The sequence below is a fragment of the Pecten maximus genome, chromosome 1 (genome assembly GCF_902652985.1).
Source record: "Pecten maximus chromosome 1, xPecMax1.1, whole genome shotgun sequence".
Taxonomy (NCBI): Eukaryota; Metazoa; Mollusca; class Bivalvia; order Pectinida; family Pectinidae; genus Pecten; species Pecten maximus.
Window position 1 is genome coordinate 32712065 of NC_047015.1, and position 60948 is coordinate 32773012.

At 36.1% G+C, this 60948-nt stretch overlaps 5 protein-coding genes and 3 long non-coding RNA genes across 8 annotated transcripts; 3 read left to right on the forward strand and 5 right to left on the reverse strand.

Annotated features, from left to right (window-relative positions):
* Positions 1-3109: 3109 nt before the first annotated feature.
* On the reverse strand, positions 3110-7047 carry LOC117339458 (uncharacterized protein K02A2.6-like). The gene is made up of 2 exons (XM_033901083.1): positions 5342-7047; positions 3110-5255 (listed from the first exon to the last, which is right to left on the reverse strand). Exons 1-2 carry the CDS (start codon positions 7045-7047, stop codon positions 3110-3112), a joined length of 3852 nt encoding a protein of 1283 aa, XP_033756974.1.
* A 15424-nt stretch (positions 7048-22471) lies between these two features.
* LOC117330743 (sulfotransferase family cytosolic 1B member 1-like) lies at positions 22472-35264 on the forward strand. The gene is made up of 6 exons (XM_033889207.1): positions 22472-22764; positions 28862-29052; positions 29449-29760; positions 31907-32010; positions 33031-33211; positions 33718-35264. The coding sequence occupies exons 2-6, from the start codon at positions 28881-28883 to the stop codon at positions 33828-33830; spliced, it is 882 nt and encodes a 293-aa protein (XP_033745098.1). The 5' UTR covers positions 22472-22764; positions 28862-28880; the 3' UTR covers positions 33831-35264.
* Positions 35265-37738: 2474 nt separating this feature from the next.
* On the forward strand, positions 37739-39011 carry LOC117330749. Its single transcript, XR_004533395.1, has 2 exons — positions 37739-38306; positions 38361-39011. It is a non-coding gene; the product is annotated as an uncharacterized LOC117330749 (long non-coding RNA).
* Positions 39012-39043: 32 nt separating this feature from the next.
* LOC117339519 lies at positions 39044-40850 on the forward strand. The gene is made up of 3 exons (XM_033901213.1): positions 39044-39080; positions 39320-39360; positions 39468-40850. The coding sequence occupies exons 1-3, from the start codon at positions 39044-39046 to the stop codon at positions 40542-40544; spliced, it is 1155 nt and encodes a 384-aa protein (XP_033757104.1). The 3' UTR covers positions 40545-40850.
* A 71-nt stretch (positions 40851-40921) lies between these two features.
* Positions 40922-45347, reverse strand: LOC117330754. Its single transcript, XM_033889229.1, has 2 exons — positions 44743-45347; positions 40922-41834 (listed from the first exon to the last, which is right to left on the reverse strand). Exons 1-2 carry the CDS (start codon positions 45282-45284, stop codon positions 41420-41422), a joined length of 957 nt encoding a protein of 318 aa, XP_033745120.1. The 5' UTR covers positions 45285-45347; the 3' UTR covers positions 40922-41419.
* A 2301-nt stretch (positions 45348-47648) lies between these two features.
* LOC117330761 lies at positions 47649-52058 on the reverse strand. Its single transcript, XR_004533398.1, has 2 exons — positions 51452-52058; positions 47649-49252 (listed from the first exon to the last, which is right to left on the reverse strand). It is a non-coding gene; the product is annotated as an uncharacterized LOC117330761 (long non-coding RNA).
* Positions 52059-53873: 1815 nt separating this feature from the next.
* LOC117330766 lies at positions 53874-54935 on the reverse strand. Its single transcript, XM_033889249.1, has one exon. It carries the CDS (start codon positions 54893-54895, stop codon positions 54431-54433), a length of 465 nt encoding a protein of 154 aa, XP_033745140.1. The 5' UTR covers positions 54896-54935; the 3' UTR covers positions 53874-54430.
* Positions 54936-58571: 3636 nt separating this feature from the next.
* On the reverse strand, positions 58572-59693 carry LOC117330775. Its single transcript, XR_004533399.1, has 2 exons — positions 59255-59693; positions 58572-59056 (listed from the first exon to the last, which is right to left on the reverse strand). It is a non-coding gene; the product is annotated as an uncharacterized LOC117330775 (long non-coding RNA).
* Positions 59694-60948: the final 1255 nt, after the last annotated feature.

The following is a 60948-nucleotide window of genomic DNA, read 5'->3' on the forward strand; positions in this document are numbered from 1 at the left end:
ATGAAACAGAAGACGCTTACTCTTCCGGTATGCCTAGTCTTATTCTCCATGCAAACTGGTATTGTTTTTGTTTGTTATTGTTTGCCCCTCGTTTTATCAATTTTGAGTAAACTTTACCATTTCGTTGTATATTCTCTATTGTTTTAAACAAACAGGTCATCTTTTTAACAACCTTGTAACAACCATAGGTAATGAAACAGATCTAGGTCAACGGCATTTGTAATTGCATTGTTTAATATTTCGTTCTATTCCACGGTTGAAGCACATGCCTGTGTACTTACATGACCTTACTCTCCGTATGGCACCGGAAGTGCGTGAAGACATTGCCAGCATTTTTAAGGAGTTGCATATCGATGCATAGATATGTTTAATATTGGATCTCAGCCTTATGATAATGACTTTTGATTTATATCTATATTTTCTAAACCTAATTCTCGGTAAATCTTGCGGCTATGTCGCGATATTTGCTAACTCTTTTGGGAATATAAATCATCACAGTCGTCTAGCCCCTCTGGGAATCAGAGATTTACTTAAAGCTCACGTGGAAATAAAAAGGTTGATATATCGCTTACGTAATTACAAATCAGACATCGTGAGTTGAAATTATTCCTGATCTGATTCTTTCAGAAGAACATTAAAAACCCATAAGACAAGCCAACAAAACCGCGATACTTGTGATGCCATCTTGTGTATAAGCTAAAAGGAAACCTTTCTGTCATAGACATTTTTATGTTTCTTTTTTCTGTTCATTTTCCGTGATAGCTGTAAAACAATGAGCGACGTTTTTCAATTAAATCTCAACATTCCGTCGCAATCTGTTCAATTTACTTTCGGTACAGTTACGAGAGTTTATTCAGTTTACAAATTATCCTTCCGATTCTATCTCTAATCTCTACGATGTACTTGACGACTCCATTGTAAACAAACCCGTCCAAGCAATTAATAGCCGCCATGTCTTTTTATCTATATAGATAATTGGAATTGTCTCCCCCTCCCTTGTCGCCCTATTCTCCGAGATGGGGCGCCAGTGTACACTTTACGCTGTATCTACATCACATTGAAACGATTGTGTATGCTACACGGTATTACCTAGGGTTATTGGAAAAACAAAGTACACAGCGAGGCGATGTAGGTACATAAACATCTTATTATATACGACTTAATTCAATTTACGGAAATCGCCCTGAGTGTATAATTAAAATATCTCCGTAAAATGAAAACACTAATCCCAAGACCCTGGTATCGCATATAATGGCATTTCTCTGGCAACATATCTAATTGTGACGGAGGTACGTATCTCTCTAATGTTTTCTTCATACCAACAAGGTTCAGACCAACAGGCTTTGTTATGTGGCTTAAATGCCACCGGAAGTATAGTTTAAGTGATAATATTTCTAAATATACGTTATGATAATCCGAGGTGAACAATAGAAAATTGCGAAAGACAGCGCCTCTCTCAAGTGTTTTAAACCAAGCGAGAATGTTTGGATTTTGTTAGAGATTATTATCAGCTCTGGTCGATTCACGGTTGAAAAGTTCATTGTTGATCCTACAAGGTCATGCATTTGTTTTTCACTTTTATTTAACACATGTCGGACACACAATTATGAATTAATAAAGGTTTTATTTTGTTTGACATGGCCAGACTTTCGCAGATCTTTTTATTGACAAGACATTCCCTTTTATTTACATGCTCCTCCTCATTTGTAGACAACACCATAACCTTTTGATGGCATGTTTGACCACTATTTTGACTAGCATGACATTTGACCATGGCTGTCCCCGTTGAAATTCCAATGCCGTTTCTCTGTGTTTGGGTCCTTTTTGACATAACTAGATCCCCACGTGCCATTGTCGTGCCTCTTAATTAACCTGCCTATCCCCCATTGTATTGTTGAAATGTTCAATAATGTTTCTCTGACAAACCTACCTTTTTATGTTAAGACCCCTTTTTATTTACTTTATTCGTTCGGATAGTGGATCACTGGATCCTCTGGTGCGATATTGGCCGTTTTAAAATTGAATGATTTAGGCGATGAAGTGTAGGCGCCATGTACGAGTTGAAGGAAAACAGCAGTTCACTCACGGCACATTATCACAATAGAGCATTTACTGATAGTTTGTAGCACATTCAATCTCAAAGTTATTATTTTGTGATTCCAAAGTCGATATATCCATAATAGCTGTCGTATATATAGAGGTTTCACTATACAATTACTGCATTTTGTGGAGGTGTACACGATGTCATAACACCACACCGTATTCCTGGTACAAGTCACTTTATTATACGTCGATCATGGTCATACAAACGCTTAGTATACAAACATGTGAGTGACTTCCGTTATACTAATTGACCTACAGTATGGACAATAGCGACAATTACGGACTGGTAAAATACATACATGACATCCTCCCGTTTTTACATTTGATATTAAGTATATTACCATAACATGTAACATAGCTGAATGTACAAGATAAACATTATTATTATAATATAACTGTCAATTCAACTCAAATACAGTTGATCTTTATATGTTATGATGTCATGCATTAAATTGTACTATTAAATCATTTCAAAATTGAACTTCTTAATTGTTGTCTGTTATATTCAAGATGTTATATAATTAATTGATATATATATGAATACCAATAACATTTGTAGGTGTTGTATAACTGTCCAATTATCAGCAGTTCATAAATGACCAATTATTATTATGAATTCTTAACACATGATAAATGAATCCAAATAATGTTCATCCGGATTATTTTTTTCAGTTATTATAGTCAAGTCTGATCCTCTCTCCCTCTTTCATGAATGGAATTGAAGAATGGCAATCGAGCGGATATAATTTTTTTGAAGTAATTCTTCAGCGACACAATCTTTTAAGCAAATAAAAATTAATAAAAATTAATAAAACTGCGAATAACACATTTATGCATATTTTGCACAATTTAAAGAATATAATGTGACACATAATTCTCACAACACTTCAAATGCACATTTCACTGATTTTGTTTCATTTCTTTCCTGTGTGCATTTTCTCTTTTCATATAATTTTACTATTTTCACAGAATTTTCACCAATTTTCACTAAATTTTCACAAAACTTTTACTGGAATTTCTTTGGTAATTTTACACTGCGGCCAAATCTTGTTGCTATTGGTTCTTTTACATAATCTTTAGACTTTTCCTTCCTGGGAACTCTATCTACAGGTATGTTGACCGATCGCGACACGGTTTCATTGTTTTCAGGAAACGACGCACGTCTTGGTTTGATATCCTTTCGGTTCCTCCTGCATTTCTTTCCTTTTCTAGTTTCGACAATGTAAGATCTTGGATTTGAATGTTTCGCAACAACTTTGGCCGGTATCCATTTTTCATTCTTCTGAAACATGACAGTTTCACCGTTGTCCAAGGGAGGTAATTCTTTACCTGCATGCTGATCATAGTACATTTTGGCTTTTTCCTTTCTGATTTTCAGTCTCATCTTGATATCAGATGTTGGAATTTTATCAGGTGACAACAGTGGAGCTGTTGTTGATATATCTGTTTTTAATCTTCGACCAAAAAACATTTGAGCTGGTGAAAGTCCTAGATCTTCAATGACTGTGTTTCTATAAGCTAACAAGCCTTTATATGGATCCTCAGATTTTTTAAATATGTTTTTCACTGTCTGCACAGTTCTTTCAGCTTGTCCGTTCGCCTGCGGATATCTGGGACTTGATGTTGTATGTTCGAATCCATATGTCTTTGAGAATTTCTTGAACTCCTCATTAGCAAACTGTGGACCGTTGTCTGTAATGAGCTTGTCAGGGATGCCATATCTCGACATTTGGCTTTTGAGATATAACATAGTGTTCTTGCTACTCATATTGTCTAATTTGGACAACTCCGGCCACTTTGAATAATGGTCAATCGTGACCAAATAGTTATGTCCTTGAAATTCAAATATGTCAGCGGAAATAACAGACCATGGCCTGTTCGGATTTTCCGTCATTAATAATGGCTCCTTTGGATTTTTTCTAGAGTTAGTGGCACATGTTGAACATTTTGACACTGTGTCCTCTATTTCAGAACTCATCCCCGGCCAGTACAGTAGTTCGCGTGCCCGCGATTTGCATTTTACGATTCCAAGGTGTGAACTATGGATTGTTTTGAGCATTTCACGACGTAATGTTTTGAGAACAATGATAGTATGGCTCTTGAACAGTAGGCCATCTATACATGATAGCTCGTCTCTGAATGGCCAATAATGATGAGCTGTCTCTGGTATTTCATGTTTGTTCTCTGGCCATCCATTGATGATAATTTCTCTGAGCTGTGACAATGCTTCATCTTTTGAGGTCTCGCGTTTGAACTCTTGATATTTCTCTGGTGAAATTGGTAAGTATGACACAATCTGGTTTACTTCAATATCAATATCTGGAACAAGGTTCTCTCTGGTCTCCTTTAGGTAGCTCCGACTCAATGCATCGGCAAGATACATGGTCTTCCCTGGCTTATACACAACATTCAGAGTACATTTCTGTAATGTCAACAACAGTCTCTGTAGTCTTGGTGGAGCACGGTTGAGTGGTTTTCGGAATATCGCTTGTAACGGTTTGTGATCCGATTCGATTGTGACCTCTCGACCAAATATAAATTGGTGATATTTTGTACATCCAAATACTATTGCCAATGTTTCTTTTTCTATTTGCGCGTAACTCTGTTGTGTTTCTGTTAACGCACGCGAGGCATAGGCAATCGGCTGTCCATCTTGGATCAATGCTGCTCCAAGTCCTGTAGAACTAGCATCAACAGTTAGCGTTATCTCTTTACATGGATCATAGTATCGGAGAACTGGTGCTTCAGTCACAAGTTGTTTCAATCTCTGGAAACTATCCTCTTGTTCCTTTTCCCAAATCCACTCGGTGTCTTTTACTAGTAGTTTCCGAAGTGGTGAACTTTCCTCCGAGAGGTTAGGTAGGAATTTACCAAGATATGTAACAAATCCTAGGAATGTTTGAAGTTCTTTCTTGTTTTCAGGTTGACACATTTCTTTGACCGCCCGGACTTTCTCGTCATCTGGTTTTACACCTCGATCTGTCAGTTTATGTCCGACGTAACTTAGCTCGGTTTGACGGAATCGGCACTTATCTGGGCTCAATTTCAAATTGTATTCTCGTACTCGGTCAAGAACTTTTTTCAAAGGTTCATCATGTTGTTCAATGTTTTCACCCCATATCAACACATCATCGACGATTGCATCACAGAGGCTAGGTCATTTACCATTTCTGAAATGGCTCTCTGGTACACTTCTGGCGCTGATTTTATAACAAATGGTAATCTTCTGAAACTGTACCTCCCAAATGGGCTGTTGAAAGTGCAAAGTTTACTACTCTCCTCATCAAGTTTCAGTTGCCAAAAACCAGAAGTAGCATCGAGTTTTGTGAACACTTTGGCTTGAGGTATGTTCGCGATAACATCCTCTACAGTTTTCATCGGAAAATGTTCTCTCAATATGGCGCTGTTTAAGTTCTTTGGGTCTATACAAATCCGTATCTTTCCGTTAGGTTTTACTACAGTCACCATAGAATTAACCCATTGTGTAGGGTCTTCCTGTTTCACGATTACACCTTCCTGTTCCATACGGTCCAACTCCTTTTTTATTCTGTCCTTGAGTGCAAACGGAACTTTACGTGGCGCGTCAACAACTGGTGTAACGGTACTATCGGTCTTGATTGTGTGAGTGCCTGGCATACACCCTAAACCTTTGAATATATCTCCATAATCATGCTTAATATCATCTGGGATAGACGTTTCCCTGATTTCATTCACCTGCGACGGTTGTTTTCTCTGTACTAATCCCATCTTTGAGCAGGTTTGAGCTCCCAATATAGCTTTAATATTTCCTCGGACAACCTCAAATGTCTGATGATAAATTTTATCATTCACTGTGCATGGTAATGTTATTTTACCTTCAGATTTTATCTGATGTCCTGAGTATGACCTCAATGTAGATTGTGGTTGTTTCACTTCACAGGTTTTTGATATCTTGTTGACAAAGTTGTACGGAATTATGTTGCACTGTGCACCTATGTCTAATTGGAATGTGATATTCTGTCCACACACATCCATATTTTCTGACCAATCGTCTGAAGTTACATTGTTTATTTCAATGTGTCCGACAAAGAGTTCGTCTGATGATGCCTCACTGTTGTCCGTGTCATAATAGACTGCGGCTTCCTCGACAGCGTGTACTTTTTTCAATTTAGTTCTACACATACTAGAGAAATGATCTTTCCCTTTACACTTGTTGCACGTTTTTCCTTTTGCTGGGCATTTATGTGGGGTCGACCTCATGACATAACCACATCTTGAACATTTCGACTCTTGCTCTGAAGGTGTGCGAGTGTTTTTACGCGAGGGCTGAACATGTGTTGTATTGCCTCTTTTATTTTGTTTACTTCCAAAGTTCTTTCCTTGTATGGCGTTGACTTCAGTTGTAGAGCTAACACACGACATAGTTTTAGCTTGATTGTGTGATACTTGGTATGTTCTCACAACATCTATAGCCTTGGCTAATGTCAAATCAGATCCTATGTTGATCAATTTCTCGCGAATTTTGGGGTTTCTGATTCCTATCACAATTCTATCTCTCACCATTTCTTCTCGCATTTCATTGGTATATTGACAGTCTTTCACTTTAATCTGTATATCTGTCATAAATTGTTCAAAGGGCTCGTCATTGCCTTGCATTCTTGTTTGAAATTTATATCTGTTATATATTACGTTTGACCTGGGCTTTACATATGCCTCAAAGTTTGTGTAGTACGAGGTTAACTTTTTTGCATCATCATCTGATAGGTTCCACGTTGAATAGATACTTCGACCTTTCTCTCCAACCCATATCATCAGGTAACTACATTTTTCAAGTTCGCTTTTACCTTTTAGTGGTCCAGTCAACATGAACTCCACGTGTTGCTTGAATGTTTTCCATTCCGTTTCCAAGTCTTCGGAATTCCAGTCCATCCTTGGGACTTCGCCAGCCAAATTAAACATAGCCATGTTAAAGCCGTTTTTAAGGACAATTCTGGGCTATTTGATATGCATTTGCTGGTATCTGGGCGACGATGTTCTTGGATTCTGACACCATGTCATAACACCACACCGTATTCCTGGTACAAGTCACTTTATTATACGTCGATCATGGTCATACAAACGCTTAGCATAGTAGGACAGTATTGCTATAGTATACAAACATGTGAGTGACTTCCGTTATACTAATTGACCTACAGTATGGACAATAGCGACAATTACCGACTGGTAAAATACATACATGACACACGAGACTATACGGACCTGGTCAAGAGTTTGTTCATCGAGGCCGCAGGCCGAGATGAACAAACTCTTGACCAGGTCCGTATAGTCTCGTGTACACCGAACACAAAAGGCAATAACTGTTTTGTAATATGGCCAACTAAAATGAATGAAAAATATCCCAAGGCTCGATCCATTCCACATCATGTTCACTAATGTTTTCAAAGTCGGCATGCAGACTGACCTTTGGAACTTAAATATGGCCGGAATAGTCTTGTTGCTCCTGAAGTATTCTTCCGGATGTTCAACAAGTCTTTTTTCTTCAAAATATCTTGTAATTCCTCTTCGTTTATTGTAGCGAAACGTTGTGGGGGTAGCTCGTCAGCAATATTGTAAACAAAGTAATGCCGAACAATCGTTTGTTTCCAGCCTTCGGATTGGCTGTTGTCCAAAGTAACACGTTGCGTGATTGGAGGCAAATATTGCCGACCTGTTCGTGCTATAAATAGCACGAACAGGTCGGCAATGCCTGGGGAATTTCCCATCTGAGCTATATTTAGCACGAACAGGTCTACCCACTGATGGGTACTTGTGCGGGAAACAGGAAATTGGCAAATGATAATTATGAAAACATTCCCGCCATATTACAAAACGAGTGGTTGTCGGATATGGAATTTCTTTCACACTCGTAAGTTATTTTTTAAAAGTTGCAAAAGACACGAGCTTTAGCGAGTGTCTTTTGCAACTTTTAAAAAATAACTTACGAGTGTAAAAGAATTTCCATATCCAACAATCACGAGTCGTGTGACCTGTTTCTACCACAATAATATCGGCTTGAATCAAAGGGAAACGTGGCAAAGTTTAATTTCGCGTATGCAAATAAAGTGTACCGGTGACGTCAATAACAATTGCAGCTTGGGTCAAAGTTCGAATTCTTGACCAATCAAAAGACCGGAAAGTCATATTTATCCAACAATCGTCACATTTATACCATGGCTTGAGAGTGGAATAACACAGCGTATTGTGGTAGAAATGTACATATCTACCTATGCATTAAACATGACCAAGGAACAAATACACAATTTAACGCTTTGAGTCAACGTGATGTCCGGGTTTCAGGTCGTATAGTTGTTTGTATTGTGATATAAGTAGGACGTTATCGCATGCATTTTTTTCTATTTTTTTTTTCTCTCACCATAATCGAAAATATCATGTTGATTTACGAGTTTACCCTGTTATTTTATGGTCATCGGAATATTGTACCGATCCCACCTCTGTGTTTAGTTGTGAGGACATAGGTAATATTGTACCGATCCCACCTCTGTGTTTAGTTGTGAGGACACAGGTAATATTGTACCGATCCCACCTCTTTGTTTAGTTGTGAGGACATAGGTAATATTGTACCGATCCCACCTCTGTGTTTAGTTGTGAGGACACAGATAATTTTGTACCGATCCCACCTCTGTGTTTAGTTGTGAGGGCATAGGTAATATTTGTACCGATCCTACCTCTGTGTTTAGTTGTGAGGCCATAGGTAATATTGTACCGATCCCACCTCTGTGTTTAGTTGTGAGGGCATAGTAATATTGTACCAATCCCACCTCTGTGTTTAGTTGTGAGGACATAGTAATATTGTACCGATCCCACCTCTGTGTTTAGTTGTGAGGCCATAGGTAATATTGTACCGATCCCACCTCTGTGTTTAGTTGTGAGGACATAGTAATATTGTACCGATCCCACCTCCGTGTTTAGTTGTGAGGCCATAGGTAATATTGTACCGATCCCATATCTGTGTTTAGTTGTGAGGACATAGTAATATTGTACCGATCCCACCTCTGTGTTTAGTTGTGAGGGCATAGGTAATATTGTACCGATCCCACCTCTGTGTTTAGTTGTGAGGCCATAGGTAATATTGTACCGATCCCACCTCTGTGTTTAGTTGTGAGGCCATATGCATGTTTGTCCTAATTGTCATTTCAGAAAATATAGTATTATCAAAGGAAACCAATATCAAAATACTTTTGCTCTTACTGACACAGTGACTCTGGGACTGTTCACTTTGACGGATAGGAAGACGATATCCGGTGCGTGAGACACGGTCCAGTTCAGAAGATAGGACACAATGAGATAGCAAATATTGATATAAACCCTCTTGTACCTAATGTGAAAACATAACCTTGAAATCGGCATATATAGATATGAATGAACTTACTTAAAATAGGTGATTTTATACTGATAACTACCGCTAAGGTCAAGTGCTGCACCGAATACCATTGTTGAACGACATCAAGTGCCCTTATGTTACATAATTTGTGTTGACGATTTAGTGGATAAAACATACTACCATTATATGACCATTTCGATCACGTATGCTTTATGCACTGTATAAATACCATGATTGATCATACAAGCTGGCGTATCATTGCCATGAATGACTCAACAGTATAAATTCCCCATGCATATATACATCTTTCATCGACACCTTATTCATATTTGAGCATATTATTAAATGCATTATAAGTTTCGGCTTTGAAAAATGAACAATTGACTGTTTGCTGGATGACAACTAATATGTCTACTGGCAAGACACAAGATAGAGAGAGTAAAGAGTGTGATCGATGACTTGACAAAAAAAAAAACCCCAAAAAACCCAGATACTCTCAAAAGTTTTGAAAGCGTACAACATTACAAATCACAAAATATATGTATAGGTATAAACGCATACTAAGTACTTGTATTGAACTACAAACCCGTGCTACCTTCTTGAATTAGGTAATCTTCATTATGTTTTATGTTTGATTTTCCAAAAACAGTATTCTTAGAATTATGAAAATATGAAAGGGTCTTATACTTGTTGGTACCTGTTGTAAAGGATATGCCTGCTATACCACACTGCATGTCGTAAGAGGCGACTAATTCTGCCCCCCCCCCCCCCCCCCAAACCCTGCTGGACAGGGGTGGTTTCTCCAATGTCTTCTGTTCAAGGGAGGTTGAAGAGCCCTATAATAAGGCCTGATGTCGTAGATGGCGACTGAAAATAGTCCCCTGAAGAATCGAGGATTTTCTTCTGTGTCTTCTGTTTATATTTAGCAAACATTGAAGAGGCTCGAGGATTTTCTTCTGTGTCTTCTGTTTATAATTAGCAAACATTGAAGAGACTCGAGAATTTCTTCTGTGTCTTCTGTTTATAATTAACAAACATTGAAGAGACTCGAGGATTTTCTTCTGTGTCTTCTGTTTATAATTAACAAACATTGAAGAGACTCGAGGATTTTCTTCTGTGTCTTCTGTTTATATTAACAAACATTGAAGAGACTCGAGGATTTTCTTCTGTGTCTTCTGTTTATAATTAACAAACATTGAAGAGACTCGAGGATTTTCTTCTGTGTCTTCTGTTTATAATTAACAAACACTGAAGAGACTCGAGGATTTTCTTCTGTGTCTTCTGTTGATAATTAACAAACATTGAAGAGACTCGAGGATTTTCTTCTGTGTCTTCTGTTTATAATTAACAAACATTGAAGAGACTCGAGGATTTTCTTCTGTGTCTTCTGTTGATAATTAACAAACATTGAAGAGACTCGCGGATTTTCTTCTGTGTCTTCTGTTTATAATTAACAAACATTGAAGAGACTCGAGGATTTTCTTCTGTGTCTTCTGTTTATAATTAACAAACATTGAAGAGACTCGAGGATTTTCTTCTGTGTCTTCTGTTTATAATTAACAAACATTGAAGAGACTCGAGGATTTTCTTCTGTGTCTTCTGTTGATAATTAACAAACATTGAAGAGACTCGAGGATTTTCTTCTGTGTCTTCTGTTTATAATTAACAAACATTGAAGAGACTCGAGGATTTTCTTCTGTGTCTTCTGTTTATAATTAACAAACATTGAAGAGACTCGAGGATTTTCTTCTGTGTCTTCTGTTTATAATTAACAAACATTGAAGAGACTCGAGGATTTTCTTCTGTGTCTTCTGTTTATAATTAACAAACATTGAAGAGACTCGAGGATTTTCTTCTGTGTCTTCTGTTGATAATTAACAAACATTGAAGGGACTCGAGGATTTTCTTCTGTGTCTTCTGTTGATAATTAACAAACATTGAAGAGACTCGAGGATTTTCTTCTGTGTCTTCTGTTTATAATTAACAAACATTGAAGAGACTCGAGGATTTTCTTCTGTGTCTTCTGTTTATAATTAACAAACATTGAAGAGATTCGAGGATTTTCTTCTGTGTCTTCTGTTGATAATTAACAAACATTGAAGAGACTCGAGGATTTTCTTCTGTGTCTTCTGTTGATAATTAACAAACATTGAAAAGACTCGAGGATTTTCTTCTGTGTCTTCTGTTTATAATTAACAAACATTGAAGAGACTCGAGGATTTTCTTCTGTGTCTTCTGTTTATAATTAACAAACATTGAAGAGACCAAAATAGATCTTCTGTCCCATTGCAACACTTAGGATTTTAATCCTTCCTCATCACTCTATATTTCTGTGCTTTGTTTTCCTCTATAGGTGTCTTCTGGACACCCGTCCTCCTATAAACATGGCTGTTGGTGTGTCCTTGACACTCGTCATCATATGAACATGGTTGTTGGTTTCTCCTTGACACCCGTCCTCATATTAACATGGCTGTTGCGAAGAAGTTAAATCCATAAAATCAAAAGCAAACCTACCCACAATGCAGATATTTCCGCTTCCGATTTCAGGGAATAAACAAATCTAATAACATGCGTGACTATGCCCGATTTTTACCGCCATGCACTCAAAGTTCTTCATATTCAAAATATAGTTGGCATTCCTTCATTATTTCCCTAGCATTCCCGAAATATGAATTAGCTGTCCTATTAGATATACTTTACACAATTATGTTGTCCATATCAATTCTACAGCCTCGAATTGAAATGTACATTCGTGTCCATTTCATACATTGTAAAATGACTTGGATCCAGTCGTACAAAGGGAGGTATGAAGACTAGATAGAGGCTAATTGGAGTCTGATATATATGTAAACAAGTCATTATTACTGTGCCCGACCTACTTATAAAACCAGATATTTGGTTTGAAAAGCTGACATGATTTTTAGTCCACGGGGATCTAACCAGGACGGCGGGTCTCCGCAATGAATGGCCTCGAGGAGCAGCGCCGACTAATCCGCCATAACGAGGATATTATCTCTTCGTATGATGCGGAAACTTGGGGGTTTTGGAAATTCGAATCACGTTTCTTTAGCATTGCATATAGCATGGTATGTAACTAGTATATAAGTATATTTTTAAAAGTAATCCAATAGAAATTGGGCCATAAATGATTGATTGATGAGTTCATGTTGGATAATTATGTTATTTAACTACAAGATAAATGGGGTTCACGCCCGGCATATGTCGAATAGTAATTTAGAAACACTGTGAAGAAAATTGCTAAAAATATAACAATCATGCGATACAACGAAATTACCATCAACATCGGATTCGAAAGTTGACATTTGTTTTATACTAGAAACATGGCATCAAAATACTAATGCCTGCGTTTGACTTGATATCTGTTGTTAGAATTGTACCTGCTGCCCACATTGCGTGATTCGTTTGTGAAAGGTGACTACATTTGGGATATTCTCCTCTTTCTAACTAACCTTTTCTCCAGAATATCTCATTTGACATTGCCTCCTTTTGGCTTTTGTGTTGAGAATCGACCCACAGAGGAAGGCTTTGGGTCCCGATCTCTTGCCAAGACATGCAAGAGTCTTTTAAAAGGTAGTCGCAATGTGTCAAAGGGAATAACAAAAAATAATTTGGTCATAAAACATTATGGTTATGTTGTAGGTGGAAACCATGGAGGAAACATGTCCATGGTGACGTGTTCGGGCCATCAAAACATACCAGGATGCTGGCCTCACTGGTCGGGTCAGGACTCCAAATCTTCTGCATGTCTTCACAACCACATCCACAACCTGGTTTTGAATAAATCTCACTGCATCAAAAGCAACAAAAATAACGTCTTAATAAGAAAAAAACAAATGTATAAACTTTAAATTGGCTAAACAACAACAAACTATGAACAAAAATATAGATTTACATGGAGATTCCCGAAAATGTACAAGGAGAATAAGACCAGGTTCTCCTGATGAGTAAGCATCTGCTTCATCTATGAAACCTACCATACGAATCTAGGACAAATCCAGGTTAAGTCACAATCTTAAATGAGAGTTAGGTTGGTGACAACAGAACCACTAGGCATATCAGTTAGTATCGAGCACAAACACGTCTGAATTCAGATTGTATACGGAACAGAAACATTACAAAAGGAGATCATGATGTAAAACGTTCCCATAATCTTCATCAACCGCCATCTCTCGAAACCTTGTGTTGCTAAATTCTCTGTCAGTAGTTGACATCCACCACGGAAATTGTTGGCAATACGCCTATGTATATTTAAACAACTGGGACTGAAATCATCATGCTTATCATGAAGCTGACCCTATTGGTTAGGTTAGTGGTATGATCGAAGTAAGCGGCTGATGTTGAATAGTCTGTAGTGTCCTTATATCAAGTTCTACAGAGTTTATGAGTGACATGGTTTTCATTATTAGAATATTACACATCATCAGTATAAGGTGTCTTGCTGGGTGTTTTTGGCAGTATGATTCAGTGAGGTAGCACTATAAATTTGGCATCTCACCAGAATATATCTCAGCCTCCCGAAAACACTTGTATTTTGCATATATGGAAAGGATGTTATTTAATGATCATTGCTGTTGATAGGATGTTAATATGGAAAGGCTGTTATTTAATGATCATTGCTATTGATAGGATGTTAATATGGAAACGCTGTTATTTAATGATCATTTCTGTTGATAGGATGTTAAGCAAAGTATAACCAAAACTTATATTTGTTTGGAATTAAAGAGCACCATTTAAACACATATTCTACGATCTACATAAAATTTATTTTAATTTGGATTATCGGGCTGGAAGTGATAACATCATACTTTTGTATGTATCAACATGTAGCATCATGTCAGATTCTTTATTTTAATGGTTAGTAATTGTCTGGAATTTTAACAGATTGTTTAATGATGATTGTATTTGAAGTAAGGACGTTTAAACATATTTAGCAAAGGTAATGGAAACACAGATACCCTTTCCGTCCGAATTCCCCATCGCGAGAATCTGGAAATTCAATCAAAACGTACTCTTCAAGATCTGACATAGCTGTTACACGATACCCCTAAAGGTTCAACAGGTGTTTCTGAAATCCTCGGTATTTTAGTACGTGTTACTAGATATCATTTTCCGAGAACATCAAACATAGAATATACATATACCAGAGATATACACAGGTGAATCGAGTAAAGTCCATTCTCCGTTCGTCAAGTCTGACAATTGCACTAAGGGACGCGTCTACCATTGTCAGTAGGGAGCACGCTCCAACACCTCCAGCAGAGAGGGGTGTCTTCGGCGGTCATACCCGTCGCGGTCCGTACACATTCGGTGTATTCAGCCGTGTCTGCGGTCAATCTGATTGACGACATCAGAATGTGACAGTGGCTGTTATAGACTAGTAACTCGATGAATGCTCTAGCATTCCTTACCTTCAGTTATATGGATATATAGGTTACCTAAATATACACTGGTATGTTTACCGCTGTCGTATATATGTACCGGGGTTACTGCGTCCTCGGAGCTAGGCGTATAGTGTAAACACTGACTCTCTTTCTGCCAGACATACGAACGTTTCACGGTCAGCGTTATAAAATAAACTCCCGGTAAAACAAGTTACCTCTCAGGTCTACATGGACATGTTCCAGCTGGACGATGAAGCACACTTGTAATTGGACTGAATACGAAGAGAATATTAGTACGAAGTGGTTGACCCATAAATACAGAAACGATTCCAATATGTCTACACGATTAGCAGAATTCCTGTCATTTCAAAGAACCACTAATATACAACTATTCACCCTTTACCGTCTCTCGCCGTGGCATGTATGCATTCCTTTCATGAAAAAAACACTGGAAACGATCTTGAGATGGGCCACTCTAATTGCGAATTTATCCAGCTTGATTTAAGTAATATTTTTCTGGGTTTGAGGTAATTGTGCTTTTCTAGATATGGCGACCTTACTGTCTCGTGTTTCTCACTGTGAAGTTCATGTGTACCTCTGTTTCAGATACTCAATCCTTCTTCGACAGGTATACGTGGTGAAGATTAAACCATCTTATAAATCAATTTATAACATGGCTGCATCTGTAATTGATCCGTATCATCACAGTTGATTTATTAATAGTTTACTACGTCTTCGGAAATCCCTCCTCATGAATTTATCTCTGATCGTTATATCTAGACTAAGGAATACATCCGGGCAAAAATGAGTTTTAATAGCTTATAGCTACATAGTACATTTGCTCCTTTAGAATAGGGGGTGAACGGTGAATATCATACAAAGCTATTTTTGTATTCACATTATTTCCCATTTCTTTCATTTTCAAAAAAAACATACGAAGCAATTCTTACCATTTTCAATTATATTGAACCCACCAAACGAAACAGGTTTTAATTGATTGCATGTAATCAAATAATGCATTATGCATCAAATCGCTGTTACAAACGTGTGTGTGTGTGTGTCTCTCTCTCTGTCTTCTCTCTTACACTATTTGCTTCCGAAGAGCTTAATTTTTTCTGACCAACCGTGGTTCCCATTTTGAGAACGTGGTATTATCCCGATTTTGCCTTGATTTATGGATGAATCAGTAAACTTCTACCCTGCTGGAACATCGATATTAGAAATATTGCTTTGTTTTCATACGAAGACGGCGTTGATAATGAAAATGTCACCAGGAATACTGCCAAGTGCCATACCACTGATATGATACAAACTGGTCACAGAAGCATAACAATCAATCTCCTATCAGATATTGTAGCAATACCATTTTAACTGGCGATTGCTCATATCGACCATCACAGTATAAACATCGAAGTCTGAGATATACATGATGGTTGAAATGTACAACATGACAGAGGACACGTGACTATCACATTGTAGGTCAATTAATGTCTCACTTATGCAGAATTGTCGGTACTTTCTGTGCTATGTTTGTAGGAATTCAAAATGATTTACTTTGATACATTATAGTCGGAAAATCTGTTGTTGGTCAAGCACTTGTCTCTCTCCTGCGTAGTAAACAAGTTTTAATATATATTTAACAATGATTTGTAAAATATCATAAAGAAAATAAAATACATAAGATTATCTTTATATATTATTCACAGATACTCTTTCTATATATATATATATATATATATATATAAACTATCCTTTCCATTCTTGACTAATGACCGGATACTAATTATTTGAAATAAATGTAATATGTTATTGAGAGAACTTTAATATAGGCCTAGCCTGATGTTCAATCCATTTGATTTCCAATAAAATATGTTGAAATGAATGTACTTTGATACTTTTTTGTTTCATAAAACCATAATCTATTAAGACTTTGCCTTATTTGCGCTTTTAACCTTTTCTCCTTAGGGGAATTTAACAATGACGATTCTGATATTACTAATAACCTGTGGTATTTCACAGTAATTTAAGTATGTTCGTGTGGTATGTCTCATATTGGTTGATAATCTTGATACATCTTCCAAAACTGCTACCGAGATTATTTGCATACAAAGCCATGCCAAGTTTTGTAGCTACATGTATGTTTTCCTCTAATGGAACCAGCCGGACAGGTTTATGAGTAAATATTAAGTTTTCTTTTGTTACAGAAAAAAAAGAGTCAACAAAGCCTGATGGCGTGGGAAGAAATCATTATGGGGGTTATTTAAGTGTTTAGTTACTGATGGCAATGCGCCAAAGTGAAGATTTTAAGTTTTCTGCACTGACCATGACAAAGCGAAATATTTATGATTAGTGCATATGTATATGTACGTGTTTCTCTCTGCATGACGTTCTAGTTTTATTTGTATCGGTAAGGAATGCTTACCTGGTATCCTGTTTAAGGCATTTCAGTATGATGACACTTGAACATCATCTATAAACATGACATTCGTGATGTTTTACAGTCATGAATAAAACTCCAGTCAGATAAGCTTATAGCAAAGCATGCTGATTACAATATTGGTAATGGTGTTATAATAAGCTGGTATGAACACGTGGCACACGCCTTCTCTGATCAATCGTACCCATTCTTTATAAAACCCGAGCCCGGTGACATAGATAGGAAAGGAGTTTACATTTCAAAATAATTTCGAACCATAAGGTATGACTATTGATACTTTCGTAAAATTTCCTCAAACACATTAGAACCCACCAAAATATAAAAGAAAAACAAAAACACTTTTGATAAGAATGTATGCAATATATATATATATCACAATTATGAAATTTATCGAACAATATCATTATGAATTCGGGAATTGAAAAAAAACAACTTAAATCATGATTTAAATTCAGATCCGGCATGGAGGGGATATATATTTTAAATATTTCCAGTGAATAAGTATGGGTTTAAATGAACGCACTCTTTTGCATTGTGGTTATGTTTCTGGCGTATGTCATATGTCAGTTGTAATCTGGACCCCCTGTCAATTTCATACCACTATACTTATAACGTCAAATTATCACAGGCCAATAAGTAGACAGCACCAGGACAGGGAACGATCAAATACATTATTCTGTCACAATTATAATAATGTTGATAGGACATATGTATCAACTTACAGCAGTTAAGGCTTTGTTTGGCAATTTTCTAGTCTCGGCGACCATTTCTTACTTAATTCTAAATACAAACATTTCATATAAATATTTATAATATCTCAATAACATGCATATTTGAAAGAAATATTCTTGTGTTTATTATGTTAAAGATCATTCACAAGAAAACTATGTAAAATATCATAATTATTAAAATTTCTCCAACGACATACTGAATGGAATTCTATAACGGTTGGCGTTCGTCCAATGTTGTCCCTATGTAGCACGGTTGTGTGAACAGGATGTCCATTTCGTCTCTTTATTTACATGGCCTCGGCTTCAACACAAGGTACAAATTTTCTCACACTGAGATTCGACAATTCTTCAAGTATTTTTTTCGATCAGATTGATATGTTAATAATATGCTCTTTTGCAATTCCATTTTTTAATTGTCAGGATATTTAAAACTAAGGTGACTAGTCACGATATTATAATTCGCACTAGCACGAACACAGACAAAACAATATGTCGACACATGCACGGATCTAAGGTGTTCTCACGGATGTTATTTGTTTCCCGTGTAATTGAGTAATCAGTAGTATTGCTGCTACCTTAACACCTCTAGAACCTCTATGGAATGTTCCCAATGTCAACAGAGTAACAAGGTACGTTAAAAAACCGCGTTTGAACTATATTACAAGTTATTTACGAATGCGAGGCGATGGCGACTTCCAAATGGTTGACATCAACATCTCATATGGAGAAGTAGTATGTTACAGCTATCAAACACTCTTGTGTAATTTAGAGTATTTCTGAAACAATAACTGACAACCGTATAGATTCACATATAGATGTCCATAAGAATACCTAGACTGTACTAGTCAACAAGAGGTTTACGCTGCAAACCTTGAATGAAAACTTTTCTGATATCAATCTGCACTCACGTCTCATTATGTTCAAAACTTAGTTGCACATTCCATTCTTCAATTCCATGGAAACGCAGGGTTAAGTTTATTTGGGAATTACAATAATTCCAAACATTTGCTGATCTTTTGGATAGGTTGCATTCCATGATAATCTTTAATTTTCTTTTCTGTATAAGATCTCTATCTACAAATAAAGAGCCATTCAACATGTTTGATAATGCATGCTATACTGAGCATTCAATTAATTGCACTTACGGCGACTTGCGAGAAGTCTTAACTTCGTATGCACATACCCCATGTGCTATTGAAAGAACGGCATCAGTAGACTATTTGATTATTTCTGCCATTGCCCTTTATATGGCATCGGCAGCGTTTTCCTTAATATATAAAAAATGACATATAGAAATGTCACATTCGTTGGAATGACAAATGGAGGCAAACGGTAGCAACAGGTGTTTGGTGTAATACACTGTATGTCGACAGGGAGAGCGTACGTACATGGGTTTGTGGAAACCTATTTAGGTTGTATGCTGATGGGGAAAGCTTCGGGTGATGTAGGATTGCACTAGAACTCCCCTGCCAGCACGGGATCTGACCCTCACACGTACGATAACAATGTAGCATCAGGCTGATAAGCCGTGACAGTTTTTATTGTTTTAGAAGCTACAATGTTTGTTTGACCTGAACGAAAGTAGGTACCATCAATTAGACTTGCCTTACATTTAATCAATGGATATATTCTAAACTGTGTTTGTCCAAATCACACTCAGACCTCTAACCGTGTACCTTATAACATATAACTTTCAAATTCTTAGGATCTAGAATCTGACAAATCCTCCAGACCACAATCCCAAACCTCAATTTGATTAATATTGAGACAGGAGGCCAGCCGAGTAGTTAATAGGTAGTACATTGTTCTTCTTGGCCGCTGAACGAAGCTTTGGTAATTTTATTCGTATATCGTTTAGTATTTCTATTACTCAAAAACATGGTTAAGTAATAACAATAATTGAGATAGATTTTGAAATAACATAGTAAAAGGTGTTATTTCTCATACGGAGCAATACTAAACTGTATCCATTGCTCCACACACCTTAGTCTGGAGTTCAGCAAACAAACAAATGATACCAATGCCTAATGTGTTCAGCCGTGACAATGTTATATTTTACACGATTAGGATTTCCTTTATATTTAACATAATACGACACATTATCTTGTAATAAAATAAAATCTGATAATGAGGAATATGCGTTCAGTATGACATCGACAGACACCAATAAACATTTCCTATCAATATTATCCGCCTTACATCTTTCTTAGTAAGCTTTTTGTTCACATTTCTTTTTCATTTGATTGATTTGTATTTAAAAACATGTCAGTTAACAAGTTGGTATTACATTTTTGATAAAGAGTAGATATTTGCTGGAAACGCATTTATTATTTTAATCTCTGAAACAAGTCTTAAACCCATTATCAGTTACCTGAAAACTTTCCTTAAAATCCTATCTTCTGCTCCAAACATTTCTTATTTTGTTGAGAAAGTTAGATATATCTAGCCGACAAGGCTAACGATGTACTTAAAACCTTGACAGTTGTCAAGAAAATATCCCCATAACATTTGTGTGTGTTTAGATATGTGATATTGTTTATTTACACTGGGATTACCTACATACCAGCGTTTTACCGCTAAACTGAGGCTTGACCTTCGGGCTGTGGTTTGAACCTGCCGCGACTACTGACCGCAATGACTTACATACACCGCGAATGATGTTAACTACGCGAAGCAATTTGTAAATACACGGAAACTGCATGAGCGGAATGGAATATAACGGAATGAAATGAGAGAAAAAAACGCACTGACATATATATTATGGATTGCCATATTCCAATAAAAATAAGATATTGAGGAAAATCTATGTAATGGACTGCATTAAATATGATTTCTAATTGAATATAAATTAACTGGGTTTTTTGGATGGGGTGGTATTTCGGTCACCTTGGATACGTGTGGCCTCGCGAGGCTGATCGGGCCACTTACACACCTCAATCAAAGGATGTACTTCTACCAACACTGTAGTACAACAACACTCAGACAATACTATTACCGTAACTATAGAGTCTCCGCTTACACGCGGATCTAAAATCTACACTCGCTTAGATAACGCCCCCGTCGTACTAATGTTTTATCCGAACTAGCGAACTATAATAAGATGCACTAAACTTAACTAGAGGTGGCGAGTCTCGTTAGTGTGAGTATATATATAGTACGTAGTTCGTTGCAATTAAGGAAAACTATAACAGACAGGAAGTTCATATTTAATCTCGAAGCCAAAATAAACGTAACTTCAGGTTGTTGACAATTGCGGAGATGTTGACAGATATTACGTTTTCGAACGTGCGATGTCGTTATACATTTATAATACTATTTGACTGATTTTTATGCCATTATTACATTCGGATGAACATCCTTTGATCTTTGATTTCGCACGTAACACATGACCAAGTTTCTAATTAGTACTGCATGTTTTGTGTATCATCTTCATTCGACGACAGTGATGGAGGCAATTTCGTGATCGCATAATTTATAGCCACATTACTCATTACAGAGAATATAATTTCTTTATATCCGATAGAAGTTCTCTATTCCCAGGAAAGGTGTTCTGCTGAACCTAGTATCTTTGAGAACAGGCGAACCAATAGATATAACATAATCAACGAATCACAATAGTACAGCATACTTTTCCTGCGAGCTTTTTCATGTTGACATCATCATTTGCACTGCACAATCATCACATAAAACAGAGAACTACACTTGTGGTATCCAAAGCTGAAATCTGTAAATCTAATTCTACGACCTGTAGTTTTATCACCAAAACACATTCCATTTGTTTGTGGTTGATACATGTTATATTGTCATGCAAAAACGTGAACGAAGACTTGATCAATACAAAATGAAATAGACGCTCCTGGATATGTATTTGGGCATCACCTTTATTACAAAAAATATCTATGGACAAACAATTCAGTCCTTGTGGGAATTAAAGACCTCCCCTTAATGAACTTTAACAACAGATTGTTTCTTTTAACTGTACTTTTGTTAAATGACAGCGAAACAATTAACTGTTTACGACAAAAACAAATCTTTATTATTTTCTAGAATCTGACGAAAGATTGGATTTACATACATACACGTGTTATCGACAGAAATGTTCATCGTTAATTTGTCTAGAATTAAAGTTATAAAAGTTTAAATGAATTTAAGCTTTCTATTATATACCTATCAATATAAGGTCACAGACACGTACATATACAGGTAAAATGCTTAGGTAAACAACATACCTCTATTCATGAATATACCTTATACCTTATACATATGATGATAATTTAAACCTTTTAATGGCAAATAGCTAAAAATATATGCACCGATGGCCATGAACCGCTGATTAAGTGGCCCTGCCTTGCGAGAATCTGATTGGCTAATAAGTACCAGGGGTGGGCACACAACAGCGGCCTCGTCTGTGAATGACATTCAGGCGTGTGATCAGCACGCTAGTGGCGTACGTAGAATTCTCCAATATGATTGAAGGTGGAGGGGTCATTCGGTGCATTATCCGGGAGTTTACCAAGTCATTCTACTATAGGGGTTATGTAGGAAATATTCCTAGGAATATCAATTAGAGGAAGCTCGTGTCGTGTGCACCCTAAAGCAGGTGTAAGAGTAAGTAAGGGCTATAAAACTGATCTGGTGACGACCGCTGACCATTGACAGTGACACCTCTCGACGGCATCCGGACGGACTTATTCACTCTTCACCTCAAACAACATTTACAACGTCTTACAGGTAAGTGCGACGCACAATCATGCAACACTATGACCATATTAACGTTTAACAAAAAAATGAATATCTTTAAAAAAAAAAGAAGGAAAAACATGTTTAATTGTGCATATTGTTTTGTTTAGAATATATGATATGCAGTATTAAGTGATACATTTTTTCTTTTAATTGTATTTAATGTGATACTAAAGTTTTCCAAATTATTCCATGTGTTTTTGGAGGCAAAGTATAACACATGTACATAATTTAAGAGGAAGTTAATTTTATGAATCAGCTATCTTAATTATTATGATAATAATAAAATAATAATAATGATAATGATAATAATTTGGTTTATTCAATTCGGTCAAATTGTTGATGGGGCGCAATGCAGTAAACGGTGTTTACTTCGTAAACAATCATGTGCATATTTTTATATCTTGTCAAATTGACATTTAAATGAATATAAATACAACAATATAAAATGATCAAAAGTATCAGTTGCATATATTTTAACCGTTTAATCTTGACAAAAGTGTAACATTTTGCTGAAGAAAACGTCTGTTGTGTACTAAATCGTAATAACAGTTTAACATAAGCTATTGCGGAAAAATGTAATCGACTAAATAATGTATGAATGAATTGACACATTTGTTTGCTAATTGAGTGTTTATCTATCTATCACACCCCTTTAAGCTATCTCGCTCATTCTAATAATAAGTGTGTCCTTCATTTCAGCCAGACTATATAAATATAATTTTAATCTAAAATGATACCAGTTATATCTACATAGCTGTATTTATCAACAAAGTGCTGTCTGTGTGTTTTTGTATCGACCCAGAACCGGAGGCTGTATGATAACGAACTGAAAAGGCCACTTGTGCAAGCCTTAGTTTCTATACACAACCTGCTACCTATATTACATACGTATATACACATATATATACATACCGAGATATATCCAGTAAATATGCTTGACACGTGACGTTAGAAGCTTTATTGCGCCCCTAGCCCGATATGGGCGCCCTCGTGTACTTAACCAGAGGATGCAGCGGCCAGAGACATTACCATCCGCTGATACGAGATGATACGGCATTAAACTGAATTAAGCTGCCACTTAACTGACATTATGTGTTAATGTATGAGACGAAAAAGAGCGTTCTTGCTATCTGATACCAGAAAATAAACGTAAAAATATCATCTCCTTTAGATTTATAACTATTGCAATCAAATAAATATTCTCTAATTCTATTGCTGGTGTCATTTCAAACTTTTTTCTTCATTTCATGTTATTGACACTTACTGAGATCAAAAGGGTTAATTGTTTGTGATAAGTATTGAGAACCGCTGTAGTGATGACTTATTGCAATGTTCTAGTACTAAATAAAGGTTGGTCGCTGGTTTCATTACTATAAAACTCAATGTACCTTTCCCTCGAACTTTAGTTTGCCAGAAACATTTTATAACAGGTAAGTTAATTTTCCATCCTGCACTAGAATAGAAGTATCTTTTTTGTCGCATTTTAATTAATGTTTTATGTTGCTAGTATCTGAAACTGTAGGATCACCTTGTTTTATCAAGTGTAGAAAGATTCCAATAACCTTTATAAGATCTGTGTATTCCAATAACCTTAATCAGATCTGTACATTTTAAATAACCTATTACTGATCCGTGTATTCAAAATAGTCTATTTCAGATCTGTGTATCCAATACCCTTAATCAGATCTGTGTATTCCAAATAACCTATTTCAGATCTGTGCATTCCAAATAACCTATTTCAGGTCTGTGTATTCAAAATAAATACGAAATGCATGACAGGAATCTTTTCTGATGTCAGTGCATACTTTTCAGAAAACTCATTATGTCACTTTCACGACAATATTTTTTGACGGAAATATTTAATTCTTCATCTGATAACAATCTGTTCTGTACCGTACAGAATTGCACTCTAGGACGTAAACAACATCCATAATAAGGTGTTCTAGACTGATGGAAAACGTTTCACGTAGCATTCAATCAACATGTTAATTAATTGTATGTTGAGAGTCCTGTAAACCGAATTAATTCATTGGATGTATTTTTGCGCAAACTGTCTGTCCTCTATGTATCGTTACACCCTGTTAATATATCGCTCTGTGTAACAACATTTTTTGTATACCAGAGGATGGAATTACTACGTTATACACGTCCGCCTTACGTTGTTATATTGCTACTGCTGGTGTTCATGTAGATAGATTGTAATGGTGACATCCTTTGATGAGGACATTTTGTCCACAAAAAGACGCATGCAGCATGGTTAAAATCCCTGAAGTAGCAATTTACCTTTACGTACAAAGAGTTTAAAAGTGATTTAACCTTCGGACTGATAGTTCAAAAGATCTTAAGCTGCTCTAGTGTCATCCCTATTAATATGAAATTCGTCAATTTATTCTGAACACCTGTCTCCTATTCTCTCGCCTATATAGCACACCTGTGTGAACACGCCCAATAAAACTCAATCATGTATGTTACTTTATTATGTCGGCATAGGTGAGGATAATACCTTCACAACGAAGGACGGGTGCCAAATACTTGCACATATAAACAACACGGGTGGCTAAATTGTGATGATGCACAGTAGGTCGGAAATGCAAAAAACAGCGCGAAGAGAATATCCGGTTATACAGGAGAGAAAGAATTTGGTTTCTTTATTGGTTGAATGTTCCAGTAACGTAGAGTTAAAACCTGTCAAGTTGTATTTCTGAAATCAGATAATGTCCTGGCATGATTTACAGATTCAATCAGACACACCGCCACAAACTGGTGTGATGAAAAAAGAACAGATGCTCGTAATTCCGTAAGTGCACGTTAAGTTCATGTCAGCCTTAGTTTTGGCAACTTCAATTACAACGGGTATAATTAACATGTTTTAATATTTGATGGGTATACGTTATGTATCTATTTTAGAATCATATTAATCAGACATTGAATAATTGAAATCATTTTGTAAAAGATCGGTTGTTCACGTCAGGACGGACCCGTTGGAAGAACTGTTTATATTGAATATTATTTAATACAACATTTCCTTGATATTCATTTTCAATTCGTTTTAGTAATTTTTGATACTTTAAATATTTGACAAAATTCCATGCAGGCAATTCTCGATGTTCTGTTTTTGATATCGGTATAAGTATAGGGTATACGACGTCACAAAATCGCGGAACCTTATTTAATCGATTTCCTTTTTCTACAGACGTTTGCATAATAACGAATATATTTAATATTTAATGTTTTGGCAAACACTCGTATGAATAAAATGTTAACGCAAGTGAACACGTGTGCAATCCAGTGCTATCAAATAGGTCATTGACTAATAATTAATTGTATACATTCAGAATCAGATAAACCGATGATTTAAAAAAAAAAAAAACATTAAAAAAAATCCAGCTAAGTGAATTTAATATGGATATAATTGCTCTCATTCGCAACCGATCCCTGCTCTAAAACCTTATCGTTCTTCAGACTTTCCTTTCAACATGTTTAACTGAAATTGTTAAAAATAACAACCAAGACCTAATGTTGTAAAGATTTTTGTAGCTTCGAAACAATCATAAGTATATTGTTCAGAAAAAAAAGAAAAACTTATCCAATTTTCAGAACTTGTTTTATATTAAAGTTACACTTGTCGTGGTATACTAGTACTGGTTTGACGATAAGATAGGTCCATGCATTAAGACATGTGCTCCATGTCAGCTTCACAGTTATAGCTGAGAGAGGCACGTCCTTGAGCTTAACCAGTTTATGAGTTGTGATGTTTGTGTTGTAAGACTTGGCGAACCTCAGTGTGCCCTATGTATTATAAACATAAATCATTTCAGTGAAGAACAGCGACCTTACACTCGGGTGCAATGCCATTTATTGTCTCTGCCGACCTTAGTTGTTCCACCATACATCTGTACGATGATAATCTCCTTTCAACATTCCTTTTCACTCTGCAGAATGTTTTCATTAGTATTTTTTTATCGTAGTTCTGTATATATACTTTGTAAAGGAGACTTGCCAACGCTTGGTGTTCATTTGTTTCTGTGTTTCTGACCCTCCGTCTGTTTCCTGAACATGAGTGCAGATGATCGTGAATAATCCAAAGAAATGGGTACCATATGGCACCTGTCTACGATCGAGAATGACCTACCGTTTGCCCGGAACATATGGGGTGTGGCACGTGTTTCAGATACTCAGCTTCGTCGGAAACACTTTAGCTGCATACCAAGCTGTGGAAAGGGTATAGACATACATTTTGTGTAATTTGACCAAGGTGGTATATGTCTCTGTCCTTACTGCAATACCTGATGCAGATATTTGTATTGAAGATGTATACCATGCATATTCCATTATGTTTAAATATCTCTGCCGTACAGAGAATCAATGTACCTAATCTATTACATTACATGATCTAACGAGGCGACTACTTTGGGTACAGCACAGCATTTGTTTGGTGAACAGTATATAACTGATCTGCTGTTTCCTGTCTTAAACAAAACTTGAAGACAGTGTTCCGTTATGGCAGAGTTCAGAAGTATTGTCTCCTATGGTCTGGTCTCATCCCCCTTGTAATTCGCAAATCAGGTGTCAGAACATTTTGACTCCATGAGCAATGCCTAGATACCTCCCGTATACATGTATTGACATTTCATTTAAATAACTCTTTGAAGAGGCCGTTGAATGGTCATCACCATCTGCGGACATCGTTTTCACATGATCTGAGAGATACTTAGCCTGTATGTTGTACTGTGTTATTATGGCGGCAGAGAAGTAGATGTATTATATCCCAATGATGACACTGTCTGTGTTATTTTGGCTATTAAAATCGTTTTGTTCATTACATTTTGGAAACAGATTTAATTGGAAATGTTTTTTTGTGTATCTAAGTATATATTGGATGTCGGTACACTGTACTTAATATACCTCGTGCGCGGCCTCTTATTGCACTGAAACTAATTACTTGTTTTTAGTTTTTTTGCTGATTTAACAAATATGTTTTTCTTCATTACAAACATTACGAGTAAACATTATCGATCATTTGTCAGTGGTAGATCAAACGATAAGACAATACTGTGTTTCATATCACGAAACACAAAAATGAATGTCTATCGACTTGTATAGATAACAAGGTGTCAATAACCGTGATGCTGTGCCATTTTTAGGATTCGGCAAAGTTTACCGCTGAAATGCCTTTTTGTTTATGTTATGTATTGATATCACTCTGAATTTGCTATTCAGTAAATACTGGGCCTGGCTTTTAAAGGTATCATTGGCTGTCATGTAAGGTTCATTTTAAATATTTTACAGTTGTTCCATTGGGGAAAATATAGACATTTGATCACGCATAAAATCAGTTGAAAATACCATTGCTGTTCACTTCGTCTAAAATGCATCAGTCTATAAACTGTTATTTCAAGGCATTATCAAACCATTAAAGTAAACAAACGTATTTCATTCTAAGCGAGCTTTAGAAACACTACGAAAGGAAATATCTATTTATAAGTCAACACTGCTAGGTCGATACAGAAAATCAAACCAAGCAAATATTGATGGGACCATATGATAGATTCGTTTATTCAGAACTCATCCATTACTAAGATCAAAAGATTCACGATCACTGTCACGCGTATACATCACGTGAAGATATTTCATCGTGGGACATTAAGCCTTTACAACAAGAATATATTCTGTCAGCAACGTAACACGTTCAATATCGGGAACTGGGTGTCCGTTAGGAGTGTCCACAAAAATATCATAATTGAAAACTCAATTCGAAAGTAAGTGGTACACCATTCCAATACATATTGTAGAGGTTATTTGTTTGATGGTATTTTTTCAAATCTTTTGGAGCAAAACGAATTAATTTTGGTAGAAATTAAATTAATAAACAATTTAAATATCATTTTCCTGTGTATATCGTTCTTCTAGTGTGTAAAGATAATACAAATAGTACTATACAACATGGCGACCGTACTCTAATATATCTCTGTCCCATTCTATCAGGTTACAACATGGCGACCGTACTCTTATATATCTCTGTCCCAATCTATCAGGTTACAACATGGCGACCGTACTCTAATATATCTTTGTCCCATTCTATCAGGTAACAACAACCCGCTAACATGTCAGTGGTCGAGGTATCTGATAGAAGTGGTTGCAAGAGCAAGCTTTGGGACTACGACGGAGGTTATTTACCATTGGCTGTAAATGGCAGCCCCTCTGAACACTTGCCATCTCTAAAGAAGTGGAAGACAAGAAAGGATGATGTGTTTGTGTGCTCTTATCCTAAATCCGGTAAGTATATTCGCTGGCACTCTCTAACAAACTTGTATGTGACTGTAACTTACCACTAACACAAATTCCATAAGTCAATATTCGGTGTGGTCATTGCTATAGTGAAGAACAGTCTATTCCACTACAAGATTCGTGCTCCAACTACATCTTAGAGACACACTTTAATTTGTCTGTCAACATAGTCAAATGCATTTAGTATAAAGTAAAGAGACGATACTATGCCTGTCGACAAACATATAATTTTACATTTTTTTTACTCTGATTCTTTGCGTGTCCCTCACTTTATCATCATAAGCCGCCAAACAGAACTTAATTTCTCAACGTAATGACAGTGTAGCTACGTATTTTAGTAAGTTAACATCTGTATGTCATTCATGTGTACTGGATATATTGTAGGAACAAATTGGGTATGGGAGATCGTCTCCATGCTCCGACAAAACAAAAAAGAAATTACAGAAATGGTGTTTCCCAACATTGAGATTTTCCGGACTCAGGACATCGATGCCATGCCTTCGCCTCGGACATTACAATCACATATGCGGTTCCGGTGTCTTCCTCAACACTTCCTGGAAAACAAAGGGAAAATAATATACGTGATGCGCAATCCCAAAGATATTGCTGTGTCCATGTACAACTTCATGGTGAAACTGAAGGACGTGTACGGCGGAACGTGGGACGATTATCTAGACCTCTTCTACCAAGGAAAATGTAAATATAGTTTTACCAATACCAAAGTGGCTATAGTTTTACCAATACCAGCGTATTATAGTTTTACCAATACTCAAGTAGAAATATATGGCTATAGTTTTGTTTTACCAAGACTTAAATGACTATAGTTTTGCAAATAATTAAGCGACTATAGTTTTTCCAATACTGAAGTACTACTATTTTACAAAAAGTAAAGTGTTCTGGTTTTTTCATAGTATCATAGTTTTACCAATACTGAGATGACTAATCGTTTACTCTGTCAATAACATAAGTAAATATAAGTTTTTGACCTTTACATACGATTGCTGTATTTGCATGTTTTCAGAACCGATAAAACGTAGCACAGACAGAAAAAAACTAGGATTGTATCGTTTTATCTTAACTAAAAATGTACTAAATTGACCATATGGGATATTGCTTTTGGTTTCTATGTAAGTGTTCCTTAGGAGAATCCTGTTTTTGGTTTTCGTGTCTTGTTACTTGAGAGACCCCTGTGTTTGGATTTGATACTTCTGTTTTTGGTTTCGGTGTCTGTATTCACTAAGAGACCCCTGTTTTTGGTTTCGGTGTCTGTGTTCCCTAAGAGACCTCTGTTTTTGGTTTCGGTGACTGTGTTCCCTAAGAGATCCCTGTTTTTGGTTTCGGTGTCTGTGTTCCCTAAGAGATCCCTGTTTTTGGTGTCGGTGTCTGTGTTCCCTAAGAGATCCCTGTTTTGATTTCGGTGTCAATGTTCACTAAAAGACCCCTGTTCTGGTTTCGGTGTCAATGTTTACTAAGAGACCCCTGATTTTGGTTTCGGTGTCAATGTTCACTAAGAGACCCCTGTTCTGGTTTCGGTGTCAAGTTCACTAAGAGACCCCTGTTTTGGTTTCGGTGTCAGTGTTCCCTAAGTGACCCCTGTTTTAGGTTTCGATGTCGATATTCCTTAAGAGACCCCTGCCTTCGGTTTTCGTGTCTATGTTCCCTAAGTGACCCCTGTTTTTGGTTTCGGTGTCAGTGTTCACTAAGAGACCCCTGTTTTTGGTTTTGATGTCTGTGTTCATTAAGAGACCCCTGTTTTTGGTTTCCTTGTTTGTGTTCCCTAAGAGACCCCTGTTTTTGGTTTCGGTGTCAGTGTTCCTTAAGAGACCCCTGTTTTTGGTTTCGTCGTCTGTATTCACTAAGAGACCTCTGTTTTTGGTTTCGTCGTCAGTGTTCCTTAAGAGACTCCTGTTTTTGGTTTTGGTGTCTGTGTTCCCTAAGAGACTCCTGTTTTTGGTTTCGGTGTCTGTGTTCCCTAAGAGATCCCTGTTTTTGGTTTCGTTGTCTGTATTCACTAAGAGATCCCTGTTTTTGGTTTCGGTGTCTGTGTTCACTAAGAGATCCCTGTTTTTGGTTTCGGTGTCTGTATTCACTAAGAGATCCCTGTTTTTGGTTTCGGTGTCAGTGTTCCCTAAGAGATCCCTGTTTTTGGTTTCGGTGTCTGTATTCACTAAGAGATCCCTGTTTTTGGTTTCGGTGTCTGTGTTCCCTAAGAGATCCCTGTTTTTGGTTTCGGTGTCTGTATTCACTAAGAGATCCCTGTTTTTGGTTTCGGTGTCTGTGTTCCTTAAGAGAACATTGTTTTTGGTTTCGATGCCAGTGTTCATAAGGAGACCCCTGTTTTTGGTGTCGATATCAGTGTTCCCTAAGAGACCCCTATTTTTGGTTCGATGCCAGTGTTCATTAAGAGACCCCTATTTTTGGTTTCGGTGTCAGTGTTCCTTAAGAGAACATTGTTTTTGGTTTCGATGCCAGTGTTCATTAACAGACCTCTGTTTTAGGTTTTCGTGTCTATGTTACTTAAGAGATCCCTGTTTTTGGTTACGGTGTCTGTGTTCCTTAAGAGATCCCTGTTTAAGGTTTCGATAGTTTGTTCACTAAGAGACTCCTGTTTTTGGTTACGGTGTCTGTGTTCCCTAAGAGATCCCTGTTGTAGGTTTCGATGTCGATATTCCTAAAGAGACCCCTGTTTAAGGTTATTCACCAAGGGCATTTGTTTACAGTTTAATTTGTCCATAATTTTTCGTTTTTAGTTTTCTCGTTTTATCCATTTTGAGAGTATCTGTTTACATGCCTATTTCATCTTGTTAATGCCAAGTTCTATTTTTATGTATTGCGTTTCCAGTGGGGTATGGTTCTTGGTACGACCACGTGCGTGATTGGGAAGACTTTCGCAGAGAAAACAGTAAATACCCCATACTGTTTGTTAGCTACGAAGATATCCACAAGGTACTCACCGTTCCTACCACAACCACTTGCACTATCAAAACTGCTTTCCCTCCTGTTCGTTAGGCAATGTCATTTGTGTGTGATTGTGTTCAGTCTACGAAAATTTGTTCTGCTGATTTGACTGTCATTATGGCTAAAGTACAGAACGTGAGAATTAGGTCACTGTAGTGAATCTACTCATGCTATGTCCAGTAATGTTAGTATTATAATATGTTAAAGGCATAGGATCTACCGCAACATTACTTCCTCACAAAACTATTGTTTTATTTGATATATATATATAATGTGTGATAAAAACGCAGGAAATATTACGCTAGCATTGCGAGTTTTGTATGTTGAGTATTGTTAGGTAATCACTATCAGTACGAAATCAATGAATTGGCGGAAAACAATCGTCAATATATCCTTGATTACGATTATTACAGTGAAAATAAACAACCAATGTAGGCATTTTTTAAAATTCATTTCTGCGACTTTCTCTGAAAACAAGACATATATTTTTCACGTTAATATGATGGATCCAATGACTTTAAAATTCAGAGAGGTAGTAAACAGAACTACTCATTTGGTAGATGAGCTATGTAATGAAGATGGAAAACGTGCGAAGGACAAAAAACATTTCTGGTGTCCAATTTAACCATCGATTTTTTTTTCTGTGTTCGTTGGAAGGATAGCTTTGTAGATTCATTTTAAAGTATCTACACGTGACGTTTGAAGCGTCAATCCATACACCTTGTGAATTCCCGTCAGTCTCGGAATATATCCATCCGCCAGGAGATAAAGTCCCCGCTGTTAGCTGGTGTGGTGTTAGTATGTAATTAGGTTATATGGGCGATGCCTGTTACACAAGGTAAATTAGTGAAAGTTGGCCTCATTAACAGTTAATCTGTAGTAATATAGATCAACCCACAGCCTACCGAGGGGGAATAATCCTCCCCAGTCCATCAGCACGTCTAGTTAACACCTCAGTGATTATAGTAATGAACACCTGGTGTAACTATCTTATATTTTTGTTGACAGGACTGTAAGAAAGAAATAACGCGCATCGCCAAATTTTTGGAAATCCCCACCAATTCAGAAACAGTGTCTGCGATAGCATCACAAGTACAGTTTCAGAACTTTAAGACGAAGAAGTTAGAAAAATGTGGTCACATCTATAGATCTATCAGCAGGGATGGTACTGACGTCTTCTTTCGCAAAGGTAAGATTACTCCATGGTTCACAATACGTAATACATGTGTCCACAGATGATACGAAACAGAATTATCTCTCTATCGACGACAAAAACAGTATATGTCCTCACAGACGACATAAAACACGGGATTTCATTATAAGACCAAACCAAATGTCGACAGTCGACGCATTTGATGAATGCCACCCCCCCCCCCCCCCCAAAAAAAAAAAAAAAAAATATATATATAAATGTTTCCGCAGCTGACACAAAGACATCAAAACATGAAACATTTCACGCATATGACACAAAGAACGAAATATCCCCGCATACTATAAAAAGCAAAGATATTTCCGCATACTACGTATACACAAATCATGAAATGTTCCCGTATACTACAGAAAGCATAAACTGTTCCCTATACGACACGAAATAGCCCCGCATACTACAACAAATAGCATAAAATGTTTTCGCATACAACACAAAGCACGAAATACTGTCGGGTGTGTAATCCTGGTCTGTTTTTGTCGTTACAGGTGTAGTGGGAGACTGGAGGAACCATTTCACGGTATCACAGAGCGATGACTTCGACAAAGTACTCGAAAAGAAAATGAAAGGATCCAAATTAAAATTCAAATATTCAGTCTAGACACGGAAATGCTGAGCTTTAGTTCCAAAAGAAATGCAAGCGAACCCTTCTAGTACGGAATTGTAAATACTGGTACGTTCTCTGTATTGTTGGTCCGAAGACCAAACAGACCATTGTTTACCAAGAAGGTCCCAGATTATTTCAGCGGCCTGGAGGGCCAATAACACATGTTCATCGTGTATTGATATTACGCATAACATTATTATCTTTTTTAGGACGAATATTTCATTTTGTTTCACCACAATGATATTCGTTTTTTAAGGTTGTGTTATCTAGGACATTGCCATACGGAAATGACGTATAAGACAAGGGTTACTCAGCACGAGCAAGTCCGCTATCGCTGACGTCATAGTAAGAATCGAATACAATCGTGACGTCGCGTCTAGAATGGGGACCGAACTAAATCTTCAAAAATGGCATACGGGTATCCGTATTGAGAAACAAACAAAACGTAAATAGGCAGACATACGGGTATCCGTATTGGAATACAAACAAAACGTAAATAGGCAGACTTACGGGTATCCGTATTGGAATACAAACAAAACGTAAATAGGCAGACATACGGGTATCCGTATTGAAAAACAAACAAAACGTAAATAGGCAGACATACGGGTATCCGTATTGGAATACAAACAAAACGTAAATAGGCAGACTTACGGGTATCCGTATTGGAATACAAACAAAACGTAAATAGGCAGACATACGGGTATCCGCGATGCTTATTAACAAGGGACATAATCCATATGACATACGGGTAGCCGCTACGTCATTGTCGCGCATGCGTCAACTATGACTTTTAAGTGCCCGCTAAATATGTAACCGCTCAAAATAATGTGTTCTGTCCTTTTGTAGACAATGTTACTTAACAATAGGCGCTAGATAATCCGCGTAATAATGTTTACACTGGGGCTTGTCATTATTTTAAGGTGCATCGTGAAAAATATTGGAAAAGAGACGAATGAAAAAGGAGAATGAATGAGTGAGCGATATTTCTTCAATGAAGAGAGATTAACATTATATGCTTATTTCTTTTCCCTTCCACGATTGTTTGGGACTCATATATTTTATTTATGCTAAATCTTGGATTGGCGACGACGGCGAGAAGAACCACGATGGCAATTTAAACGATTCGGCTCATCTCAAATGTCAAGTGCGACTACTGCAATGCAGCACGATTTTCGTGCTTTCTCTTGTATTTTCATGTTAATTGACACAATATCGCCGAGTTCATTAATTAGTGGTGTGATGAATTCAATGCGCAGGGACGTTTTCATAAATGGCAGGGGAGATAACTCCTGCACAAACTGGCGATATATCTCTGTACATACGTATTATTGGTCATATTACTCTGTTTGTACTATAAGTTTGTAGTATGTTATTGTTATAACTCGTTGTATGTATATTAAAGATGGAATATTAAAACAGAACTACACATTCATGTGTTCGCGTTTTTATTGTTTCGGTTTGGAAATAAAACAGACTTGTAGTTATAACATCTCTATTGAGGTCTTGCTTTATTCAACAAACGAATTAAGATATTTATGAAGCATTTTAGAGATATCATTTGCCATGACATCTCATCTTAAGTCGTTTTTCGCTTTTAAATCTGAACTGAAAATTATTTCTTTACACTTTGACAGTCAGCTCTGTAATTAAGAATACATTCGACGGGAGAGTGTTCTATACATCGAGAGTTCCCAATGTTAACGAATATTTTCTAACATTTAATCTCGAAAGTTTTTTTATAGACCTTGAGGCCATGCTGAGGAACCATGCCTGGTTTTAAATACATCTGGCACTTCACAATCATACTTCTCCGATATCGTTAGACCTCTATTATATCACCACGTGATCTCCTATATGCTAGTGTTGGTATATTCAGTTTTTGTAATCTTGCGGAATATGTTAAGACCTTTAGCCTAGGTACTTGTTTTAAAGTGCGTGGCTGGGTTTAGAATGACGCTCTAAACTTGTTCATGCTAGCACATTTACCTCAGAATATCAGGATAAATATTATGTATAGTGATGGAGTAAAACCATTTAAAATTCTGCTAAAGACGGTTTTTTACAATACTATATTATTATCAAATTAAACGCTTGATTTTTTTTTTCATTCTTTATAATAACTGGAACATTTTGCTTCTGAACGTTTGACAACATTTAACTTATCTTGTGTGGCAAGGGAAGTAACTCTAGCAAAATGTATTTATGACATTAACTGACAATTTTGCAGAACTTATTTTTACCCAAAAGTTTAATTTGTAAATTTTTTCGTTGCTGATTGTGCTTAGTTTAAACTTTATTTTATTGTTATAAATTACAAAAGTACATACATTATATAAATGGTGCAAGGGTTTAAAAAGGGATGATGCTGGGGAAAGTCCCTTATTTCAGAAACAAACGCTGATAACGTACAATGTATACGACGATAAAGTCATTACGGCTGTACATGTGGGAAGTAGTAATTATACAAACAATAATTTAGTATAGTATTTCCAGAAATACCCATACAATAACTGTTTTATTATACCCACATTTAAATTATTCTATTTTGATCACGACTAGTAATAAAAGCAAAGTCTGTTCCAATGATCGAATTTTAAACTTAAAAAAAAATAACCAAAAAACAACATTACTTTGCATTTACATTGTGTTAGCGTTGTAGCTGTCTTTCAGAAACAATCCTTTCTAACGCTTCTTTATCCAGATTATATAATCTTGTAGATGAAGCCATTTTTCGAAATGTTCCTGTAGCATTCACTCGAACGATGGTAGTAAACGCTTGGGTTTTCGAAAGAGTTTTCGGACTTTGTCATAAAAAACAAGGGATGGCGGTAGAGACGATCCGAAGGGATATGACAAATGCATTGTCCAATCAGAATGAACAAAGCAAAATAATCCGCGAAAATATGAATGCGCTCATTCCGGGTCATAAATAGCACTTTCGACTATTACCTGGTAAATAGCATTTTTGGAGGATGTGTTTCAAATAGCATTTATATTGTCTACCTTTTATATAGTGTAAAGTAAGGAAAGGTATAATAAATAATATTATCATATCGCTTGTTAAGATAATCTCGTTTTGTATCTTTATAAGTCGGTACTTTTGTCTATGTCATTACTATCTAAAGTGCTGTCCCGGTCGATTTGAGAAAGTTTATTCTGTATTCGTCACAGCTACCAAGGTCATAAAGCCAAATGTTACTCTGGAAACATAATAAAAGAGTGTCAACATATTGAGACTATAAACACGGGGTAGTGGTATCTATAATAGGCTGTATTTTGAGAAATATTTGAGAAATAATAAAGATATACACATAGTACTGGAAAGAAATGTTCTTCACGTTCACTTCGTAGGGTACATGCTTGATTCGGGTATAAAAATCATGTTTTTTTGTTTTTTTTAAAATGAAGTTTGTCATATGTTTAATAGTAAATATAGTGCAAACAACACAATTGATATAAATAGAATATTCAATAATAAATATAGTACAAACAACACAATTGATATAAATAGAATATCTACAAGTACAGATCATGCCATGTATATATAATTACAGTATGATAGGGTTATAAAAATACCTATCTGGACACAGGAAAGATTGGGACTGGGTACAAAATGAAGACATCAATATGTTCAACAACGCTGTAAACCGTAACGTTAATGTATGATGCAGTGTGTTATTTGTGCTGGAGGACCGCGGTGGTCGAGTGGTTAATGTATGATGCAGTGTGTTATTTGTGCTGGAGGACCGCGGTGGTCGAGTGGTTAATGTATGATGCAGTGTGTTATTTGTGCTGGAGGACCGCGGTGGTCGAGTGGTTAATGTATGATGCAGTGTGTTATTTGTGCTGGAGGACCGCGGTGGTCGAGTGGTTAATGTATGATGCAGTGTGTTATTTGTGCTGGAGGACCGCGGTGGTCGAGTGGTTAATGTATGATGCAGTGTGTTATTTGTGCTGGAGGACCGCGGTGGTCGAGTGGTTAATGTGTGATGCAGTGTGTTATTTGTGCTGGAGGACCGCGGTGGTCGAGTGGTTAATGTATGATGCAGTGTGTTATTTGTGCTGGAGGACCGCGGTGGTCGAGTGGTTAATGTATGATGCAGTGTGTTATTTGTGCTGGAGGACCGCGGTGGTCGAGTGGTTAATGTGTGATGCAGTGTGTTATTTGTGCTGGAGGACCGCGGTGGTCGAGTGGTTAAGGTGTGATGCAGTGTGTTATTTGTGCTGGAGGACCGCGGTGGTCGAGTGGTTAAGGTGTGATGCAGTGTGTTATTTGTGCTGGAGGACCGCGGTGGTCGAGTGGTTAATGTATGATGCAGTGTGTTATTTGTGCTGGAGGACCGCGGTGGTCGAGTGGTTAATGTGTGATGCAGTGTGTTATTTGTGCTGGGGGACCGCGGTGGTCGAGTGGTTAAGGTGTGATGCAGTGTGTTATTTGTGCTGGAGGACCGCGGTGGTCGAGTGGTTAATGTATGATGCAGTGTGTTATTTGTGCTGGGGGACCGCGGTGGTCGAGTGGTTAAGGTGTGCTGACACTTTATTACTAGCCCTCCACCTCTGGTTCGCGAGTTTGAAAACCTTTTCGAGCCGGTGGTTTTTCCGGGTACTCCGGCTTTCCTCCACCTCCAAAACCAGGCACGTCCTTAAATGACCATGGCTGTTAAAATGACGTTAAACAAGATAAGGCAGATAAAGGGGAGGTAATAATGTAAGGCAGGTAGTATTACAGGCAGGTATGGAAGTAAGATGATGGGTATTAATTCCATCGTGTAACTGAGGATTGACAAGTTGATGGATGAGAGTTTCATAAATAAACTACTAATAGATAGAATAGGGTGCAAGATAAACAATAAAACTCAGGTAAAATTCATATAAAACTACATGTATTAGAGTTATTTTACACATATCTACACAACAATTTCAAATCTAATGTAACTATACAAAGTTAAAATATGCAAATACATTCATGATCTTAAAATATATTTTAAAAAATGATATATAAAAAAAGCTTAACATTAACACGAAAACTAAACAATATACAGACATATTACTGATAAGGAATGTTGGTGTATCGCGATCATTTATGGATAACTGTGTGTTAAATACGAACATATATTTGCTTACATACTTATACATTCAGAATTTTTTTTGAAAGTCCCATACTCAGTTGATATAAAAAAAAAAACCCAAGTGACAGCGTCCATTACATGGAACTAAGCTATCGTGCCCGCTTTTTCATCATCTGTAATGCACATTTAGAGCCTTTAGTAGAGCCTTTCAACATTACACTTATTTACGTGTAGTAGAGGTTTACACCATTACACTGATACTACATGTAGTAGAGGTTTACACCTTTACACTGATACTACATGTAGTAGAGGTTTACATCATTACACTGATACTACATGTAGTTGAGGTTTTCACCATTACACTGATATTACATGTAGTAGAGGTTAACAACATTACACTGATATTACATGTAGTAGAGGTTAACAACATTACACTGATACTACATGTAGTAGAGGTTAACAACATTACACTGATACTACATGTAGTAGAGGTTAACAACATTACACTGATACTACATGTAGTAGAGGTTAACAACATTACACTTATTTACGTGTAGTAGAGGTTTACACCTTTACACTGATACTACATGTAGTAGAGGTTTACACCTTTACACTGATACTACATGTATTAGAGGTTTACACCATTACACTGATATTACATGTAGTAGAGGTTTACACCTTTACACTGATATTACATGTAGTAGAGGTTTACACCTTTACACTGATACTACATGTAGTAGAGGTTTACACCATTACACTGATACTACATGTAGTAGAGGTTTACACCTTTACACTGATATTACATGTAGTAGAAGTTTACAACTTTACACTGATACTACATGTAGTAGAGGTTAACACCTTTACACTGATACTACATGTAGTAGAGGTTTACAACATTACACTGATACTACATGTAGTAGAGGTTAACAACATTACACTGATACTACATGTAGTAGAGGTTTACACCATTACACTGATACTACATGTAGTAGAGGTTTACACCATTACACTGATACTACATGTAGTAGAGGTTTACAACATTACACTGATACTACATGTAGTAGAGGTTTACACCTTTACACTGATACTACATGTAGTAGAGGTTTACACCATTACACTGATACTACATGTAGTAGAGGTTTACACCATTACACTGATACTACATGTAGTAGAGGTTTACACCATTACACTGATACTACATGTAGTAGAGGTTTACACCTTTACACTGATACTACATGTAGTAGAGGTTAACAACATTACACTGATACTACATGTAGTAGAGGTTTACACCATTACACTGATACTACATGTAGTAGAGGTTTACACCATTACACTAATACTACATGTATTAGAGGTTTACACCTTTACACTGATACTACATGTAGTAGAGGTTTACACCTTTACACTGATACTACATGTAGTAGAGGTTTACACCTTTACACTAATACTACATGTAGTAGAGGTTTACACCATTACACTGATACTACATGTAGTAGAGGTTTACACCTTTACACTGATACTACATGTAGTAGAGGTTTACACCTTTACTCTGATACTACATGTAGTAGAGGTTTACACCATTACACTAATACAACGTGCAGTAGAGTCTTACAGCATTTCATTGATAATACATATATAAGAGGCAGGACTTGTATTGTATCAGTTATTTAAATCTGTATTAATAATTTCGCTTAAAATTTCTTTGTAATGATCAAGTTTGTTTTATTCCTTTTCTGTAAAATCCTTCATATAAAATAAGTATGTTAAAAATCCCTCCAAGTATTTTCATTTGTATGAAATATCATTTCAATAGATATTAATTTGTTCGTGGTCAGGGGGAACAACTCCAACTTACTACTGTTAGTAATAAATTGACTCCATAGAGGATATTGAATGGTTTCCCGTTTAATATAACATATATTTCATGAGTTTGACAGAATATCGATATTTTCACGAGTGCAAAGCACAAATGAAAATATCTAAATATTCTGTCAAACGACTGAAATATATGTTTTATTAAACGGGAAACCATTCAATTTTCTTTTTATTGCATTTTATAAAGTTAAAGACAAAATTAAAAACATCGAAACATTAATAGTGTCGAAAAGTGCAGGAATCAGTAACATAATTAATGACGTCATCTCTTTGCGAGTTACTTCACGTCAACTTGACGGCGCCATTTTGAAAGGACTGATCAACGCAATTTAAGCGTGTTCTGCTGTTATCGGAGAATCTGTGTAAGGACAGCTGACGCCAAGTGAGTATCTTGTCAAAAACTAGTCGGAATAATTCACAAAAACAGCAAAATAGCCAATTTATCTATCTTCGCTTCAATTAGAAAAATCGGCAAGTTTCAATGAGGTGAATACAAAGGTTCGCTTTGATAGGTCAAAAACGAAAAACTTATATTTTCACTGCAAAACTTATATTTTCACTTCAAAAACTATAATTTGTATTGGTTTGATAAATTTCTATATTTCACCGGCAAAAATGCAATAAATAGGTTTTATCACATCATTCTACTGTTACTGTTTCACCCATTTGCAAAATGTCCAACACGGTTAGCCAGGGTCGGTCAGACCTCATTTTCTCCAAGAACTCATCCTCGTCGTCCTTCACAATGGCCTTGATCGTCTGCCCCATGTTGTACTGCCTAGCTTGCTTGGACGACCATAGGCGTCGATTTCCGTCCAACGCCCAGTTTTCGTCGAAAGCACGGTACACGAGAATAGGATTTGTGTGTTGGTAGGAAGAACCAAAAGGGGGAGCTCTGATAGTTTCCTTGGTGTAACGAACATCTTCTGGGTCCAGCAATTTGATCTGCGGGTCTCGGGGAGAAGAACTTCTCGAGTAAAGAGACGAATCCGGGGAAGGGGAGTGAAATGAACTAGGCCTGCCAAGCTTTAGCCTAGAATTTTCTGCAACATGTCTGTAACATATACGATATCAAATAGGATAGTTATATGTATGGTTTGATCGAATTAAATGTCACCTACACGTTTTTGGAGGTGACTGCGTCCATACATATGATCAAGTCCAATATTAGCAAAAGTGTATAGGTCAAGGTCAATGTAACCAAGCCTGTACAGGTCATAGTCAATATAACCAAGTATGGGTACGCCAAGGTCAATGCTAACAGGTTTGTATAGGTCAAGGTTAATGTAAATGGGTTTATCCTGCAACTGCCAACACATTGTCGGAATACATCCACCATATATAGTTTTGCTGTATACGTTAGTGACGGAAACAGCTGTATTTTGGAGTCTTAGCACGTGCGTCAATTCGATTAGCCTACTTCCAAGTAAAACAACATTTAAAAGGCGAACATATTTGGATTATTATTGATACCATTTCACTTCAAAATGATTATTTTTGAAGACCGTTGCAGGATAAATAGAATACATAGTCAGTGTCTTAAAATATAGGCTGTATTTTTGACCCGGGACAGAAAGACAAAAGTGGCTCGCCACTTTTTTCTTTCTTTACTCTCGCCAAAATACAGCTTATATTGTAAGACACTGACCATGTATTCTCTATATATACATGTCAAGGTTTATGTCAACAGGTGTGTACTGGCCAAGGTCAATGCTAACAGGTGTAATCAGGTCAAGATCATTCATACATACATATACATACATGAGAAACAAGTCCAATCAATAATATTAACATTATTATATAATACGGAACCACTTCAATTGAAAATATAACTTGATCAACCCTTACTATTTTAAGCATAGGAAAGAAAAGTTTTTTTTATAAGTAAATGAACTTTCATATGATCCAACTACATTTTAAATCGCATGGCCTATCGAATGGTTTTCTGGCAGGAATCAATGACGATGTCTTCTAAATATCACAGAAAGAACTCGGGGATTTCCCTCATTATGTCGACTTCAATTAACGTAACGAAAATGTCGTTGATCAAAACCGCGTAAGATAAAAATGTTTATATTTATATTCACGTTAATAATTTAATTAATTAGGTTAGTTAAGTACGTAGGATGTCTGGTGTAGGACCAGACTTTTTTTTTTGCAGAGCTCGAGCGCACGACTATATATATATGAATACGTTGTATTCTCCGACACCGTTTTGTGTCGCTAAGATTTTGGTGAGATAAAATAAAATCGGGCGTGAAAAAACACCTTCCTTACATTTTTAGATACGTGATATATTTATTTACCACAAAACAATAATTTGGTCCAATATCGATGGTTCATTCCGTCCGGATAGACCCCCGCGTTGCTCTGGTCAAATTTCATTTCACACTTGATTTGACGCTATATTGTAAACAATGTAGGTCGCGGTCAGCAGAATCATCCTATCATGGCACGATGGAGCGAAAATGAGAAAAAATCGTCGATACATAAACAAGGGGACCATGGCTTTCAACGGTCATCTGACAATTGAACTGTTATTTGTAGAGGATCCATGTGATATGTGCCCCTCTGTCCCAAGGGGACACACCTGCCTCATTTATATAAAGTATGATTTCCCTCCACCAATGATGTTTCACACCTAATTTGTAGAAATCCACTCAAAGGTTTAGGAAGAAGTAGAGTTTGAAAGCAAAATTACAGCAAAGTTCTCCATTTGGAGTCCCACAACCCGGGCCCCATGGGTCACATCACCCTTATTTATATAATATATGATTGGCCTCCCCCAAATCATGTTTTCAAACCAAATTTTGCATCCACCTAATAAGGGCTAAGAAGGGGCAGGGGTTTTAAAGCAAAACTTCAGCAAAGTTTCACATTTTGGGCCCAGCCCCTCTGTCCCTATGGGTCGGACCAGCCGCATTTATATAAACTATGATTTTCCCTCCCCCAATGATTCTTCCTCCCCCAATGATTTTTCACACCAAATTTGGTAGCAATCCGCTTGGGGTTAAGGAGAGATAGCGTTTTGTAAGTAAAAGTTGAACGGCGGATATAGCACGATGGCTATAGGTCATCGTGACCCTTTCGGTCAGATGACCTAAGCATGTATTGTTGCATTGAATATGACAGGTTTTGGGAAATAGCATGCTTAGTTTTCTTACGATATAAGATATTTGGCCTTTTCGGTCATTGCGTTTCGGTTTGGGTGGTTGTACTATTACTTACAAAATGGCGGGTCAACAGTGTGAAATTTTGACCAGCGTAACGTGAGGGTCTATCCGGACGGAATAGAACATCGACATGGGACTAAATGGATGTTTTCGGGGTAAATAGATATCACATTTATCCATATATGTAAGGTAGGTATTATGTTATGCCCCGATTTTATTTCATCTGCACCAAAATATTAGCGACACCAAACGGTGTCGGAAAATTCAACGTTTTCATATAGTAGTGCGCTCTGGCCTTACCAAAGTATGGTACTGATAAAGCCTGATATACAATGATGTGCCATTTCGTTATTTCGCCCCGCTAATCATCGTCTTTTCGCAGCGACAGACATGAAAGTAACGCGAAATAACGAAGTTTTAAGGTCGATGTCAAGCGACCCGAAATGTTTCGCCCCTCTGCTTATCGTATTTAAAGACGATCTTCGTTCTTTCGCCCCGCAGGGCGACATTGCGAATATCATCGTCATTTCGCAGTGAGATAGCGATGTTAATCGTTTTTTCGCCCCGCGGGGCGACAGAGTGAAAATCATCGTTTTTTTCGCACCGAGATAACGATGATTGTATTCTTTTCGACCCGCGAAAAAAATAACTTTCGTTATTTCCGTTAATTTTTTTCGCTATTTGCGAAAAGACGATGCTTAGCGGGGCGAAGTAACGAAATGACACATATCAGCCACCAAACACCAGATATGGTGTCAGGTTCCGAGGAAGGAAACTCGGTGAACGTACGTTTGTGTTGTTAGAAATATCCCAGTATTGTTCCTTCCAATAGATCCCACGTCTCGAGGGTACATCAAACTTGACACAGAAGAGGATGCAGTACCTCTTTGAGGCTGATATAAAGGGCTGGATCTGTTAGTACCGTACCCTGTAGATGACATATACGTTGTCGAAGCTCGACCACTAGAGCCAGGTCGATAAGTCCTCCAGTACGATCCTCCTGCATCACGACGTACTACTACTGACCTCCCAGAGTTCTTTGTTGTGAGTTTACTATCAGGAATATGATATCCCGTTCGGACAGGGATCGTTGTACATCCCCCCAGCTCCTCAAGCTTTCGGAACACCCACAGTCTCCGGTTATCGGTCGTATACCAGGCTCCATTCCTTTGCACGACAGTTATGGTCGGTATATCTGAAATTTTACAAAGTCCTCTCAACAAGGCATCTAGTGTTTCACCGATTCTTCTATTGGCATGTGTCGACCTTTTGTCGAAAACATTATTGATAGAATCCTGAGAAAAACGTATGTCATTTGGACGTAGATTCATGTTTACTTCCAGCAAGGATATATCTAAACAGGATCAACGTACTAGGCCATGAATTGCTGTCTAGTATCCTTCCAGGAATTTCAGTTTTACTTTCACTTTCGGTATAACGTCGTCATTGTGGATATGTTAACATTTTTATTATTAGTGCATGCAGATGGGAGCAGTTTATAGTCACGTTCGTTTTTAGGTATCCTTTTAGGTAAATTTTTTTATGACGTCATCTGCAGATTTTTTTTCTTGAGTATTCATGATCAATTATCCATATGCACTACTAAAACATTGTGCCCATGAGTCAAGTCTATATATATATATATATATATATATCTTATTTGATCACATGGGCATACAGTCACGCATTGTAAGAGGTTCTAAATTTAGATACAATGTAGCGGTGCCCCGGAATAGTATTATTTCCCCGTAATCGATCGACGTATCGTCGTTATATAGAGTTTCTCAAAATTGACTGAAGGTTGTTTACGTTTATCTTTTGTGTGACCTTTTTACCAGATTTACATATTTTATCAGTACTGAAGAGAAATCACACTGTTACGAGTTTGTGTTGGAGAGGGGCATGGCGACATTCGATACGTAAAATTTTATCTGTTTGAGATCAATTATGTAACGAACATTCTATGTGATCCGAGTTTTTGTGAGCAGAAACACGATTAAGGAGAGGAAATAGGATATAGGAATATGGTTATTTAATGTAATACTTTTTTTATTCACATTGTTTAAGGTGGTCACATCCCCTATAATAAAATATCGGGGAAATATCAAATTTCACACATAAATACAATTCGCCTCCAGATGCCCATTCCTTATTTCATGGACTTCATTGTAAAGTCTAATGTTCATCTTGATCAGGAAAATAATTTCCTATATACAGCTTTGTCTAAAGGCTAATTATTTATCAGAAAACTGAAAGTTGCTAAAGCAATATGAATCAGTATTTGTTTATCATGCAACTATAACCAGTCAGTGTTTACATTGTCAGCTGAAATGGAAGAATTTAACGTTTAACTGGCTTGACTTGAGGTCTTTTATAACTTGTATATTGACATTTTTGTGGTAAAAACAAATCAATCTATATCATTATCATGGAACATCATTGAATTGATGATTCAGATTTATTTAACTTGTATGACCTAAGTATTTACCTCCGAGATAAATGTACATTTACTTTTAGACAGGATCATAACACTACAGACATGTGTTTCTTCTATAACACTATAGTGTGTTTATACGTTATATATATATATAATTACCATTGAGGAGTTACGCTGTATATGATTGTGTTTTCTATATTACTTTTTAAGTGGCCACCTTAGATCTTAATTATCTTCATGGTTTAGATCAAGTAATTTCTTTGGAAGACTGACATTGGAAAAGTTTGGTTGGTGAATTGATGCTTTACATCAATCTTATCATGTATATATAATGCATTTTGATTACCTATTTTTAAAGTCATGAAACCATTACGTATTTTTAAAACTGAAATGTTTGATACTGTTACCTATGACTTTATTTAACAAGTCTTCCCCGGTCAGGTAAAGACATAGCTACATATATTAAATCATTGTGATTTAAAACTAGTTTTTAAAGATTCATAACATTTTCTTATATTTTTAAAATTTTATTTTGAAGTTTGAATATTTTGATAAGAAGACATACATTTATATTATTAATACATGTTTAACTTCAACTTTATCCAACAGTTTTCCTAACAGGTTGCGGTACTCTAACTTTGAAGAATTTCCCATATATAGGTAACATTATTGGATCTTAGGAAAACTAAAATGTCTCTATGCTTTCCCGTGGAAAATTTTCAGTAAAGGAACATTGATGGAACTGGTCCATGGAAACTAAAACAGGTAAACTACACGTATTCAATCTGATAATGAAAATGTTAAGATGAATTCAACATTGATTGTTGCAACATAACTAAAAAATGATAAGATAAATAAACAAATAAATAAATACAAGACAATAATTTTAATAGAATATTTTATTTTAACTATTTACAGAAAACTATACATATTGGTTGTCAATACTTGACCACTAGATCTACATCCAGTACGACCCTCCTGGAGCACGAAGCACTTGTATTGATCTCCCACCGTTCCTGGTGGTGAATATGTTCATATGTACCGTGTACAGGGAATATTTGTGTGTAGGGAGGCGCTGATAATCTGTTTAAAGACTGATTACCATTGATACTTTTACTTTATCGGTTATTGATCGACCATGAACGGGAAGGAAACTTTCTGATAAATTATTCAATAAAAGTCTGATATTGAAACCGATGACAATTTCATGCCACCTCTCTTTCGCATCAAAAGGAAAAATAAAAACAACGCATGATAATGATTTATCGGAATGTTTAATGTACATGTGTCCATCCACAAAATGCTATTATGCCTGGTTACATACCTAACGACGACAATTATATTAGTTACGGCCAAATATATTGTAATATCAACAACTTATTTAGACGTAGTGATGAGTACATATGCAATCTTTAGAATAAATTGGAAATATCTGTACTCACAGATACTGATATTGGAAATAGATCAACCAAATTATGGCTTCACCGGTCACAGTCGCTGGCTCTTAGGAATGATTAGTAGAGTATTAATATATTTTGATAAGATTTTTTTCTGATCATAGGATACTTACGAATCCAAATTTATGAATATATTATGAATATGATTTCTGAATGAGAGCTTTATTATGTTAATTAAATGTTTTTAGGTATGTTCCACGAGGACAGCGGAACTAGAACAACTAGAACTGATATTAACATGTTAATAGAGACTCGATGCATTTTCGGTAATCACTGAGGAATACTAGTAAGTTGGTAACATACTTCAAACGTCGAATAAAAAATTTGGGACTCATGTGTTAAATTAAAATTGAATCAGGTTCAAAATCTGGCTTGTCCAAATGGAACTCAAACTTGAAATGTACATAAACGTTTCAAGAAAAGTCAATCAGTAGTTCCTGAGAAGTATATCAATATACTGACTACGAGTCGGACAGGCAGGTGCCCGGACAGACAGGTCCCGTTTTATCAAATACTGCATTACTAGACAAATTCGCACTTTAGCACACACAATATTGGATTCGTAAAAATGACATAATAGGTACAGCTGAAAAATATTTTGACTATTCATCACAGCGAGACCTATTTCCTCATAAAATATGCAAAGGCTGAAAATCAACGAATACCTTCTTAGTTTTGATGTAAAAAAATTGTAGTAGTAGTGTACTATTACGGTGATAGTGTACTACTACGGTGGTAGTGTACTGTTACGGTGGTAGTGTACTGTTACGGTGGTAGTGTACTATTACGGTGGTAGTGTACTGTTACGGTGGTAGTGTACTGTTACGGTGGTAGTGTACTGTTATGGTGGTAGTGTACTATTACGGTGGTAGTGTACTGTTACTGTGGTAGTGTACTATTACGGTGGTAGTGTACTATTACGGTGGTAGTGTACTATTACGGTGGTAGTGTACTATGTAATAGGAATTTGTCAAAAAAGTACACGGTTTTATCACATCATTCTACTGTTTCTGTTTCACCCATTTGCAAAATGTCCAACACGGTTAGCCAGGGTCGGTCAGACCTCATTTTCTCCAAGAACTCATCCTCGTCGTCCTTCACAATGGCCTGGATCGTCTGCCCCCTGTTGTACTCCCTAGCTTTCTTGAACGAACATAACCGTCGATTTCCGTCCAACGCCCAGTTCTCGTCGAAAGCACGGTACACGAGAATAGGATTTGTGTGTTGGTAGGAAGAACCAGAAGGGGGAGCTTTGATAGTTGTTTTGGTGTAACGAACATCTTCCGGGTCCAGCAATTCAATCTTCGAGTCGCTAAGAGAGAGACTTCTCAAGTGAAAAGACAAATCCGGAGGAGGAGATTGTAATGGAGTAGACCAGCCAACATTTTGTCTTGGATATTCCCGTCTGTAATACATACGTATTGAATTAGAGCATGATTAGTTCTCTGCAGAAAAAAACAGATATTTCATGAAACAAAATATACTTCAGTTATATGCTCACTTAAATGTTTATTTTTTTGTAATTAATGAATGCGCGATATGTATATATGGAATATATTTCGATGTTTACACTTATGTTTAGTGGACACCGACCTAAATGACAAGTGCAGACGCACAGCGACAGAGTTTTGATGTTATATACTTATTTTTATTATCATATTTTTTTTGTATTGCATTTTCAGATGTATATTTGATTAATTACCATACTCAAATCTGCCGTTCGAACGAAGTGATGTCCATTAGAAGGTAATATATAGTTTTGTATTATTGTCTTAGATGCATTTTGAATTTAAAGTGTAACGAAATTGTAAGATGCAGTCGATTTCTGTTCGGAATCAATTTTCTAAAACGTGTGGGAATTTCCGTAAATGCTTGCAAGGGGAGGAATGATGAGTTCCAGGTTTTTTCCCTAACAAGTTAATAATCTAAATCGTTTATGAACTCTACACAGAATAACGACATTATAACGAAACCATAACAATAAGTCAAAATCTATATAAGGAGGGCAATATATTAACAAAACAAAAAAAAAATCGAATTAACCAGGTTTTTATTACTTTAAAAAGTAGGATTTTGGCCCGGAACGGAGTAATACTTTTAGGATTATCGAGTTCGAGTTAACGAAATTTGTCTTTTTATGCATAGAGATACTTGAAATGTACAAGGAGAATATGTCCAGGCGTTCCTAAATGGTAAGTGTCTTCCGCTTAATCGATGACACCCGCCATAAAAATCTGTTTAAACAGGGTAAGTCATATTCTCAGATTGTACTTAAAGTGTGCAACCATTAGGCATATCAACAAGTATTGAACTCGTCTGGCTTCAAATCGCAAAACGAAATAAAGTATTTTTCCATCAAAAACTTCAGTAGTCGGCATATGTCACTGAAATCGTGATAATGGGAACAAGTCCCTGAATATCGAATCAACATGTAGGTATTGGAAGCAAGGATGTTACTATCTAAAAATGGAACAATCGATATATTGAAATCATCACACTTATCATAAAGCTTACTTATGATATAACTCTGCTGGTTACCTTGTAAGTAAAGATCGAGGCAAGCAGATGATGTTGAATAGTAATTATTGTCCATGATTTCAAGTTATACAGGGTATATAAAGGTGAAATTAAGGGCGTTTTAAGGTCGCTATTACCTGATCTAATACGTTGTACAATCTATTCTGACCCGTATGACTACAAAACAAGTCGTTCAATACTGAAGCAGTTTGTTTCCATGGGTATGCTAATAGTCTATTGGAAGATCTGGTCACAAAAGTACTATAAGAAATTCAATCCTTTTCCTCAGTACTTGTTGTTTTTTTGTTTTTGTTTTTGTTTTTGTTTGAGCTTAGCGTTTTCTAAGAACGGAAGTTCAAGGTTAATCAAACAAAGTTTTTCAGAATACACATTTCATTAATTTTATTTCTCGAGTAAACAGTGTAACAAGTTTTAAACAATGGCAAAAGATAAACAACTACTTGAGCAACAAGCAATAGAAAGTTGTTTATAAGGATTGTTAAGAAGTTTAGGAATCCAATATTCCCATATTCAAGTTAAAAATATCTTTAATAAGATTTGTCCGTTTGGAAATATGTGAAATCAAAATGAGAGAAAAAACGAGTAAGAAGAGACATAATGATGGCCAAACCAGTTGCACAGACTGGATTATCATACCCTACGTAGATGGACATCTGATGCGAGTGACCGGATGATGAGGAAATACCATTTCAACAACCTATTGAAACCATTGATAACATCAGACAGTTACTTGTACACCCAGAGACAAGACTGACATTTTATACAAACAGGAGTGGTATATGTAATTCCATGCAAAACATGTCAACAGTCATATACATGTACAGGAGAAACTGGGAGGAAATATAGTACAAGGCTGAAAGAACACAAAATAATAAACAACATCACATTCACCAGGACCAGAAGCAAAACATCCATCGCCCAGTACAACGTTGCATCACATTTAACACGTACATTGTGAGTGTAGAAAGTACCATCCCTTGTGTTATGATTTCACGACAACGGTTAAATATCTGGCTTTATTCATTGTTTTTATAACTGATATGCATTGTATCACATTTGAACGTACCTGTCTCTTGTTAAAAGTCTTTATCAGCGGACCTTTCATCATTTACCTCGTCTTGATTGTAGTGTATTCCCATCACGGAAGGGGATGCATCATTTCTTTGATTCTCATAAGGGCGAGAGGAACATCGACCATTCGTTGGCCCTACTTCATCACAGAGTTCTGGAACAGGCCTCTCATGATGCATGTTTGAGAGTGTTTCAGACGGATTTTCATCAGCTTTCTGCTCATTAGCCAACCGTTTCCACAAAACACCCCCTGGATCATCACCTCGTACATGAAAGGGCTTCTTGTTATATTTTGCTGTGAATTTATTAGGGGGTATTCGACGGCCTATTTTAACAAGGATTTCGTCACATCTGCCAAGCCTTTGAAGCCATTTGAAAACCCACAGTCTTCTGTTATCGGCGGTGTACCAATCTCCTCCATAACAAACAACAGTTATAATAGGTATATTCGAGATAGCACATTGTCCTCTCAGCAAGTCATCTAATGTCTCACCGACTTTTTTGTCGGCATGTTTGCTTTTCATGTTGAATTCATTCCCGATTGAGTTCTGACAAAAACGTATTTCGCTTGGTTTTAGATTCCGGTACTTACTTCCAGTCATATTGAGAATGTATACGTCCAGATCAATGTATTACATTACGTATATCTATATTTATCCCTCAAGGAATACCAGTTTTATTTAAGGATTACGTCATTCATGATAAGGGATTTACCTGAATAAGAAGTAGTGTTTTTTTTTTTTAAATGAATATAGTATTAATTGATAAAACATCCTACATCAAACATTGAAATTAACCTTTATTGATCACGGTATATAGTAATTTAGAAAGGAAAGCTTGCATGCAATATAAATTAAATGTTGTTAAAAGTGTAAACATAATATGCCACTGAAAATATATTTAATTGATAACTGCTCAATACATATAAAGATATACTACAATGAGGTATATTTATCACTGGTCTATTGTCCTCACATTCGTTCAAAGACCATTTAACGGTTATGATATTTATGTTGTAGATTGTATTTCAGAAAGTATGGCTACAACTTCCCAGAATCCAAAACAGTTGATAGTTTCATTTTCGGTTTAATGACCTATTTCATACATCTAAGATTTCTTTTATACCAGACACCTGTATTTTCGAATGAATACATGGGAACTTGGTTGTTAATAATTACGACTATAATATGTGTTCTGTACAAAGAAACAGATAACAATGACAATTTACTATACAGGTAATGTTTCATGTTTCGGTCCAGTTTATCTATACGCTGGGTTGTCAGTCATGCACTATTGAACATGTTTTTTTTTAAATCATAAGAAAACTTCAAGACTTTTAGTGGTGGAGGTAAATTAAAACACGTGATCGAAGGCAGGTAAGAAACATGAGACAGTGCACATAGTGTGCTTCAAAGGCTCAAACCCAGGCCCACATGATATTGGATTACGGCTTGTGTGCCAATAAGGTATAACGTGACTATTCTGCCTACGGTAATGATCTTATAATATTTAATCCATTAAATAATCTGTTTTCTAGTAAAAAAAAACCCGGTATATATCATATATTTATTGAAGACCAATATGGGCCAGACAAACAGTGAACTGGTAAAATCATTACTTAAAATACAACTGTGATGTCATCTATTGTTATTTGTGTATAATACCTAGCAGAATGCATAGGCATCATCTGTAACCGTACAGCAATATACCTGAAGTTGGCAAAACAAATAACGAAACAATGCACTCATTGGACAGTTTCTTTCGAATCATATCCTTTCAGAGATGTGTGTATAACCCCAGACATATAACTACGATATATCTTAGATGAAAAAACATTTTAAATGTGATGTTGAAATCGGTTTTCAAACTTTTATTATGTTTTATTTGGTGAATTTCATTCCCTTACAGATATAATCCCTAGAAATATACTGTCATCATATTCATGAATAAATCAATCACATTATTACAATTAAATCCATTTCAACACTGGATGTTGGTGCTTCAAATATACCGTAAATGGACTATGTTAGAAACACACCTTCTCTGTCGGAAGACAACGTTCGAATCAGACTAAATTCTACTAAGACATATTCCACGCACCTCTAATGCATGTTCATTTGCAAAACCATTCCAGTATTCTGCATGACACAACTGTCTTATATTTTATCAATAGCCTTCATGATTTATTGTACATACTCAACATATATTGAAACTGTCCAACAGTAACACAAAGAGGTTATGTTTTGTTTTAAGTAAGATATAAGCCTCAAACTGACAGTTTGAGGTCTTTATCCATTTTTTACATAATCTATGAATGTTATGAAAAATTCCTAAAGTATATACGATTTATTGAAATAGATAATGCTACCTAGCATATCCAGAAATATACATAAAATAAAATGAATTAAAGATAATAAGACAGAATAATACAACTTTTATTTAAATCACAAATATAAATCACAAGTAATTTTGCAAACATTAAACAAACAATCCAGACGCAGTACTATGAGAACATTTTAGTAAATACCTGACATTAGGTAAACAGTTATCCCATTACCGGATATCCGGACTACGGGTACCCAGGACAATGTTTGTAGAAACGAAAATTAACTTGATAATTGAAGAGTTGAATGTTAAAATACGGATCATCCAAAATCAGATACATTATTTCACAAACACCTGCTGACTATCATTTAAGTTTATCCATTGTCAGAATTTGCGACGCGGTAAGACTCCTCGTGTGAACCTTTTGGTGGTTTGAATTCTCTTCTTTGTCAGATAGTTCGCCAGAACACGCGTTGTCAACATAGTTGATATTTCTAAACGTATGTGAATATTCGCTTTCGATTTCATTTTCTCTGCCAGATGATTTATTTGAGCAATCGATGGTGGACTCCTCGGTTGAACATTCGTCTTCAGTAGATCCTCAAGTTCTGAATCCTGCATCACTTTAGAAGGATAGATTTCTCCGTTTTTAATACTCATCTTCGCTAGTTAGCTCATCGGAGGACTCATAGTCATAACTCGTATCATCAGAGGATACACAGGAAGAGTCGTCAGAACAACTGCCATCAGAGTCATCATCTAAACTTTTCCAGAGATCACCTCCTGGATTACCTCGTACATAAGTTGTCAATCCATCGTTTACTGTTGTAAATTTCCAAGGGGGAATATAATCGTCTTCGATGACAGGGATCTTTTTACAATGACCTAGATCCTCCAGCTTCTGGAATACCCACAATCTCCTGTTATCGGTGGTATACCAATCGCCATCAACATCTACAACGGTGATAGGCGGAATGTCGAGAATATCGCAATCTCCTCTTAACAGATCGTCCAGGGTTTCACCAATTCTTTCATAGGCGTGTTCGGAGTTTTTGTCAAATACAGAACTGATAGAATCCTGACAAAAACGGATTTTATTTGGTCTTAGATACATACTTCCTGTATGCGATGTATTCAGTATGTTATTGTTTATCACCTTCTGAGAACTATAGTTCGCTTTCACTTTTGGCAAAATGTCACCACAGGTTCAATGTACAAAACGAAAGTATATATATATAGTAAATATTAAATACGATTTCATTGCAGATTACTTATCTTGCCGCTGATATCAAACGTTATCAGTTGTAATCATGTAAGCAGACCGCTGTGTAAATATTCAAAATGTGATGACAATAGCATGTTTTATTGCATCAAGCCTGTACTTTGTAACTAAATACGGATTTTTAAATCTATTTTTATTCCTACAACAACATAGGTCGATATTACTGATATTTCTTCCATATCTCATCTTAGATGTGTAGCCACTGCTTTATGTGTGTGTCAATGTATTCTTTATTATTTTCAATGTTACTTTTGGATGTTAAAAATTTGTAAGCTTTTAATTCAAATTTGATACTATTTAAATTAAGTTCCATTCAAGACATTTACGTTTATGAATATACTGTTTTGTAATGAGCAAAACCATTTTGAATAAAAAGGTTTTTGTGGTCATCTTTTTTATATCTTGAATTGTTTTGAGTTCAAAGTTTGATATATATATATATATATATTTTTTGAATTGATAAATGACATTTCTTATACCTAAACAATTAATGCGAATAGTAAATTTTCCACAAAATTCACCTTAACTTTATGTAGATTTATCTGTGTTCATGCCGTTTTGAATAAAGCGATTCCTTTTATGAACCATTCATTATTAACAAATACTTTTTTATCTGTTTTGATTTCACTGTTAAGCCATATTTGATTTTCAAGAATGTTCGATTTGATATATTGCTTGCACTGTGAGTCTTACATCAGGCATCTAAAACACCTTTCCACAATATATTTTTGATTCCTCATTTTGATATACAATGTATTCCATTCCGGTGTTTGCTTATTTCTGGTTATCAAATAATGATTATACAACATTATCCCGATTCCCTACCTTATTATACATCTACATTGTATATACGTCTGGTCCCAGTTGTTTTAAGAGCAGTTATGAACTATTTTAGATGAAGCAATATTGTTGTTTTTTTTGTTGTTTTTTTGTTTGTTTTTTTTACAATTATGTCTTTTTGCCTGTTTAGGCTTACCATTCCACAGAAAATCATAAAACAGACGGTTAATTTCCTTAACATATAATACGTTAGGATTTGGAAGTGATAATTATATAAGTAGATGATTCAATTGAGATGTTAATAAAGTTTTAATAACAACTATTGTACCTATTGGTGTTAACACTCTTTTGTTCCAAAATGATATCAAAGTTTTGTTTTGTTTTTTTGTTTACAAAACTAAATTAAGTTATTCTGTACAATAATCTATACATTATGGGGTGAATGAATCAAAGGGACACGTGGCTAAGTCTAATTTCGTGTATTCAAAAAAGGTGTACGGGTGACGACCGGGATCCTGTGATGTGACGTCATTCGATTATTGACGACGTCAATAACAATTTCAGCTCGGGTCAAAGTTCGAATTCTTGACCAATCAAAAGACCGGAAGCTCATATTCCACTAGTGGAATATAACATATATATATATACATCCAACGGTCGGCACATTTATAGTGGAATAACACAGCGTATTGTGGTAGAAAGAAATTTATCAAAGTAATAAAACTTATATAGATTTGCAGTGAAAATATAAGTTTTTCGTTTTTGGCCAATCAGAGGGAACCTTTGTATTCACCACATTCACGATTTTCCCAGTCGAAGCGAAGATAGATAAGTTGGTTATTTCTGAAATATTCAGACTAGTTTTTGACAAAATACTAACTTGACGAAAGCTATTCATGCATAGGTTCTCCGATAACAGCAGAAAACGCTTAAATTGCGTTGATCAGTCCTATCAAAATGGCGCCGTCAAGTTGACATGGAGTAACGTCACAAAGAGATGACGTCATGAATTCCAGCTCTTTTTGACACTATTAAATTTTCAATGTTTTTTATTTTGTTTTTAAGGATATAAAGTACAATAAAAAGAAAATTGAATGGTTTCCCGTTTAATATAAGACATATTTCACTCGTATGGCAGAATATTTCGATATTTTTCAGTCGTGCTTTGCACTCATGAAAATATCGATATTCTGTCGTACTCGTGAAATATATGTTATATTAAACGGGAAACCATTCAATATCCTCTATTTATTGTTCATGGCACATGTAAATTGCAATTTTGTAAAGACATTTTTATGCAATATAATTTAAGTATTGTTTAAGTGAAAATAATATGTTAAATATATATTTATCATACGTCCATTTTCCTCATATTCGTCCAAAGATAAACTAAAGTTTATATACACGCTGGGTGTCCGTCGTGCTCTATTGAACACTGTTTTAAAAGAGAAACACTCTTGGAGCTAAAGAGTGGTATAGGTGTATCAAAATGGCGCCGTCAAGTTGACATGGAGTAAAGTCACAGAGAGATGACGTCATTAATTCCAGCTCTTTTTGACACTTTTAATTTTTCAATGTTTTAAAATCTGTTTTTAAGTATACTAAATACAATAAAAAGAAAATTGAATGGTTTCCCGTTTATATTTCATTTGTATGACAGAATATTTCAATATTTTCGATATATCTATCTCTCGAAGCTAAAAACTTTGAGTGGTATAACTGTATCGAGGCAGAATCAATCAGATAACGTGATCGGAAGACAGTAAGAAACCTGAGACAGTGCACGTAATGGCTTCAGATACTCAACACCAGGGCCAAGTGATATAGGATTACGTGATTACGTCCTATGTGCCAGTCAGATACAACATGGCCATACTGCCTAAGGTAATTAAACAAGAGTCACACACCGTATCAGCTCATATGTTGTTTTTTATACACTGTTGTGTTTTTGTGGTCCTTTGGTCAATATGAGAACAATACTCAGACCACTTTACTGATATGTCTATATTGGTTTTAATCTATATCTGCAGTGCAAGGTTGTAGCATACAAATGGATTATCCATGCTTGGAGTTTGAATGAAATCACCTGACATCCGGCATGCCTAAAAGTGTGTTCCGAACTCTTCCTTTCCGCAGCATTATCAGCTTTAACAAGGAATACAACAGATACTATATACTCTATTCGTTTTACTTGAACCAGTGTATCGTTTATGACATGTAATTTGATCAAACATTTTACTAGGACATTAGTTAGATTAAAAATCTTCTAAAAAGTCTTCTTTTTCCTGATTTACAATGCAGTAACAGTGCTAGCCAATTCGTTCCAGTAAGGTACAACATGACCATATTTAACAACTTAGACAACTTTGGTCAAGGCATGTTATGCAATGCTACATTTCACATACATTAGTTGCACATGTAATTGTTCTTCTAATGGTGATGGCATTTATACTAGCAAACAGTTCTCGGTTTTTAAATTACTTCGGCAATTAAAAAAGTTCCATTCTTTATTATCCGGGTTAAGGTGATTTCAAACTGTTGCAGCAAAAGACGAACGTACTTATATTCTATTAACAATATTCATTGGAGGAGATTATTTTAAGGTACGGCGCTCTTATGAAATAGAATTGTTACTACGGATGAGCATATCCTATATATATATATATCCACCATCTCGTTTTGATTGATTCGGTTCTGGTTCCGAAAAAAACATCATGCGACAAACTGGTACTATTTAACTATAGACTTTATTTCAAACAGAAAAAATAGAGGTATAAAAAGGCATTAAAATAAATTGAGTATAAAAAGGCATTAAAATAAATTGAAAGTATTTTTACAAGAAGAATTGTAAGCTGATAAAACGAAATACATAAGTCCCTAACAACGCTTAATAAGATACGCTTTACATCATACATATAATCTAGTCTAAAGACAGGTAGGAATTCTAGTTAGGTTAATACATTTCTATCATTGCATTATCAATTATTTTCTGTAGGGCTGTGAGCTTATAACGCCATTTCATAGTCACTGTTTCATCCTTTTGTCCAACAAGAGTATCCAGGGTCGGTCAGCCGTAATTCTCTTTAAGAATTCATCGTCCTCTATTAAGGCTAGCTCTTCCATGCTCAGAACTATCTGTACTATATCACCACAATCCTCGACTGGACTGGATAACTATCTACGTAGATTCATAACTGTGTTTTATATCCTTCACTGAAACAAACGATAATACGACAATTTTAGATTTCTTGTTGAATCATGCACTTTAATAAATTCATTGTAAGATGTGTTTCTGTTGATATACTAGACCACAGGTCTGGTTGGAAGAAAAAGATCAGCTGTTATGTATACAGGTAAACAAGATATCGTAATGAATTATGTATACGGGGCTTGGGCATTTGCTGTACAAACCTGGCTCGTTTTAGGTTTAATATGATTATTCCATAACTAATAGCGCTTGAACCTCCTAGATCTCCTTAAGCAGACACCCGTTCGTACATGGACTGTTTTTCCTTGATTTTCTGTAGTGAATTTTCTGTCAGGAATGTGACAACCTTCCTTGACGGGGATTTCGGTACATTTACCCTTCTTTTCAAGCTCCTGGAAAACCCACAGTCTCCTGTTATCAAGTGTGTACCATAGGTCATCCTTTTTGAATACAGTAATAGTCGGTATATCAGAGACACTGCATGTCCCATCGGATAGAGAATTCAATGTTTCGGTAAGTTTTATATTGGCATGCTTTGATTTCATGTCAAAAACATCCCTTATAGAATTCTGTGAAAAACGTATATCACTTGGACGTAGTTTCATACCTCCTCCTTGTCTGAATATATATTTACTGTCAGTGTCATTAGCAACGTCTATATTCTGTGAATACCGGTGAAGTTTCGGTTTCGTTTAAATGACGTCATTCATGACTACAGGTATCAATACCAACAACTAATGAATGATAATACGTTACTTTAAGTATATGCACCATTAACACATATATATTAGCTTGTGTGTTTACACATAAAGGTAAACGCTCATTGGGAACATTAAGATTTTGAAAGAAAGCTGAATAGCATATCAAGTGTGACGTTTTTAATCAGCCTATAAATTGCAACAGTACCTTGACGTATCTTGATCAATTTCAGTATGTGCCATGGCCAATCATGGTCATTGCCTGTTACATGTAATTTGCTAAGTTGTAAATTTTGGCAAAACATGCAAAAAAGTGTTCGAGATAACAAGGGTCGATTGTAATTGAGACAAATAATAGAGCTGTGATAATAGGAAACAATAGCTGTAAATGTGACATCAGATATCAGAAATCTAAAGAATAATACGTCATGTTCGGTTGATTGTATTGTCCGCAACTATGTATATAGGAAAACAGTTCAATCAACCTGTATATGTGTACACGTTATGTCTTCAAAGCATGTTTTGACACTAAACGTACAATGATATTTTAAATCACGAGATCTTAATTCAATTGATTAATAACAATATCAGCAGATCTATATATGTTTGTCTATTCTACACACACAGTGGTGTTGTTTTCAGAAAGTTTCATATTGTAAAAACATCCGCGGTGGTTTCACTTTAGTTGTCTATGATATATCTAAACCTACACCGCTATCAAAGGGAAAGGAGATAGGACGCATTTCGAGGAACTGGCTTGTACATTTTCGTATCTAATATGATATCTAAACATATCAATAGAAAAGTTCAAAGTCAACATCACGAAGATTGGAGAGATAAAACTTTCGATTATTGCCGTCGTTCGATTTTGATTTGATATAAAGGTAAATTATAAAACGCAGTGGAATATGAATGCTTTATCGCGCGACATGTTTAAATTGGATTAATTGATCTCTAATACCTTGAATGATTTCTCCATCTTACATAGCATAAGGTTTTCCAGGTTTACCTCAGGCAGGGAATACGGGAGGTATCTGGAGCTAAAACTCAACGTGGTCTAGTGTATCATATATATATATAAAGATGTTTGTTGATACATATGTTATATTGATGAACTACCTTTCGTAATTGTACTGTGCTCAATTTATTCAAGTGCACGGTATAAGATAAAATAAGCTAATTTCGCTTTGATTTTGTAT

Coding starts and splice junctions, on each gene's coding strand:
- LOC117339458 (XM_033901083.1), bottom strand. CDS start 7,047: ATGGCTATGTTTAATTTGGCTGGCGAAGTCCCAAGGATGGACTGGAAT. Junction 5,256..5,341: donor TTCAACAGCCCATTTGGGAG/GTACAGTTTCAG, acceptor TAAATGACCTAG/CCTCTGTGATGCAATCGTCG.
- LOC117339519 (XM_033901213.1), top strand. CDS start 39,044: ATGGAACTAAGCTATCGTGCCCGCTTTTTCATCATCT. Junction 39,081..39,319: donor TGCCCGCTTTTTCATCATCT/GTAATGCACATT, acceptor TATTACATGTAG/TAGAGGTTAACAACATTACA. Junction 39,361..39,467: donor TGATACTACATGTAGTAGAG/GTTAACAACATT, acceptor CGTGTAGTAGAG/GTTTACACCTTTACACTGAT.
- LOC117330766 (XM_033889249.1), bottom strand. CDS start 54,895: ATGTATCTAAGACCAAATAAAATCCGTTTTTGTCAGGATTCTATCAGT.
- LOC117330754 (XM_033889229.1), bottom strand. CDS start 45,284: ATGAATCTACGTCCAAATGACATACGTTTTTCTCAGGATTCTATCAAT. Junction 41,835..44,742: donor ATATTTCTAACAACACAAAC/GTACGTTCACCG, acceptor TATATGTTACAG/ACATGTTGCAGAAAATTCTA.
- LOC117330743 (XM_033889207.1), top strand. CDS start 28,881: ATGTCAGTGGTCGAGGTATCTGATAGAAGTGGTTGCAAGAGCAAGCTT. Junction 29,761..31,906: donor CCTCTTCTACCAAGGAAAAT/GTAAATATAGTT, acceptor TTGCGTTTCCAG/TGGGGTATGGTTCTTGGTAC. Junction 32,011..33,030: donor GCTACGAAGATATCCACAAG/GTACTCACCGTT, acceptor TTTTGTTGACAG/GACTGTAAGAAAGAAATAAC.